Source organism: Camelus bactrianus, chromosome 20, assembly GCF_048773025.1.
Source record: "Camelus bactrianus isolate YW-2024 breed Bactrian camel chromosome 20, ASM4877302v1, whole genome shotgun sequence".
NCBI lineage: Eukaryota > Metazoa > Chordata > Mammalia > Artiodactyla > Camelidae > Camelus > Camelus bactrianus.
This window is the reverse complement of record NC_133558.1, coordinates 2,376,854-2,448,316: the sequence shown is the minus strand read 5'-3', so window position 1 is coordinate 2,448,316 and position 71,463 is coordinate 2,376,854. Positions and strand designations below refer to the sequence as shown.

The following is a 71,463-nucleotide window of genomic DNA, read 5'->3' as shown; positions in this document are numbered from 1 at the left end:
GTCCTGGGAATGAACCAGATCGTTACAGCCTCGGGGCTCACGTCCCAGGCCGGGGCTGTTCCCAGGACACGATGCTTTTGTGGTCTGGCCCGACCGTGGAGGCCCTTAAATGCCCTGCCAAGGGCTGAAACTTTATCCTGGAGTGGCAAGAACCCATTTAGATTCAAGTCTGATCAACAGCAGAATCATCTTAAGGGGAGGCTGCACTATTAAATACAGAACAAATCAGAAGGGTGTGGAAAAGCCGGGTTTCCTTCACCGAGGGTGAGATCTGAAACCCAGGTGTTCTTCCGCACCCCCACCCCCACCCCAGCCCCATGGGTAAAGGAGGAGGCCGCCACCTTTCCCGCCCTTTGCACACGTCCCCGTCCCTCGTGAGACAGGTGACCCTCGTGACTGCGGCTCAGGACGCACCTCAGACCCCTCATCTGCTCCACTCTCCCAGCGGCAGCGTCTTTCCGGCCACCTCTCACTGGTCCAGGGTGATTCAGCGTGTGCAGAGTGACATGAAATTCAAAGCAGAGCCGCCCGACCTCCCTCCCACAGGCCTATCCCGGGCTTTGGGCTCTGCCCCAGGACCACCAGGCAGGTGCCAGAGGCTGGCCATCTCCCTGCACCAGGGCCGGGAGCCCACCTGGAGGAAGCCCTGGCTGGACGTCCGTAAAAAGACTGGCAGCATCTCGGAGACGTTGGTTCGGCCACAGGGATGCGAAACAGACTTCGAGAGGGGCTCGGATGAGCCAGTGCTCAGCCAAGGCCAGAGGGAGGCCGGGCGTAGTGTTGGGAGCAGAGCTCAAAGAGCAAACGCTTCCCGGGGGGTGAAAAGGTGGATGCGGATGTGCCGACTTTTCACACGAAAGCCTCATTACTTCGTCTATGAAATTTTTTTTTGTTATTGAAGTGTAGTCGATTTACAATGTTGTGTCAACTTCTGGTGTCCAGCATAATATTTCAGTCATACACATACAGACATGTATTGTTTCTCACATTCTTTTCCACTGTAAGTTACCACAAGATATCGAATATAGTTCCCTGTGCTCTGCAGAAAAAGTTCGCTGTTGGTCATCTATGAAGTCCTGCTCTCTGATCGGGGCGTCTGAGCCAGGACGAAGGACCCGCTGACCCGCTGCCTCCGTCCATCCCCACACCCTTCCGGTCCCGAAACCAGCTCTTCAGCTCCGGGCTCACGCCCTCTCAGGGCCTCCCCCGCCTTCTCCCCCTCGCGCCTGGTCATCGGAGGAGCCCCCTCAAGCCCAGCACTAACGAGTGTGCAGTTGACTGCGATGTCGGCCACCGGCTCCAGCGTTTCCACCTCCTGCCACTGCAGGCCGGGTGGGGGTCTCCCCTGGGAACGCATGGACAGCTCAGGGGACCCAAGCTGGGCTCAAGGCCAAAACTGGGGGACTGGCTCCCCCATGCGGTTACACTCTGGTAAAGGGCCCCCCAAAGTGTCACAAAGTGTCACGGAAAGTTTTGTTCATATGCTCTGAACCCAGGACCCAGACAGGAATTCCAGGGAGCTTGGCTGGGATGGAGTCAAATAAAGGACGCCATGCTGCACTCAGCACCCCTGCGTCTCTCTGGCAAGGCTGTTCTGGGCCAAGATGCTCTCGGTATTTCTTACTTCCCTGCAGAGCTCTTCCCAGAGAATTTCCTCCTCCTCCCTGAGTCAGCTGAGGTCCCCAAGACCAGAGAAAGCATGAGAGAGATTTGCTGGAGGAAACACTTGTGAAGAAGGGGAGGGAGCAGGAACAGGAGGGGAGGGCCTTCATCCTGCGACACAGGTGTGACACCTGGGGAGGCAGGCGGCGAGGGGGTGCAGGCAGGGAGAACCTCACGACTCAGGCCCAAGAGTCCCAGCCTAGCCGGTAGGAAGTTGCTAAGTCAGAGCTGCCCTGATGGGGCCTCCCTTGAGGGCAGGGCGGCCTGGCTCTGGGACCCTCTGGGCACCCACCCTGGACCAGGTCAGCCACGCTCTCTGCAGAAGGTTCTCCGGGAGGGAGGTTTGAGCAGGGCCCCTCCCTGGCTGGCGTCCCGCCCCGGGCAGATAGAATGGTATCGGTTTGCTTCCTGTGCTGGGGCAGATTCCCAGCAGTGAGCCCGACTTGACTTCCACCCTGGGAGGACGCGGGCCCCCACCCTGGCGGGCCCCTGCCGGCCTCGGGTCCCGGCTTGGCAGGCAGGCCCTGGCCTGCCTGGACCCTCGCAGCGAAAAGCAGTGAGGGGCCTTTCGAACTGCAAACACCGGTAGCAGGTATGGGGGTCATAGTGACAGGTGTGTGAGAGCAAATCAGTGATTTGTGTAGGTAGGTAAGCGGCTTCTCTGTCAGTTCGAGGTTTTTCTGCCAACTTGGGTTTAGCTTGGTTAATTCAGGGTGTTCCTGCCCCTGCCTCTCCCCAGGGTCCCACACGCATTCCACATCTCCCCTGTCATCGTGGCCCTGGGGGAGGATGGCCTGCCTGGTCCAGCGCCCTCCCTGGCTTCGCTGGGGAACGGTCTCAGACCAGGGGCCTGGGGTGGTCAGCCTTGGTCTTGCTGCTCTCCTGGTGCTCGTGGTCCCGCCCAGGGCCTGGGGCTCACACCACCCCGCTCACATGCTAGCACTGCGGTCTGAGCCCACAGCCATTTCTGATCCGTCCCCTTTTCTCCACCTCTTGCAAGTTAGCTTCTGCATCATGTTGAGTATGCCGTTGGTGGCCTCAGGAAGCGCCGTGCCCTTGGGCCAAGCAGCTCTCTTTAGCTGCGGCCTTTCCAGAAGAGCTGGCAGCTGGAAGACATCGGCTGATGACAGCTGTGGGGAATAGATCCTTCGTTCCTCAAAGAGGATTGGGGCGGGACCGCTCCGGAGTGAGAATCCTCAGGTGCATGAACTGTAGGCATGTGGACCATGGCACTCTCCCGCACGTCCTGGTGGGTGTGAAAGTAACGCAGCGTGGGATTCATGTCAGCGTGATTTTAACCCGCAGCTCCACTCCTCCCCCTCCAGGGAGGTCGTGTTAACGTGACCTTTATCCACTGGAGCACCATTCTCTCCCAGGGAGATGTCCCCTCCCCGCCTCCCCCTCCCTTCCTGTCCCACGGACACCTGCTCGTCTCACCTGGACCACAGGCTGTCAGGGGAGCAAAGCAGTGAAGGGCAAAGGCCCCCGGCCACCTCTGGCGGAGGCTCGCCCGCCGGGACGCGGCGGCTGGGCGCTGGCTGGATTGGCCCAGGAGGCTCTCCAGCGTTCTCGCTCCCGTTTCCTTGGCTAAAACCTCAAGTCGCCTCCCGCGTAGTTCCAGCACCTGCTGGGGGTGTTTCCCCAGCACGGCTGCTGCAGAAGCAGGAAGGGGCTCTGGGCCAGCTGCCACTCCGCCCGCGCACACCCCCGAAGGAGAATCCACAGTCAGACAAGGTGAACCCCAACCGGCAGCCCACACCGAGACTCCGCCCTGGTTCTCAGTGGAATCCAGGGAACAGGGCCGGCCAGGTCTCGGGGACGGTACCAAACGGATGAGTCAGAGCCAGGATCACCTGCTAGGACCCCCGAGAGCTGGGAAGTGGGCCCAGGGAGGCCTCGGCATCTCCTGACAGAACGCTCCTCCTGTGCCTGAGCCACCAGGGGCCGTGCCTCTGTGACACTGCAGTGCTGGAGAGGCTCCCTCGCAGACACAGGGACGCCCGCAGCCCCCACCTCCGGGGACATTCCTTTTGGTTCCAAGAGTCCTTCTCTCAGGTCTTCGTGGTGTAACATGGAAATCCCTTGGGAGGGCGTTGCTTGAAGACGTAAGAGCCGGGGGGGGGGGATCCTGAAGGTGACCCAGTCTGTGTGCTCATCACACTGTGCCCCACAGCCACGGGGGACGCCCTGGGACCAGCGCTGTGGGACAGGGACCTTCCTGGACTCTGCACAAGACAGTGACCCTCAAACGGGAGTGTCATTTAAAACATCACTTTTATATGAAAACAAAGCAGAATACAGTATGGTGGGGTTTTACGCAGACCTTGTTACATAAGAATGACTGATTAGTGATTGATCTCAACCTCCAGCCCTCTCTCAGCCCCAGAGGTGAGGGAAGCAGGACTAAAAGTGCCAACTCCAGGTCCGCCAGCCCCCATCCTGCTGGTTCCTCATCTGAGGGGCTTTCTGAGAGTCACTTCATTAACGTAACAAAAGACACCCTTGCCACTCTGAGCACTTTGGAAATTTCAAGAATGTCAGGAATTCTGTGCCAAGACCTGGGACGGAGACCAAATACATATTTCTTATTATAAATCACAGTATCACAGTACATACCCCCAAGAACTGAAAGCAGGGGCTCAAATAGCCATGATACACCCACACTCACTGCAGCGTTGTTCCCAACAGCCAAGGTGGAAGCCACCCAAGCGTCCGCGGATGGGTGAGTCGATAAAATGTGGTCTACACAGACAATGGAGTACTACTCAGCCTTAAAAAGGAAGGGAATTCTAAAAAAAAAAAGAAGAAGAAGAAGGAAAGAAAGGGTATTTAATGCTTTCTTTCCCAGCGAGGTAGGCAGTGGGTACACAGATGTTTCTTGTATTATTCTCTGTACCTTGATACATTTTATACGTCTTAAATATTTTATAAGAAATGTTTTAAAATTCATGACATTATTCTTATTTCTCTTATTAGTGCAGATGAATAAACACATTACCCTGCAGTTAAAAAAAAAAAAAAAAAGAATTCTGACGCCAGCCACAACACGGATCAGCCTAGAAGATATTATTCTAAGCATGGTGACAGACACAAAAGGACAGATACTGTATGATTCTATTCATACGAGGTCCCTAGAGTAGCCAGATTCCCAGAGACAGAAAGGAGGATGGTGGTTTCCAGGCACTGGGGAGGGGGGCGGGAGTCCGTGTTTAAAGGGGATAGAGTTTCAGTTTTGCAAGAGGAAAAGCCCTCTGGAGATGCTGCTGCTGGCGGCAGCGCACAGTGTGGACGCACATCACAGTTCTGAACCGTATGTTCAGGAAGGTTAAGATGGTGAATTTTGTGTTATGTGTATTTTTACCCCAAATTTTAAAAGGTTGGGGAGCACGTGAGACGAGAGGGGGATGTCAAGGTCCGGTCATCCCATGTGTCTGTTCACGGGTGGCGGAAGCTGAGGTCGGTCCTTCCCCAGGTGCCTGGTTGGTTAGCTCATAGCTGAACTCGTCGTCAGGGCTCTTTCCTCTGAACCCCTCTGTTTATCGTTGTCCTCCTGGCTAACAGGACAGACACAGGTGACAAGGGCCGTCAGTTCAGGTGAATGTCACAGTGTCACCTGTACCCCTGTCCAGGTCGTTACCACCTGAATCCCTGGTCCCCCGACTCCTGCAGGTGGAACACGTCCGGCAGGTACTGCTACCCCGTGGCCCTACCCACACCCCGGCCCCCAAATTGCCCCTGGGTTCCCATTTTCAAGAGCAGAAGGGACAAGAAAGGGTTCAGCTTCAGTGCAACTCGGTCAACCAGGAAAGGACACGCGCTGGTTCACGTCCTCCCGGAAGCCGACACCAAGATGGGATCAGGGGTCTGGGAGGTTTGGGGGAGAACTACTGGAAGGTGGGGGGGAGCAGAAGTAGGTGGGGAGGCCTCTGATCACAGTGCCCGTCCGACACCTGGAAGAGGGAGGGAGAGAGGCGTGGGAGGAAGAGCCTCAGACCTCCCAGCCCTGAGGGTCCCAGCCAGACTGACCAGGAGTCTGAGGGCCAGCGCTGCCCAGAAGAGAAGCCCCCGAGGGCGAGGGAAGCCCGTTCCAGTCTCCCTGCCACGCGGAGTCACTGGCCAGGAGCAGCTGGAGGGGGTGCAGCGGGTGTGAGCGCCTGGAAGCACCTGAAGGTGCAGCCGCGGGGGTGTCAGTCAGCTGCGCTCCCCGCAGAACCCTCTCCTGAAGGCAGAGCTGAGTGGGCACCTCTGTGGCTGCCACAAAACACCCACATCTTTGTGTTTGTTGGCTGAGACGCATATGGATTCTGAGGCGACACTCAGGCCAGGAAGAGGCACCACAATCGATCACTGGTGTTGCCCTGGGGGGGGGGGGGGACGGGGGAGGGGGCGGGCGGGCAGTGGGCAAGCGGTGGCCCAAGAGCGCCCCTTCTCCTAGCTGACACTTAGAGACTGTTCCTCTATCTGCCAGTCAGGATCAACCTGGTTCCTGTGCCCACAGAGACGCTATGTACCCCTCAAGGCAAAAGCCAGCTCCTCCTTGGGTGTGGAGGACAGGGAACCTTCCTACACTGTTGGTGGGGATGTAGTTTGGTGCAGCCACTATGGAAAACAGTATGGAGTTTCCTTAAAAAACTAAAAATAGACTCTCCCTATGATCCAGCAATCCCACTCCTGGGCATAGATCCAGAGGAAACTTAATTCAAAAAGACACCTGCACCCCAATGTTCATAGCAGCACTATTTACAACAGCCAAGACACGGAAACAGCCTAAATGTCCATCAACAGGTGACTGGATAAAGAAGAGGTGGTCTATATATGCAACAGAATGTTACTCCGCCATAAAAAGGAATGAAATAATGTCATCTGCAGCAACATGGATGGACCTAGAGATGATCATACTAAGTGAAGTAAGTCAGAGAAAGACAAATGCCATATGATGCCACATACACGTGGAATCTAAAAAAGACACCAATGAACTTATTCAAAAAATAGAAAGAGACTCACAGACACAGAAAACAAACGCATGGTTACCAAAGGGGGGAGTGGGGGACAGATAAATTATGAATTTGAGATTAATGGATGTACACTAATATATAAAATAAACAAGGTCCTACTGTACAGCCCATTATCTTGTAATGACCTATAACAGAAAAGAATCTGAAAAAGAAGAGATGTATATATGTATATATACATGTATAGCTGAGCCACTGTACTGGACACCAGAAACGAACACAGCATTGTAAATCGACACTTCACTTAAAAAAATAAAGTAAAAACTCCTAGCAACACGTAAACAGTAGATATGTAACATCCTTTCAGGAATAAATAAAGCGAGGAAGGCCACACTCGTGGAAGGGGAGGGGCAGTGAGACTCTGAAGAGGGAATTAGCCGCTCGGTGGTTTCGCCCTGGGCCGGCGCCGGCCCCAAGACGAACCCCAGGTCACTGAGGCTGGAGGTCGTGGCCGTTCAGCTCCATCCGCTCTTGCTGTTCCCCTGGGGCTCCTCACGGCCCTCCGCCTCCCTCCGCCCCAGGTCAGCCCTCCGAAGGGAAACGCAGTGGACCTTCCTAAATGCGCAGAACTGGGCGCAGTGGGCTGGCGACTTGTCCTCCCTTTCAAAGAAGGAAAGGACAGGCCGAGAGGAGCCAAAGAGGCAGAGCCGCTCAGGGAGACGCGCGCTGTCTGCGCGGAGGCCCGAGACGGATTCCAGAAATAACCTCCGGAGAGGAACTGGGACGCCTGCCTTAGTCACAATATTTGCTGTGCCTGAAAACACGCCGTCAGGTGAGGCGAAAGCAGACGGTTGTTCTCTGAGGGAAAAGCAGAGCTTCGTGAACAGGAAAAAGATTTTTTTCTGGAATTTTCTCTTTTTTTTTAATTGAAGTATACTCAGTTTACAGTGTGTCCATTTCTGGTGCACAGCCTAATGTCTCAGGCATACATATACATACATATATATTCATTTTCATATTTTTCTTTTCTTTTTTGTTTTTTTAATGGAGGGACTGGGGATTGAACCCAGGACCTCGTGTGTGCTAAGCGCGTGCTCTGCCCCTGAGCTACACCCTCCCCCGTATTCTTTTTCATTATAGGTTGCTGCAAGGCACTGAATGTCACCTTCTTTGCAAGACAGAAGAAACTTGTTGTTTATCTATTTTATATATAGTAGTGAATATTTACAAAACTCCAAGTCAGTTTATCCCCAATTTGGGGATAAATTGGGGAAAAGATTTTTAAATGATTTATTTTTAAGAAAAATTAGGCTCTCCTGATTTGTCATTGATCTTACTGGCCTCATTTGCTCCAGTGAGACATGTGGGGTGCTCATGGGGATTCCCCTTCCCTGCCCCCAGGCCAGAATCACCCGGCCAACCCAGCCTGCATCTCTGACCTGGTGACTGTTATTTGAGAAGGAGGACAGAGGAGGGAGGCTGAGGCCCAATCCCAGGAGCCCTGCCTCCCGGGCTGGGGAGGGGGGGGGTCCTCTCCCTCCGTCTCCCGGGGCCTCTCCTGCAAAGGCTTCTGTAACCTGTGGCTGGGACCCTCATAATAAGCAGGTGAAAGAAACACGGATTTGTTGGGACAGTTGACAAGTGGCCCCTGCGGAAGCGATTCTTAGGTGAGCTGGCTTTCAGGGGGTGGCTTTTCTGTGAAGAGCCCGGAGCGGGACACCTAGTGGCTTAGACTTTGGGATCATAGAACCAGGGCTCCAGAAAGCCTTGCGGCCCAGCTGCGTTAAGGTGGGGCTGATAGCAAGGTTTGCGGTGAGTACCGAGTCACACATTTGGGAGGCAGATCACCTCTCTCTCTCTGTCTCTTCCCTCTACTCCCTCCCCTGCTCCCGCCCCCTCCTCCTCCTTTATGTCTCTCTGTGTCTCTCTCTCCATGTATCAGGATCATTGTAAAACAGAAGGCAAACGCCCGCGTCCCTAGGTGACGCTGCTCCTCCTTTCTGACTTCTGGTAGCCCATGATTGTGTTTAGGAATCAATTCAGCTCTACAGGATGATGAAGATGTAATTTACAGACGAACAAAAAGGGAAATCGAATCCTTAAGTAACATCTCCACAGACGCTTAAAAGACACAAGACCCCTTTCCCAAAGATGTGGGCACCGACTTCCCCTCGTAAACCCCCAAACCCTTGCCCTGAGCCAGACGGAGTCCTCCCGGGGGCCCTCTCGGTCCTGACAGGGTCACTGGGGCCTAGGGGAGCCCTGCTTCATGGACTCACCGAGGCCCCTGCCTTAGAGGCACTTCCGAAAGGCTCCCCAGGCTGTCCTCTCTTGAACCCCAATACAAGAGTTGTCTGTGCCCCAAAATGCACACCTGGTGTTGGATACGCAGTCTCTGGCCGCCTGTTAGGCAGCCAGTCTGCCAACATGTCCGGCCACAGACAGATGCCCAGCTCCGCTGGGGTGTCTCCCTCCTGGGACTTGGGACTGGACGCAGGGAGAGGACAGACAAAGAAAGGACAGGCACACGGGATAGTGTTCTGACCATTCTTTCCCCTCCCTCCAGTGTCCTTCTCCACTTTCCTTTCCCCCATCTCTGCCTAACTTCCTCCTCCCCTGCCTTTCTTCCCTCCCTCCCTCCCTCCTTCCCTCCCTCCCTCTTTCCCTCCCTCCCTCCCTCCCTTCCCTCCTTCCCTCCTCCCTCCCTCCCTCACTCCCTCCTTCCCTCCCTCCCTCCCTCCCCCTTCCCTCCCTCCCTCCCTCCCTCCTCCCTTCCCTCCTGTCTGCCCTCCCTCCCTCCTCCCCTCCCTCCCTCCCTCCCTCCTTCCCTCCCTCCCTCCGTCCTCCCTTCCCTCCCTCCCTCCCTCCCTCTTTCCCTCCCTCCCTCCCCCCTTCCCTCCCTCCCTCCCTCCCTCCTCCCTTCCCTCCTGTCTGCCCTCCCTCCCTCCTTCCCTCCCTCCTCCCTTCCCTCCTGTCTGCCCTCCCTCCTTCCCTCCCTCCTTCCCTCCTCCCTCCCTCCCTCCTCCCCTCCCTCCTCCCTTCCCTCCTGTCTGCCCTCCCTCCCTCCTCCCCTCCCTCCCTCCCTCCCTCCCTCCTCCCTGCCCTCCCTCCTCGTCTCAGGTGCAAGCTTTACACCCAGCCATTGTCCTCATTTCATAGCTCGCTGTCTTCAGCCCCTGAGTTTCCATTTTACTATTTTTATAGTATCTTTATATATCATCCTCATGTCCTCCCCTCCCCCAGAAAGGACCTCTTCTAAAGGGCTTAATCTATGTCCTCCAGGAAGTCACGATCCCTGGAAATATATTATGGGATTATTCTAGATACATGCATATTTCTAGGTAAATTCGTTTTCTTTCATTAAATACACAGCTCTTATCTGTACTGTTTGACGCATTCTTGACAAACGTGTGCATCAGTATAACCGTCCCAGTCACGACACAGGACGTCTTCACCTCCCCACAAAGTTCCTTCTGGCCCCTCTCCAGTCAGTCCCCGCCGTCTACAGGCACCAGTGCTGAGATTTCTATGCCCCACACCTGTTTCCTGTTCTGGAAGTGCGGTCATTCAGTGGACGTTCTGTCACAGCATCACGTTTTTAGAGTCACCCCTGCAGGTCAACCCCTCGCGTGGCTGAGCTGTGACCAGGGCACCAGTGCGTGGACTCCATCCATCAGCTGGCGAACGTTTGGGTTCACTCCACATTTGACTGTTACGAATGAAGGTGCTGTGAACATTTGTGCAAAGGTCTTCACGTGGACATAGGTTCTCCTTTCTTTTGGATAAATCCCCAGGGGTGGAATCGCTGGGTGACTGGGGTATGTATGTTCAGCTTCATAAGAAACTGGGACGCTGCTTCCAGATTGTGTGCCTGTTGGCCACCTGTACATCATCTTTGGGAAAATGTCTTTTAAAGTCTTCTGCTCATTTTTCAGTTGGGTTGTTTTTTTTTTCATATTGAGTTGCATGAGCTGTTTATATATTTTGTATATTAACTCCTGTCAGTCATATCGTTCGCTAATATTTTCTCCCATTCAGTAGGTTGTCTTTTCATTTTGTTGATGGTTTCCTTTGTGGGCAAAAGCTTTTAAGTTTGATTAGGTCCCATTTGCTTGTTTTTGCTTTTGTTTACTTTGCCTGAGGAGACAGATCCAAAAAAAAAACATTGCTCTGATTTACGTCAAGGGGTGCTCTGCCTGTGTTTTCTTCTAGGATAATCTTTTACTTTTAAATAGATTATTTATAGTTGTTCCATAATTTGTTTCAGATAATCCCAGTGTTTGAAGTCTTTGGGGTATAAATCTCTTTGGGGTTGTCCCCTCTGACTCTCATTTAGGGAAGCCTGCTTCCTCGTGGTTTTGATATATTTATATATTTTTAAATTGTGAGAGCTTATTTGGCTGAATTTAATCTTTAGAAGATCTGAGGGCCTGAATCTGGGATGATTTCCACTAAAAAAAATTGTATTTGATTTCACTGGGTACCCGAGGTTGCTACACTTGGAACTATTTTAATTTAATTCTAAAGTAATGTTTCTCGGGCCATCAGGGAGTATAAATTCAACAGCTGAGCCAAGCGAAGCAAGGCCAGTGTTGGGGAAGTCTCAGGGCATCACTGCTGGAGTATTTCCCTCCTGACATCATGCTGGAGACAAACGTGTTTCCTGAGTGATTCCCTCATCTTGGGCAAGTGGATTTTTTAAGCTAACCCTTTCACTAAATATGTGGCACTCTGAGACCCCTAGCTTCACAGGGAGAGGTCCAGTGGTCCTCCTACCTCGCCTGTGCCCTGGGTCTCCCCCACTCCCCCCAGGACAAGCTATGAGTACTCAGAGTTCTAAGTTCTTGGGATCACCGTTTGCCCTAGAACATTCCCTCGTTCACTCACTCACTTGTTCGACATACATTTACTCAGCACTCATTCTGTCCCAGGCTTTGTCTCAAGGCTTGTGCTCCATCAGATGACTGGATAAAGAAGATACAGTACATTTATATACGGGAGTACTACTCAGCCATGAAAAAAGAATAAAATAATGCCATGGTCCTGGAGATCATGATTCTAAGTGAAGTAAGCCAGAAAGAGAAAGAAAAATACCATATGATACCACTCCTATGTGGAATCTATTAAAAAAATAAAGAAAAGAAAAAAGAGGACACTAATGAACTCATCTACAAAACAGAAACAGACTCACAGACATAGTAAACAATTTTATGGTTACCGGGGGAAATGGGGTGGGAAGGGATAAATTTGGGGGTTTGAGATTTGCAAATGTTAGCCACTATATATAAAAATAGATTTTAAAAAACCAGATTTCTTCTGTATAGCACAGGGAACTATATTCAACATCTGATAACATGAAAAACAATATGAAAGTTAATATATGTATATATATGCATGACTGAGACATTATGCTGTACACCAGAAATTGTAACTGACTATACTTCAATAAAAATTAAAAAAAAAGAAAGAAAGAAAGAAAGAAATCAGACAGTCAGAAGTCCCTGCCTCACAGAGCTACATCCTAACGGGGGCAGCCTTATTTCCACCTTCACTGATGACACTTGATTCAACTCTGCATTTGCTGCGGGAGGGGGAGTGTAAGCTAGACTTCCGAGCTCAGGGATTCCACATGGTATTTTAAAACGTTTAAAAATGTACCCAGCATCAAGATGTTTTTCCATGGGATGTTTTCCAGAATATCTAGTCTGCAATATTTCTGGAAGCAGTCAAATATTTTATTTTAAAACCTCAGTAACTGCAGTTGGTTTTCATTATTCCACCTTCATGGTTTGAATATCCTTTCCCAGCTGCTTGAAGGTATGTATAAGCTTATTCAAATGTTTTGCTCTGGTTTACTGTGTGACTTTATGGTATTTGCATTCTTTAATTATCTCATCATTTGTTCCTCTGAACTTGTATTTCCTTGGTTCTGTCAAAGCTTGTCGTTGACCTCCTACCATAAACAATCAGAAAACTGGAAAACGAATATATTAAACAAGTGTTTTCAAACACTGGGCAACAGGCGGCGCAAGACTGAGCCCTAGAGAGAAGGAAGCGGTGATGTGAATCCTGCCGCGGTACCAGCTCTCGGCCTGCAGGCCGTTTGCAGGCGAGAGTGCGGGGAGGGCACCCGGGAAGCCCAGCAGTGTCGCTGCGCGGAGACGAGACCGGAGTCCGCGGGGAGGAGGCGGCGAGAACCGGCTGCACCGACGGCTGCACAGGAGGCGGCCGCCTGGGGCGGGAGCGCTGGAGAGCAGAGGCGTCCCCGTCCCTCGAGTCCTGGATGGCACAGGGACCTGCGCGTGTGTGGGAGAGCAGCGGGCCCAGCGACTCCTGGAGTCCCTGCGGGGCTGGGAATCAGGAGAGGCCGAATACAGAGCGCGCGTAAGACGGGGAGCTGGACAGAGCTGTTAGAAGGGCCCCCGGTGCGCAGCCGGGCCGCTCCGGGCCCCGCGGAGAAGCAGAGAAGCAGACCTGCGAGGGAGCCCGCAGTCCCCCTGCAGGGGCTCCGCTGCAAGCCGAACCCAGAGCGACGCCCCGTAAAGGAGCACAGCAAAACCCAGCACTCGCCACGCTGCAGTTCTTGCTGGTCAACATTTCAAATCTGTTTACAGTTTGTATCAGTCAACCTTGCTTGAAATCGTACATCTTGAGTTAAAAGTCAGTAAGACCAATTTTCTCTGCTAGAATCTGATCGATACAGAAGAAATGTAGAGATTAGGTGCCAAAATACTCAGCGCGATACTTGGATGTTCTAGTGTCACACATCCCAGGAGCTAGGAACAATATTCCAAGCCCGGGCTTCTCAATTACTTTCTTCATTATTGTCCCCCTAAGGAGCCCTTTTAAAAACGTTTTAAAATAATTGTTTCATGCCCATGAAATTGTAATACCACTGTCACACTGACACCTTTTTATATACCAGTGTGTAAATGTGTATATATAAAACACTAAAGTAGTAAAGTTTTTCTCCCTCCTTGGGGTCAGTCTCACCCCCGTCGAGAAGGCATCTTCAGACCTTATGTGGTGTGTTCCTTCAGTCATTTCAGGCATTGAAAGCAGCACCTTCATGGTTATTTGCCTGCATTGCTATCTTGTAGCAACTATAAATTAGAAATTAAAAAAAAAAAAGTCAAAGCAGTTATAGTAACATCTAAAATCATGAAATATTTAGGGATAAATCTGACAAAAGTTGTTGAAAATTTGGAACACTGGAAACTATAAAACATTGCAGAGAGGAATTTAAGATATAATTTCAATGGAGAGGTACACCATGATCACCCATAAGGAGATTCCAATGTTATTATGACATTAACTCTCCCCAAATCAATATATGAATTCAATATAACTCTAATCAAAAGTCCAGCAAAAATTTTTAGTAGAAATTAGCAATCTATTTCTAAAATATATATGAAAAATAAAAAATCTAGACTAGACAAAACGATTTTGAGAAAGAACAAAGTTGGGAAACTTACACTGCCTAATTTTAAGACTTAGTACAAAGCTACAATAATCAAGACATTGTGGTAATTGTGTGAGGGTAGACATATGGATCAGTGGAACAGAATAAAGGGTCTAAAAATAGACCACACACATATGGTCAACTGCTTTTTGGCAAAGCTGCCAAGGTATTTCAAGGGAGAGGATAGTCTTTCCAACAAATGGTGCTGGAACAACTAGATATCCATATGGAAAAACACAAACCTTGACACCTTATACCATGTAAAAAAAAAAAAAATCAACCCCAAATGGGACATACACCTAACTGTAAAAACTAAAACTATAAAATTTCCAGAAGAAAATCTTTGCAATCTTGAGTTAGGTAGAAAATTCTTAGACATGACCCCAAAAAGACACAAACATAAAAGAAAAAATGATAAATTGGACTTAAAATAAAAAACTTTGAATCCTTGAAAGACACTGTAAAGAAAATAAAAAGACTGAGAGAACATATATGTAATAAAGTACTAGTATTCAGCATATATAAAGAATTCTTGCAACTCAATAATAACACAAACAATACAGTTAAAAAATGGGGAAAATATTTGAGGAGTGCCTTCCCCAAACAAAATATACAATGACAAAAACACGAAAAAGATTCATAACGTTAGATCACTAGGCACAAGAGAAATGCAAATTAATGCCACAGAGATATTAACACATGCTATTAGAATATCTAACGTTTAAAACACAAACCCTGACCACACCAAGTGTTGACTAGAATGTGGAGAACTGGAACTTGCAGACGTGGCTGCTGACACTGCACAATGGTACAGTCACCGTAGGAAGCCCTTTGGCAGTTTTTTTAAATGAAGTTAAACCTATATTTTTCATATGACCCAGATTTCTGGCTCCTAGGTATTTACCCCCAAAACGGAAAACGTTGTACCTAAGTGCTTATAACAGCTTTGTAAGAGTCAAGATTTGTAAACAACTCCAAAGCCCATCAACTGAATGGCTGGTCAAATTCTGGTCCGTCCATACAGTGCAAGATCCCTCAGCAGTAAAAAGAACAAACTACCGCCATCCTCGAGGACCCGGAGGAGCCGCAAAAGCATTGATGTCAGCGAAAGAAGCCAGACCTGAAGGAAGCCATACCTCCTGATTCTATTTATGTACGTTGTAGAATTACAGGAAAGGCAAGACTACAGAGAGCAGATCTAACTTCCGGGGCTGGGTGCGAGGGGGACCGGAGGCGGGGGAGGATTCGGTACAGGGTCAGTGACGAATGTTTCGAACAGATGAATGTATTCCAGATCTTGATTGTACTGGCATTTACACGAATGTCCCCATTTGTCAAAGCGTCAGTAAATTTTATTTGATGTAAATTGTACGTTAATAAAGCTGATTTAAAAAAAAAAAAAAGGCCAAGGCCCTAGCTTTTGTGCCTCTTCCTAAATTTAGGAATGAGTGGGTGGAGGTAGGGGAAGGATCTGTTTTTACAATATGGGTTCAACAACCCCTCCCCAGCTGGGAGGGCACTTCTGTCTCCCAAGAGCTGCCCGCGGACAGGGCGGCAGCCAGTGAGGAGGACAAAGCAACGCTCCGGAGGCTCCTGACCTCCAGCTGCCGTCACTCCTACACTACTCGACCCACAGGCTCTGCAGCTTCCTGCTCTCATCTCCCACCTCTGTCCGGCTCTGAGCTGCGGCTCATCCCCCATAAAAGTGTGGGTGGTGCTGGAGAAGAGAAGGGGCGGGGCGTGACTGGTGGGTGGTGCTGGAGACGAAAAGGGGCGGGGAGTACCTGGAAAACGTGCCCACGGCCCGCCCCCCGCATCCCTGCTCTCCCGCTCTGGGGCCCCACGGCCCTGGCCGCTCTGGTCCTGTCTCCCCGGGAGTGGCTCACAGTCTTTGCTCTCAATTCCCGGAACCATCAACTCTCTTCCGGCCTTGGAGAGAGTCCCGGGGAGACAGCCGGCAGCCCGTGCTCCTCCGTGATCATTGCAGTCAGCAAATTTCAGACTGATTTTTGGCCTTGAATCTTTTTGTCGGCGTAAAACCTGGATTTGGGTTATAAATACATGAAACAGTCCCTGGCAGCTCTGCTGGAAGTCGAGGTGGGGCTGGGTCTCGGTGCGCTGCCGCAGGGGCAGAGTCCAGCAAGGTCCAGAAAGGAAGAGGAGACACCCTGGCTCCGAGAGGGGTGGCACAGAGGTGCAGGGACAGAGAGGGGTGCGACGTGCCCAGCTGGCAGAGCAAGGAACGGGGATAAAGTTGGGAAGCCGGGAGGGGGTCAGTTCAGGGGACTTTAATGACAAGGTAGGAATGCCGGCAGCTCAGAGCACTCGCAGGAGCCACAGGCTGTGGACCCCCCAACCCCTCTTCCTCCAGGCAGGGGCTGGCCCCAGGTCACAGTGAGTCAGCCGCGGGCCTGAGACCAGAATTCTGCTCTCCCGACACTCAGACCAGTCTCCCACGATGACAGCAAGGCCTTCTCATGGTTGTACAGACTGGAAGTAGCCAGTCCTTCTGACGAGGTCTGTAAGTGGAGGAAAGGCTATGAAACCATCAGATCGTGGGGAAAGAACACCCCAGTTGGGTCTCTGCAACACCCAGTGTAAAAGAGGCTTCTCCGATCAAGTGGAATCACCCATTGCCTCTCCAACAAATTCTTGCACAGGCTTCAAGAGAGGACAGTCAACTTGGTCACTTCTCCCAGCAAGCAGCTTCTTGCCTCAAAAGCAGGTGAGCATCCAGCCAGGTAAGCACTTCGGCCCTGAAATACACAAACACTGGCTCGACCTCTGGTCCCTGTTTCTGTTTGTCAGGTTTAGTTGATGGTGCAAAGAACACACTTTCCACCAATCTGGCAAAAGATAAACTGCTCCAGGGGAAGACTTTCGAGGAGTCTTTGTGGTCTGTGTCTCTACTCTCTGACCATTAACTTTTTTAGGTCACAAAGAGGGAGAGGGAGACAGAGAAAGAGATTAAGAAATTGTTTTTCATTCTCAAACTGGGAGCCAAGAAACTTCTCTTACTAATTGTTCTGAAACATTTCATGCTGCCCTTTCTTTTCCAACACAACCACCATTAGTCACAAATCATTCATTGTGACCTGCAGAAATTACGCACCAAGGCCATTAGTGTCAAATAAGAGACTGTTAATAGACTTCTATTAATTGAATGTTTAGAGAAGAGGCCAAGAATCCTGGCTGGGTCTCTGCAGGTCTGCTGTGGAAATGAGCCTGGAGATGGAGCAGTCTACGTCTTCATTCTCAGCCAGACACCTGATAAATGACCGCAGCAGACAGTTAGCTTTTCATCTCCGTTAACAAATGCATCTCCATTATCTGCTCATCGATCTGATATCAACGTTAAAATAAAAAAAAAAAAACTCTCCTAACTCAAAGTTTTACCATTGACTTTTTCAAATCTTTGGACTGATTGGAGAAATCAAAATAAAATTTATTTTGAAAGCAGTTGGTATGAATGGTGTGGGGAGGGTACATGTGCACTAGACTTATCAGGTTAAAAAAAAAAATGAGCCCAAGTGCACTTTGTTAAGATTTGCTAATCCCTGCCCCGCCACCCACAACACACTTTTCCCCAACGTGAAACCTGAAAATATACAGTGTAAATCACCCCGGAAGTGGCTGGCGGAAAGAAAATGTACACTCGGGTGAAGAAAATCAACACACGCTGATTACTGTTTTCTACATGCTTGTCAGTGCTTTGCCTTACTTCCATCTAATTCAGTACCTGAGTTAATGACACGCCCAAGTTCCCTCTGCTACTGAAGCACCTCAATGCCTGAACATTTTTGCTTCCTTCAAGATGGGCGTGTCTGCTGCAACAATTACCAATAAATCTCTCCACATGAGAAATATCAGGGCTGATCAGCTCTGAGACAAATAAAGAGGGTGGCTGGCTCCTCTCCATTCATCTCGATAATCTGCATTGCTATGTCAACAGTGAGGTGTGATTCACATTGAGGTCACTTCTGAGCTCAACACTGATTCCAGAGAAATTCTCCCTAATAAACTGTTTAATTAGGGCTGAAAGGCACCAGCAAGAACAGTCTCCTAAGTGAGTGTGTGTGTGAGTCAGAGAACGATGGATCTCTGTGTGATAAGACCCTCGGACCAGTGGATCTAGTAAACAAATGCCCTTCTGAGAATGGTTAATCACTTTTAATTCTGCTTATCAGAATCCAGGTTAACCTGAGTTAGCAGACACCAGATATAAAAAGTAAATTCCAGATCTGGCTTTCCCATTTTAACATCCTAAAACTTACAAAAATTAAATCAACGGGATCCCTGGAGGGCTACTGAAAGGCAGGGGTTAGGTCTAAAAATATCTACAGATGGGGTCATGTTCCCAAACAAGTCCAGACGTCTCTCATCTCTGCCCAGTTGGAAGAAAATCCTCAGTGTAAGGAAACAATTCTCAGGCTGGCACCTGGAGGAATCTGAGATTGCCAAGATGTTTCCAGCGAACCGCTCTGCCTCCCAGGAGAGATGTGATGTCCAAATGCTAGAGATCCTGCCGACCCGATGAGATACGCCAGTCTGTTTCAAGCCCAGAGGAAACCAGACACTCCCTGAGGTTTCTTCCCTCCAGGGCTTCATCGGTTCTCACTGTATGGGGTTATTTTTAAACATCGGTGTAAAACGAACTATCTCCCAGCTGCTCAGCATCACAACCAACGTAAGGTCCATTTTATATAGTTGCTCTTCCTTGAAGAGCTAAGTTAAGTGACCCAAAAGGCCAACTTCCCCCGCTAGTAAAGGTATTTGTTCTTGGAAAGCTGCCGCTTTTTGTATGAAACCTGTTTCACTGTTTTACTAACGCACACTCGGAACTTTGGCGACACTGGTGGGTTTAGGTTTTATACTCTCGGAGCTTGGATTATGAAGTATGGACACAGCTCGATTATCCGCAGAAGTCAAATCCACCGAGAATCCCCAAATTGCCCAGAGCCTGGACTGACTCAAGCACACATCTTTTCAACGTGCTGTGACATCGTTAAAATGGTCAGAATTAGCATCTCACCTGTGAACTGGTCAAAAGACGGGCTGTTGCAAAATAAGACGCTGAGAAGGGAGGGACCCTGCATAGACCAGGGAGCCAGCCTCCCACAGGTTCAAAGCCAAGTCCTGCCGTGGACTGGCTTCGCCGAGTGTGCACCTCAGCCCCGTCCACTTGCCGGGGCAGGACCCTGACCGGATGTTGTGAGAACTGGATGAATCGCAGCACAGGGTGCTGTAGGAGGCGCTGCCTGGCACCTGCCTTGGGCATCACTGCAAAGTGGCAGGTGCTCGTTTTTGTGTGTTGATTGTCACCAAATTCCTGTGGAGGAAGACTCATTTTATAGAAGAAACTGAGGCTTAGAAGAGTTAAGTCATGTACTCAAGGCGACACCATTAGGGGGGAAGAGCCGGGCATGTGGCTGTGAAGTCCCGGGCCACAGAGCTGTTCCACCCCTCTGCTCTCCCGGGCTGACCAAGAGGAATCTTCCTGCTGCTTTGAATTATCCCTTGTTCTCTCCTTCCTTTCATCCCTTTCTCCTTTCTTCCCAAAAGTATATTTTTAGCATCTTCCACAGACAGAAATCCCTCCTGATCCTCAGGAGACAGTTATGCATCATTAAAACGCCAAAGGAAGCTCCCTTATGCCTGTGTCGCCCAAGGGAGACAAGGCCCTTCCGGGGTGGCCACAGGAGCCCCCCACTTCCTCGATGTGGCAGAAAGCTTTCAACTCACTTTTCCTTGGGGCTCATTCAGTGGTCCCCCCACCCCAAGGTGCCCTCCCTGGACCGTCAGAAACACTGAAGTCACACATTCATTCGCCTGCCCACAAACGGCTCAGAAATGAAGTTTTCCCAACTCCCTCTTCTAAAAATGGGCCCCCTGTCTTTCTGAAGACACCCTCCCCGAGTTGGGTTCACCCCCTAACGAGTGTATCATTTCAACGAGACACAAAACCCTGCAGCACTGGCAGTGGCTCAGAGGCACCGAACATTCTGGAATTCCCCCAGACAGTACTGATGTCTGTGTCATTTTGTAACCAAGCAGGACCCTCTGGGGCCTTCCTGGGACAGAGCCCTCCCCATGTCCTCTGCTGCAGCTCCTCTCTGAAGCACCCAGGTAATAGTATCTCATGCAGAGTTTTTCAGATGCTACAAAGGGAAGAAATGAACTACTTGATAATCATGAACACGTGGCCCCCAGACCCACTGGCACCCAGGGGTTGATAGTGTTGACCCCCTGTTACCCCAACATCAACCAATCAGGGGATAGTGCATGAGCTGGTCACGTGCCCTACGACCCCCCCCCCCCCGGCCTTTAAGTATTCTTTGATGAAACCCTCTGGGGAGTTCTGGGTTCTGGGGGCATGAGCCCCTGTCCTCCTTGCCCCGCCCTGCAAGTAAGGATTTCTCTGCTCCAAACTCCAATGTTTCAGTTTCTTGGGCCTCATGGTGTGTCAGACACACGAACTTGTGTTTGGTAACAATTTTATTCTTTTTGAGAAAGACAATGCATTAAATGTGAGCCCAAATGTGATTTTTAACGATGTGTAACTGCTACCTTTTCTACAGAAAAAAAGAAGAATGTGAAAAGCAACCCCTCCCTAGAATGTGATCGGGGCGGAACCATATCCCTGTACGACCAGCAGGGCGGCTCCAGGACCAACCTGGCCCCGGAGCCTAACCCCACAGGCCCGCGACGTCCGCGTGGCCAACGTGGCTCAGCTCGCTTGTTTTATTACTGCATGTGCGCATGCGTGTGTGCGCGCGCGCGCGCGCGCGCGTGTGTGCTTGTGCATGTGTGCGTGTGAGTGTGTGTGTGCCTGCGTGCTCAGTAAGTTTCCTCCCGGGGCAGGGAGCTGCAGAGACCTGTCTTAGAACAGAAAACACCTGGGTTCTCCCAGGTTGCAGGGCTGGACGGGCCGTGCTGGACGCGAAGACGGCTCCACGCGCGGATGGGGTTAATGAGCTCCCTTAGGTGACGTTTCCCGCCCGCCCGTGTTCTCCAGTAACAGCAGATGCTGTCTGACTCAGAGGCCTGTCACCTCCCCGGGGCCTCCAGCAGGGCTGGCGGGGCTGAAACCCGGAGGAAACTGTAACAAGGAAGAACAAATCTGACTTCGTATTTGATCTGTCCCTTTGGCGCTAACCCTGGGCTCTGTTTCCTGTGCTGAGTCACGCTGGTTCTGCACCTTTTGTAAAAGAAAGTTGCCTCTAGCCTGAAACACACAGGACAGCCCGTTCTCCAGGCTCTGACCTGTAAGGGTATAGCACCTTCCCCTTCATATAGAGATGAAAAGTCGCATGATGTTCTGAAGCTTATTTTTAAAAGCCCCTGCTATTGACCTGGGAATTTTATGCGTAACTCTGACAACTGTCAGCAAACTGTAGCCCTTGCAAGGAAATGAAGACAGAGTAAAATAACTGTCTTTGATGGTTTCTGGGTGGACACTCCACACCAGGGCTCATTCCTTCAGCTAAAATGAAGCGTTGAGTGGTTGTGAAGGGGCTAAATGTGAAATCAGCCCTGAGCTCTACCTGTAGTGCCTTAAAGTCTTTACAGTGATGAAATAAGTATTACTAACTCTACATACTCATATTATTACATTATAGCTATGATTATTATTAAATTTAATAGACAGCTATCAAATAAATTGCTTTATAAAGGCTTCATAATTATGGCTGTCATAACCATTAATGTAATTTATGAAATGGCAGAATCTACTGCAGTTTGCTTGATTCCTTAAAAGCGCAGGAAATCGGTAGCGAAGGCCCAAACCCTGTAATGGTGTTTATTTCAACCCAAGGAAACAGTGGGAGTATTGTCGCCTGACATTTAAATGAGGCAAATAAAGTCAGTAAAGAATTCCTCTTCATTTACAAAATCATATTTCTTCTGATTGTAAAAATAACACAGGGTCCTTGTCAAAATATAAAAATGTGAAAAAATAAAAGAAAATGAAAGCCAACCATAATCCTAAGAGCCAAAGATAATTATTACAAACATTTTGATATATTTTTCATCTTTTCCTATAACTAAATATATGGGTTTTTAAAACCAGATTTGGGATCACATAGCACGTAACACTTTGTATCACCAGTTCTTTTTGCTTACATTGTAATTAAGGTCTCCCAGTATCATTAAATATTCTTCAAAAACATGGTAGTGCTCGTTTCTCTTTAAATCCTTCTTCAGTAGAAATATTGTGGTGAGTATAAAATATATTGTGTATGTGCTCAAGATACCTTTAATTGTACATTTAAATGCAATCATGGAAACTGAACATTCTTATCTCCTTCTTGTCTCTTTTATGTAGATCTTTCAATAGACGCTGTCTTAAACGACCTTCAGTTACCTAACTTGTCGGATTACCCAACCCTCCGTTTACTCTTCCCATGGACAAGCTGACTCTTTGCAGCTAGTATCCAGCGGTGACACATGGATTAATAGGTCCCTGTGACACACAGGTTAGTAGGTCACCATGACCCATGGACACACCTCTGCCCTCACCAGTTGACATGTACGCTTACCAAGAATTTGTTCAGCTTATTCCCAAACCTGTTCATGTCAATTGTACATATGATATATAAAGAGTTCTCAAAATTCAAGCATAAAAGAGAAACAACCCAATAAACTAAAATAGGTGAAAGACATAGACAGACACTTCACCAGAGAAGCTATAAGGGTGATAAATGATCAGGTGAAAAGATGGGCAGCACCAGGAACCACTGGGGAAACCCAAATGTAGGCCACGAGGAGACCGCACCACACTCCTACTAGAACAACTAAAATTAAGAAGACTGACAATGCCCAGTGCTGGTGAGCATGGGCACAGCGGAACTCTGATGTGTCACTGAGGGAAACAGACTCAGGAAGCTGCTTTGCGAGTTTCTTACAAAGTTAAGCATGTATGTAATGTGTGGCCCAGCAGCCCCGCTCCAGTGTATCTCCCCAGAGAGACGAAAGCTGATGTTCACACAGAAACCTACACACAAACGCTTACAGCAGCCCTGTTCATAGCAGCCCAGGCTGGAAACGACCCAAATGCCCTTCAGCGAGTGACGGCATAAACAAGCTGCGGCACAGCCACACTACGGAGCATTGCCCGGCACTACGAAGGAGTGCCCTGCTTATGACACGGGCAACAGCATGCCTGAATCCGCTGAGGGAAAGAAGCCAGGCTGCAACGTTGGCACAGTCTGCGATTCTGTTATGAAACGTTCTTGAAGACAAACCATAGTGCCGCTGATCAGATCAGTTGTCAGGGGCCATGGGGCAGGGGATGGAGTCACACCCTGAAGGGTCAGCAGGCTGGGACGTGTTGGAAGGTAGAACTGCTGTGTACGCTGATTACGGTGAATCTATACATGTGTTACAATTTACAGAACTGTATACACACACACACAAAAGGCTAATTAGAGGAACTCTAATCTGACAAATCTAGACGCCTTCTGCACGCAGGTGGTTTTGAAACTGCTTTAAGTTCTAGCTCCACTTAAAGGTTGCTAAAAATGCATTATGGGCAGGGTTTATTCAAGAAAGGTAATGAGGAACTCCAATCAGCAGACCATGCAGAGAGAAACGATCTTGGCCTTACATCGAAAGATTACTGAATGAATGTTTACGTATGTTTAAATTAGATTAGAGTGTGGTCGCTCTCGTGAGTCCCTGCAGATTTTCCTTGACCGCCCGACGCAGGTCATGGTCTCACTGGATAAGAATTCTGTAAGAGACATTTTATAGCATTTATGTACTTTTTAAAGTATCTAACTCTGAGTCTATTCAAGTGAAATACTTTATTTTGGAATAAATTTGCTTAATTGTATTTTGTTACATCTTACCCTGCATCTTAAGACAAGGAAATGTGGATTTTAGGTGGGTACCACATGCCCTTGCTGCAAATGGATCGTGGGTAAGACTCAATACTATTCAGGGCTGTAAAGCATGGGCTGTGGGAGATGGTCATGGGCCAGTGCAGGCTCACGGATTATAACAAACGAACCAGATGTTGGCCACGGAGGAGACTATGTACGTGAGGGGCCGGGGGAAATGAGAACTCCCTCTACGCTCCATGTGATTTTGTAGTGAACCTTAGATTGCTCTAAAAAGTGAAGTCCATTACCAAAAAGCCTACCAATATATGGACATACATACATAAAATATGTCAGTTCACGATAAGTGTTATAGAAAAAAATTAAGCAGGAGAGAGAAGAGGACAGTCAGGGAGGCTTGTTTGGATAGCTCGGGCAGAGACGGCCTCTTTGACAAAGCACATTTGAGCAGAGGCCTAAAGGGGGTGGTGAGGGAGTGAACTGCAAGAATGACAGAGGAAGAGCATTCCAGGCAGAGAGAAGAGCATTCCAGGCAGAGAGAAGCGCAAGTGCAAAGGCCCTGAGGCAGGAAACCAGCTTTGAGTGTTCCAGGGGCAGAGAGCATGGCTGGGCGGAGTGCGGAGAGAAGTCACAGAAAATGAGTCTGCAGAAGCGAGCAGGGGCTCATCGCGAGGGAGCCAGCTCCCAGGCCGCGGCGAACTTGGGATGAACTTGGGATTTCATTCTTGTCTTGATTATTGTAAGACATTCTTTCCTTAGTTAACACCCAAGCTCAGGCTTCCCTTCCAAAGTGCTCTGCAGTTCAGCTCTGACTCGTTATACCTATAAAAGGAGGGCTAGTCTTATCTTACTCTCAGAGATCAACTCCCCACCATCCACCAATTATAGGCTGTGGGAAAGAGTAAATAAGAGAAATCTGTGCAAATATAGATTATGGTCATTGTTGGAATTACGCGCGTCGATTTGAAGAAGCCAGTAGGGTTTTTATTTTAATTAGCAGAGATAAGTCATCATTAGCCGGCTGAGAGTTCAATAACCCTTTTCAGTCAGACTGTTGCAACAGTTTGGAATTAATTCTCTGAAAGCTGAGATTTTTAAAAGAAAAAGGATTTCCTTGGCTCCAGGCCGCTATTTCCTGGGTAATTTAGTGCAGTCTTCTACTGGTTCAAAATGTTTTCAATTAAAAAAGACAAAAGCTCCCTATCCCAGATTAATCAAAAATCACTTTAAGTGGCTTAATTTAGCAACAGGAAAGGAAGCTTCATCAACTTGAAAATTAAACTAAGCAACATTCGGTTTATTATTTAGAAGTACCAGTCAAAGGAAAATGTAATAGAAATGTCTTAATGAGACAGCATGTGCCTTAACTTTCCTGTGGCAAAGTTCAACAACACGCGTCGGATTAGACTGTGTGCCAGGCGGCACGGTTCGGAAGACCCCTCTGAGAACATCCCTGGGTTCCCGAGGGAGGCAGACGGGTCCTGATGGTGCCCTCCTCCTTTGTCTGAGGAGGGATACAGTTCGCTATCTCCCTGTGCAAGCTATTTTAGCTCATTGCCATGGGTTCCTCCCCACCATGTGGCTTTGCGCATGCTGCTCCCTCCACCCAGGACACCCTTCCAGCCTCTCTTTATTTGGTTCCCTCCTCCTTGTCTTCACATCTCAGAGCTTGTCACATCCGCAGGAAGGCTCCCCCACTTCCCAGACCACAGCGCATGGTCCCTCCGTCCACTGCACTGGCCGAAGTGGCATTTGCGGGCAGGACCCCCTGCCTCCCCAGCACCAGGCACCCTGAATGCGTGAATGACAGGAGGAGTCTGCACAGTCACTGGAAGGGCAACTGCTTTGGGAGCACTTGAACTAGAAGATGCAGGTGCTTATCTGGGAATTCCGCTTCATTGTGATTAAAGCTGAATCCGCAACTTTTCCCCACTGCCCAGATGATTTTGGTTTTCCTCAACTCTAGATCCAAGGTTTGATGCTGTCAGAGCGAGGGAGAAACTGCTGAGGGCACCTCCTGTTCTGGTAAAACTCCTGACAGTATTTAATGATGCTGTAATTTACTGGTAAAAATTCCCGACAAGGTAACGGGGGCTCCACAGTGACCTCGGACACGTCCATCAGCCCGGCCAAGTTTCAGATCAGCAATTGGGGGGCCCTAAACCCACAGTTCCTATTTGCTTCTACATTTGGCAGCAGCTGTGATCCAGGGAGCCCCCCCAAAAGCACTGGTTCACCTGAGAGAGACAAGAGAGGAGGGAGGAAGGATGGGGAAGAAAGGAAAGATGCAGGTAGGAGGGTTATGACTACCTGCAGCTCCTCCCAGAACGTCTTGCGGAGAAAAATGGATACACAGCCACCTCCTCATCTGTTTCCTTTGTACACTTAGCCCTTGGCCCAAAGAAGCTCTCCTTATAACTGTTACTCTCTTAAATGTTTCCAAAGGTAATTGTGAAGAAAAGAGTGTGAACTCCCTGATAATTAAAAAGATGTTATGTCTATAAAAATAAATGGACCGCTAAAGCCAACCAGAGAGAACGAATTTAGTATCAGAGCTGGAGCCCATCAGAGACACCTGAGGCCAGAAGGCTTCTATCTGGTCCAGCATTTTCCCACCTGGAGTCCCACCTGGAGTCCCACCTGGAGTCCACAGACCATCGGCATCCACAGCCGTGGGGAGATATTAGAACCAGAATTTCGGAGAGTTGCCCCAGTGGTCCTTGCCTTCCACAGGCTGCCCGGATGATTCTTGCGAACTGTTCTGTGCAGGGGCAGAACCACCGGCCCCTTGCTTTGTAGGTGAGGGCGACGAGGCACGTCCCGGGGTCACGCGGCTGCTGGGCAGTAGGAGGGAGGCAGAATCCGGGATCAGCATCAGACACAGAGCTTTCAGCCAGGCCGCCTGGGCTAAAAATACAGGTGTATTGACTGCAGACCTGCGGGGTGGCTGCTTCCTGTTCTGCCCAGTTTGGGGTCCCTGGGATGGTTAACGTCTTGACCAGCGGAACTCTCGGCACTGAAGGCGCAGCTCCGAGCCGCTCTGCAGGGAGAGGTGACTGGGGGCGTTGACAGCGTGCTCCCCTAGTGCTCCTTCATGACCCAGGACACACGAGTGGGGCGGGGGTGACGCATGGGGGCGGGGGTGACGCATGGCAGCGGGGACCCAATTCAAGAGAGCTTAAAACACCAAGGATGCGGGCAGCCCCGGGACAAACAGGCCTTTAGCAGCGATTTCCCTATCAAAACAGCTTCCACCTCGTCCCTCAGCCAAGAATGTTTTCTCAAATTTACTGCGAATTTTCACAGCCCGCCTGGAATGTCACTAGCGTTCCAGAGGCTCAGGTCCTGTGATGTGTTTGCGGTGGGCCATCCTCACAGGGGTCATCCTGTTGCCCTTTAGAAAGCAGCTGGTCTTCTCCAGACCAAGAGCCACGTGCACTGAGCATGACGTCCTGGGCAAGAGGATCACTGCTCCATCGTGGGGCTCAGGGAGGAGGAGGCAGTCATTACTCAGAGCAACCTTCCAGGCTCGACCAAGACTTACTGTAAAGGATGAACTTGAGAAGTGTCCCCTCCGGGAGCGGAACCATTCCTGACTCCAGAAAGGGGGCGGGCACCGCACACGCCACCGCTGTCCCCGCCTGCCCTGTGACCAGTGCGGACGGCCCAGTCACCCAGGGCCCGTGGTGGCGGGCCGCGAGGCCGCCCACTTGTTTGGCTGAGATGAGAGGACGCGGGGCGGGTAAGTCCCCCTGGAAACTGGTGAGCAGCCCACGCAGGGTGGGCGGGGCGACCCTCCTCAGGGCAAAGGCTGCCCAGCTCAGGGCGGCCCCCAGGCCGAGCATCACTCACCTCCTGCCTGGGAATGAATGTGCCTGGGGGTAACAGAGCTGACCTTACCCTCAGGCTGGGCGACTGGACCTGGAAGCCAGTCGCAGGCAGGGTCAGACGTGAGGTTCTGCGCACATCACCCCAAGGACCCAACCTCCCCTGTCCTTTCCCAGTACTTTCATTTTTTGTGAAATCAGGTTAAGAGGGACACCCAGAGTTCAGAGAGAAAAGTTACTGCTTCTTGCAACTTTAGCTGGTATTGAATGACCTTGGATGCAAGGTCCTAATCCTAATGAGAAAGTGTTTTCATGTTCTTTCTGGTACGTGATACAGTCACATACGTGTAAAAGTGGGTTTGCATGTTTAAGTACAGCTTCACTGATACACTGTGACTCTGCCAACAGTCACACCGGACGAGGCAGAACCAGAACTCAAACCTGGGTCTTCCCAGTGCAAGCCTGTTGCTGAGAGAAAGGGTGAGACCCTGAGATACAAAAAAGCTGAACATCACCGCAACTCCACACCCTGAGAGGACGAGAAGAGGACAAGCCCCCGAGGGGACCCGTGGGCCCTGCCTGGGAGGCCCAGGGGCCTGGGGAGAATGTTTCTGTTTATCCCTGTGAAGGTCATTGTGGTTTTGGCTCCAGGACCTGGGGGTTTCCAGGACAATGCAGTTTGGAATGTCGGGGAAGACTGCTTCATTGTCAAGCGCTCGGGTCTGAAATACACTCAGACAGTTGTGGGAGGGAACCATCCGCACAGAGGACTCGCTGATCTGATGAACATCCTTATCTTCACACAGAAGCTGAAAGCAGACTGCCTATGTCCGGAACAAGCCTCATTTCAGGGAATTCCCTACCTGTTTATGATAAATCCTATGGCAAGCAAAACGCAGCTTCAGTGAAGCGCAGTTTCCCTGGGGCCACTCAGTCCAAGTGTCTCATGCAGCCGGCTTTCGCGGTGGAAGGCTGGCCCTTCGGTAATGCATTGTTTAAGCTAAATGGATTCTGAAGGCCTTGTTAACCTCTTGACAACTTCCTTTCACCGAGGGTGGTGATGGTTACATGGAGATTTGAAGTGATCTCAAAATTACGATGCAGATAAAATATGACAGAACACATGGAGACGCCCTCTTGTCTCTGGAACTGTTATCTGAGCACAAACAGGGTCATTAACAGGAGACTAATTATTTTTCTCCATGGAAAAAAATGACAGCTATAATCCAAATGGTGGCACCTGGATCAAGACGTTCAATTTTTTGTTTAATTTTAGCATCCCACAGTCAAAATCAAAAACTATTATCTGAGGGGGAGGGTTAGCTCAGTGGTAGAGCGTATGCTTAGCACGGCCACATTCCTGCGTTCAGTGCTCAGTACCCCCAAGAGAGAAAGAGAGAGAGAGAGGAAGGAAGGAAGAAAAGAGAGAGAGAGAGGAAAGAAAGAAAAAGAGAGGGAGGGAGGGAGAGAGGGAGGAAGGAAGGAAGGAAGGAAGGAAGAAAACTATTATCTGAGAAGAGATTAAAAGGCACAAAGTGGCGACAAGAGAGGAAGGTCCCAAATACCCTGTTCTCAGCATTTTTAATGTAAATGTCTCCATTTTCTTTCATGGTTTTCCACCTTGTTATATAAGGCCATAGGCGTAAGATACAGAAAACAAACTTACGGTTACCAAAGGGGAAGGTGGGGGGGGGGGGATAAGTTAAGAGTTTGGGATTAGCAGATACAAACTACTATAAAATAGATAAACAACAAGGTCCTACTGCACAGCACAGGGAACTCTATTCAATACCTTGTAATGACCTATAATGAAAAAGAATATATACGTATATGCATAACTGAATCACTGTGCTGCACACCTGAAACTAACACAATATTGTGAATCAACTATACTTCAGTTAAGGAAAAAAAAAAGACCATAGGTGTAATTTAGCTCTTTGTTGATGACTCAGAATTCTTACCCAGATTAAGTATTCTGAATTGAGATACAGAGATGACTTTGGGAGCAAATGAGGCGATGAAGGTGGTCCTGCCCCAGGGGCTTCCAGTGGGTGGTGCTCTGAGAACTGCTGGTGCCTCAGACAGGTTCCAAGTCTGAGCTAATCGTCTGTCTGCACAGCACCCTCCCTTTCCACCCGGCGGTACCTTTGCTTCTCAGGGCAGACAGATTCTGTATCCTGATTTATCAGATGGAGCTGGGCCCAGGCAGCTGAGTTTCTGGAGAAAAACCACAGGCTTCCCCGAGGACATTATCTCGTCTTGCCTCATTGAGAAAAGGTTAGAGAATGTGGCCGGGAGCCTCTGGACCACAGAGAAGCCATCTGTAAATACAGGGGACCAGGAAGGGAGGCCTCAGGGCACCCACAAACCCTTTCTCTCTGGTCCGAGGCTCCCAGACCACGACCCCGACAGCCACACCTCTCGGTCCCTGCAGCATCCGCTGGCCCCGTGGGAGGGACCGAGGTGAGAACAGCTGAAGGCAGCGACTCCTCCGAGAAGAAATGATGGGTCCCGCAGCGCCCTGCACCCCGCACCCCTCACCCTCTCGGCCCCACGGCCTGAAGCGGCAGGCTGCTCCCTTCACCTGGAGCCAGGTTGCCGGGCTACCGGGGCACCCCTAGGGTTAGGTGATGGAGGGACACCTGTGCACCGCTGCCCGCACGGCAGGGACAGGAGTGGAGGACAAGCTCCCCCCACGATACGGAGCAGGGGTAGGGGTGTCTCTTGTGTCCTGGGATCCACAGCAGGGGTGGACAGTAGTGGGGAGGGAGGGTCCCTGAGAAACTGACCAAAGCAACCCCGCTCCAAAAAGAACGGCTCTGAGCATCTTCTCAGGAGGACTTGGGGGCAGGGCGAGCCGCGATTGGTGGAAGTCTTGGTCCCTCCTCCCGGAGGCGGAGCCTCGACGCTCCCTCCCCGGCACAAGGTGAGGAAGGGAGACACTCCCAGGCCCCCTCCACTGCGCGGGCTGGGGAGGGGCAAACATCACCTCCGAGCGCAGCCTGGAGTTTTACACATCAGACAGCGTCTTGATTATGGAATGAGACTGTTCTCCAGGCACCAGAAAAGGACTGGGACCTGGTGCGACTTTATCCAGATCCCTGGAAAGAACCAGCCCAGAGAGGGGCTTCAGGGACCCTGTGGGAAGAGACCAGTCCTTGGGGACAGTGGCCTGTGGGGTCCAGCTCCTTCCTATACCAGATGCGTTTATCCATTTCTAACATCCCCCCAACCACCACCCTAGAAGTAGGCTTTCTTCTCTTGATAATCAAAGCTCACATTCTTGTGCATTTTACTATATTCCAGGAACTGTGCTGGTCCTTGAAATGTACATTTTTAAATTTAATCCTCAAGCAACCCCATGAGGTGCCATCATCTATTTTACCAGCAAGGAACCTGACACTGTTATTCAGTTACTTAACAGGACAGACGGCACAGCTGGATTAGAACCCGGGCAATGAGTCTCGAGAGCCTGGGTCTTGAGTCCTCTGCGACCGTGGTCCTCAGCCGGGGCAGGTTTCGCCTCCCCCAGGGTCAGTTGGCAGCACCTGGAGAGGCCCTCGGTTCCCATCTGCGTCTGTGGCGGTGGGCTCCCAGCACCTGATGGGCCAAGGCCAGGCCGCGTCTGAACATCCCACAGCACACAGGGCAATGCGGAACTCTCCAGCCCCAAAAACTAGTGGTGCGGGAGTTAACATTGCCTTTGTCTGTTATTTGACTGCCCAATGGAAATCATTTTATTTTTCTGATTATGTATCATTACTAAAAACTCAGTCAATTCAGAGAACCTGACATTAGAACATGCAAATGGGGCCTTTAGGTTACTCCTTTTCCACACGTGGAATCTTACTACAGACACTGATCTGTGCGGGTCCCCTTAGCCGGCACTGTGCTGAAATACACATGGTAGGCTTTTTTCCATGTCAGTAAACACAGGTCAGTGGTGACAGGTTCTCAAAGAGGTCACTCCGCCCCATAGCCAGAGTGTGATGGAAATCGGTGGGGGCCTTTTACGGGGGGCACCTGGCATTTATGGGTGCGGAGTATCCTACACTGTCAATCCCCCACGGGGAAGAGCACCCCTCAGAATTTTGAAACATCACTCCGGACATTCATGTAGTTGAAAAACTTGTTTGGAATCATCTACGATCCACACTTCACTTTAAATTAGACACAAATAATTCCCTCGTGGTGTTAACGTGTACTTCAGACGCCAGGAGCATGAAGGGATGTTGAGGGTAGATGGCACCCCCGTGTTCATCTGGAGAAAGCCCACCACCAACAGTAAGGAAGCCAGTGAGACAGGACCTCCCAGCGTGCACGGCTGGCGGGTCCGCCTCCCAGCCCGGGTGACCCATGGGGATTCGCACAGGGACCAGCCCGGTCACGGGTTTCTGAGATGTTTGGGAATCTGCAGCCACTGCAACGGGCACCCCACTGTGACACCCCAGCCCCTCAGCCACCAGAGCTGCAGGCAGAGCCTCATCATGCTCGCAACCCGGGGCCCCGACTCCCCAAAGAAGCAACAGTGGGAAGGGATGAACCCCCCTCACTCGTGTGCGGCTGTACTAGTCCCGGTGCCGCCCCGGGAGGAGGCCTGGGCCCCGAACGCTGCCTGCGCCTGCATTTCTTACCCTGATGTTTCGGGGTGTCGGGTCAGGCGAGATGAAACAGAGAGAGTGATCGGTGGGGTGCTGCTGAGTGACTTTTCTCTTAAATGTCTCCTCTTGTTCATCTTGCTAACATCCTGACCTGAAAGGAAACTTCTATTTCTCTCTCCTCCTAATGAAAAGTGGCTGCTCGGGTTTGAGGGCAGTGACGTTCCTCCCGCCACCACTGTGAACAAGAACAGAGGCAGCTCTCGGCGGTCGCGGCAACGCTGACACGGGTGATCAAAACCCACCGAAAATCTCGGAGCTTCGATTTACCATCGCTCTTGAGTTCTCTTCCCAGGCTTACCAGCACCGCTAGGGACTCGGCAAATGTTTGGGAACCTGGTGACTTGCAGCGGTCCTGCCGCTGCGCGGAGACCTAGTCGTCGGCGGAGAGGAGGTTTTGCATTTCTTTCTAGAGATCCTCTGCCTCCTGAAACCTGGCCTCTGACCTCTGCTTCCTCACCTTCTTTTCACTCCGATCGCTCTCATTAGCAACTGCCTGCTCCTCCTCTGCTCTGTCTCTTAAATTTCTGCCTTTCTCTCCCACCTTGGTTTGCACGTTAACCTAGAATTTCACGCCCGGATCACTGCAACTTCCTTTCTGCCCCCAAGCCCCTCACATAAACCTCAGCCATGAATCTGCGCTCAGACACCAGCGAACTCTTTATCCTGATGTGGAAGCCCTCCCTCCCCTGGCCCTGGGGGCCTTGTCTTGTATCCCTCTCTCCCTCCACCATCCACCGTCCGTCCACAACCCGTCGTCTCATCGACTTACCTCGTATCTATCCATCTGTCCAACACCCGTCTGTCCATCCATCAGCTGTCTGTTACCACCCTCTACTCTCACACGTAGGCCTTTACCTGAACCAGCACCAGGCCCCCTCTGCCCCCAGAAACTTCTGTTCGTTCCTGAAGACACGCCTCTTTTGTCCAAGTCCTGCAAGATGCGTCTCGAATAAACTGGACTCCACATCCACACGTTTGGGGACCGCCCACCTCGGCCCCTCTCCGGGCTCACGATGCACTTTGACACTTTAAGGCCCTTAGAAGCCTCATAGCTAAATATGTCCTATTCTCTCTGCCTGGAATATCCCCCAGCCCCTCCCCCACCGGCTAGTTAAATCTTTGCTTACCCTTCAGACCCTGCTTAAATGTCACGTTCTCAGGGAAGAAGGGAAGCCTTCCTTTACCCCTCTTCCCAACCTAGACGAGGCCCTGTGACAGCTTCCAGCGTCTTCCGTCCCCCTGGGCCTCAGTCATCACCTTATGACCAGCACGCTGTCTGCACCTCCCGCTGGGATGCAGGTTCCCCGGAGGCGGGGCCCCCACTCTTGCTCGGCGTCTGACCCCCACGCCCAGCACAGTGCTGGCGCCGGTGGGCTCCTCCCTGCTCACTGACCCACCAAAGGAAAAGTGCAACTTTGGGAAACGTTACACCAAACGCCATTCTGGATGCGGGGCCTTCTCTCCCTTGTTATCAGACAGGCTTTGCCCCACAAGGGAGACACCCGTCCCTTTGCCTGAAGTGCTTCACCTCTTTGACAGGTGACAAACCCTGCCCACTGAGATCGGTCAGGACTCCTTCTGTTGCAAGTCCCAGAAAATCCAGTTAAAACTCATCTGAATGACAAAGAGCACTGAAGACTCAGAGGCTGGGACTAGGTCCCGGCAAGGCTCCTGCAGCACAGCAAACGTCGTCATCCGGGGTCGCGGGTCCCCCCGGCTCCCTTCCGTCCCCCAAGTCCGCGTCCCGGGGGAGGCTTCCACCCGGCGCCCACACCCCTCCACAGCCCCGGGCTCCCGCTCTTCAGTAGAAGTCTCATTCCACTCTGAGTGTCTGCAGGCGTCCTCCAAGCAAAACACAGGAAGCTTTCCTTTCCACGAAGTCCTGGGCGCGTGTGCCTCCTTGGCTCTGAACCAACCACGGTTTCATCCAATCACAGCCCAACTGGCCTGAAGCATCAACACCAGGCAGACGAGGACGGGGGAGGAGAGGTTTGTCAAAGGAGCTTTGTTCTGTTTGGAAGAAGAAGTGACTTCGGGGAGGTCACGATCTTTCAAGGCTGATTCAAGCCTGAACTCTAAGAAGTTTTCCCTGAAAACTCCAGACAGCGGTCCAGTCTCCTTTGCTGTGACCTGCCAAACGGCGCTTATGGTCTGCAGCCCAAACTTCGGGCCTTTCATACGTGGTGTTAGCTCGTCCTCTAAGGGGCTCAGCTACATACGCCTGGCCTCCGGCTGCAGGAGTTACTTACTTCTGCATGACACTGACCCCAAAACTTGGTGGGCTAAGACCATCAACTCATTCCAGCCCTGGATTCTCTGGGCCAAAAATTCAGGGTGGGCACAGTGGGGAGGTCGGAAGCCCCAGGCAAGAGGGCCAGAAGGCAGGGAGGGACTGAGCGGCTGGGGGCAGGCGGGAGTCACCCAGAGGTGTCGTCACGCACACTCACAATTTCTAGTCCTAATGCGGGTCTAGTGAGATGTCACCTTCTCCAGGAGACCTGCCCGGACACACGGCTCTTTTCTACCATCACGAAATATTTGAAGTGCTGCCTGGTTGCTTGCTTGCTCCTCCGCTGAGCGGCAAGCTCTGTGAAAGCAGAGACAAAACCCGTCTCAGTGACCATTGTGTGACCGTGCCTGCAGCGCAGGAAGCCCTCAAAGAACAGGGGGCAGCTGCCGGCATTGCCCCGCCCCCCAGAGCGCTTGTCCTTACCACTTCAGTCCAGGCGGGTCCCGCTTCCAGCCACCAGCACCTGTGTCCCTTCGCCTGAGAACTGTCCCTGGTCCCCGAAGCCTGCTCTGCCTACCCCAGCAGCAGGGCAGCAGTCCCAGGGAATTCCTGCTCTGGGAGCAGTTCTCAATCAGTGATCGATGGGGTTGGTTACAAGTACCTCAGCCCCCTGCCCTCTCGGGTGGGACAACTCTGATTCACCTGCACTGAATCCCAAAGTTTCCCAGCGTGACTAAGCCCCCCAGTGGCAGCTGACCTGACAATGTACTCTTTACTGGCAGCCGTCTTTCTCTGTCTGACTTCTTCACTTCAGCTCCCCAAGAAAGATCTTGCTCTCAGTTCCTTGACTGGGATCTGCTTCCCTGAGAAGCCACACCAGGACGGAATGTTTGTTGAATGAATAAGCGAGCCTCTGTCCCAGTCCCCGCCCGCCCACCCACCCAGCACACCACGGCTGGTGCACGAAAGCTGACTGCCAGCAGCCTCGCGTGCTCTGAGCCAGGGAGAGCGAACACCCAGCAGGGAATTTCAGACCTTCACTCCCCTCTCTGCTGGCATTTGTAACCGGGACACAGCCACGGGAACATGATTTTACCTCCAAGTGCGAAGTTGAGACGCAGAAGCGGAAGAGATGGTTAAGTCATAGACCACACGGCCCCCGAGGGTGAAATGGGCTGAGGCGGCAGAGGCCAGGGCTGGCGAGGTCACTCGCCAGGGATATTATACCACTTGCTTTCCATCTGCTCGGCACTCAGCCGGCACCACAGCGTCCTCCTTGCCTCCTGTGGCAGGAACAGAGACCAGCGCCACTCGGGGTGTGTCACCCAGCAGTGCAGGGGAAACGGGGACAGGCGCGCAGTTCGCGGCTTCCCTCCCTTCTCTCCTCCACAAGCCGGGCTTGTAACTTGGAAAGGGATTTGCAGCGGACCACACATGGCTCTGGGGTCAGCCAGCGTACCTCGTCTTTCTTTTATCCCCCCCAACCCTTCACCTACAATTCTCTTATTTCCCCCCTCATGGCACTTTAGTTGGCCATGCATAGGGAGACTGTGGCGTGGTTCTGTGGGGACTGAGCCCTAGACAGGCTGGGAGAGCATGAGGCTGAGTCCTGCAGGGCCTCTGAGGTCAGAAAAATCAATGGTCCAGGACATGCTGTCCTCCCCAGGCCACACCCCGCCCACCTCTGAGGGGGAGGGGGGACAGAAGGGAGAAGCGGTCCCTGGGAAAACAGACTTGTGCTTCCCTCTACAACTCAGAAGTAATCTTTAAATGAAATTTAACTAAATGTAGACAGGTAAAGTAATCTTAAGAAATGTAAGGACTCCAAGTATTGAAGAAGAGGGAGCCATACTGCCATATTTTAAGTGTGTGTGTGTGTGTGTGTGCGCGCACACGCCTGTCTGCAAGTGTGTGCATGGGGGGAGCGTGCGTCAGGAAGACATTTCCCTCTCCCCATCAAAGTTCTCCTGGCTGGTCCAAGAATTAAACTGACATGAGAGATTAACAAATCAAAAGAGAAAAATCAAACAACAGTTTAAGAACCACGTGTACATGGGAGAGACCCAGGAAAACTGAGTAACTCACCTAAATGGCCAGAACTCTCACCTTAAATACCATCTTCAGCCAAAGACAAAAGAGGATGTTGTAGGTAGTGGTTTGAGAACTCAAAGGGGAGGGAGGCAACTGACATGGAGATGGAAAAGCAAACACCTGGTAAACAAATGCTTGCGGGCCAGGCAGAGACAGCAGGACACAGAGAGGAAATTTAACGTACAGACTCTACTGGGCTCCTCCCTGTGGACACATCTAGTTCGTACTCTAAGTATCCATGGTGATGCTCCCTTCCTGGAACAGGGCCTCCATCTACATTCTTTAAGCAGTTAGGGGAAGGTCAGAGGTTCTTCTGGAGTCTTTTAAGCCTCAAAAATAATCAGTGCAAATTAATCCTCATGCCAAAGAGACACGTTTTGGGGTATCAAGTTTTGCTCCCCTACATGTATTCCTGTTGTTACTGGGACCTATCCCCTCCTCTCTAATGCTGACTGGCATGTCTCCCTGCTTCCGATACCTTCCTCTCACATCCAATCACCTACCAATCTTATTACTCCAAATCCTGCATTCAACTCCCCTACCTTAAAACCAGTGGCTCCAGTTGCCTCTAGGGGGCATGCTGAAGTGCTGCAGAGCCCTGTAAGGTTCCTGGGAGGCATGAGGGAATGGTGGGGACTGAGGCCAACAGAGAGCCCATGCCTGGTTTAAAGGTAGCAGAGTAATCCCACAACTGCTCACTACAGAATCATGAGTGCAGTGATGTCACGTCTTCCCAGTCTACCAAGAGATACTAGGAAGATACCGACTTTTAAAACTTCTTATAAATTTAACAAAGCAAGTTTCTAGGATTAAAAAAAATTCATCTCATGGCATCAGCTTGCAAATTCCAGCCCAGAGGATCAAGTTTAAGCCCATTAGCATGGCATCCAACGCCCTTTACAGGCCTGTCTATTCTTGGTTCTGTCCCAGTCAATCCCTTTTCCCCAAAGTCCCACAACCCCCAGAAGCTGCTCAAGTTAACATACAAGAGCAGAAGGAGAGAGCGTGGCATCCACGCGGCGAGCTCGCTGTCCCTGCTTGGAATGCTGTTTAAGGTGGCTCTGAAGGAGGTGAGGGGGCACCCAGCCCCCGGGGCTCCTTCTTGACTCACGTCCCCTCTGCTCCCACCCTGCCAGCTTGAAGACCCTGTTTCCTCACACAGGACGTGGGGCTACGTTCTCATCCGCACAGTAAACCCAGGTCAGTCTTGAACTTGGCTCAGACCTCCCTGAAGACTTGCCAGAAGGAATCCTTCCCTTCACTTCTCTACCTTGAACGCCTCTCACTATCACACGTGTCACAATGTCATGTATTTGTGCTTCTGGCGCCTGACCCCCCATCCCCCCCCCCCACAGTGAGCTCTCGGAGTTGGGGGGGCGGTCCTGTGTGGCACCTATGTGCTCAGGGCCTGGTTCACACAGCCCTCCTTCTCCCTCTGCCTCCTGCCGTCTGGAATCATCCATCACACTTCCACAAACACACCAGACATCCAACCAATAACTCCTGATTGAAACGGAGCCAAAAGGAGATCTGAGAATTCACATGGCTGGGTTCCTGGCTCACAACTTCTCGGAGCCCTGCCCTCGCTGCCACCCGCCTAACCCACTTACTAACGCAGATTCCTGCTCCTCCGCCCGCGGGGGGTCTGCGACGGGCCCACCTGCTGCTCCGGGGTCTAGGCCGTGCGGGGGCCCAGGTGGCCGGCGGAGCGCAGTGACGAGTCTGGCCAGACTGGAAAGGGGACAGCTCTGTCAGGATGCCTGGACACACCGTGTGCCCAAACAGAAGCGACGGGAAGGAGGACGCGGCCGCTCCCGCTGGCCTAGGAAGCGGCCCTGGAAGCGGGAGGGGCATGGGATGGAGGGCTCGGGGGGGGGGGGGGGGGGTCGGCTCCCAAAGAGCGGCAGGGATTTCTAGGGAGGAGGAGTCAGGGGAAAGGCCTTGCTCAGGGGTGGATGAAAGCAGCTTCTATTTTTGGCCAAAGCCAAAGGGAGTGACTGTACTGAGATGTCGGGCCCTGTGGGCAGGAGGAGGGTAGGCGGGGACAGCCTCTGCCCCTCCAGCCCCCTCTGAGGCAGAAAGCAGGGAGGAGGCATCGCACCCCAGGGTCCGGCACCAGCTGCCCAAACCCTCATCCCCAAGTGGGCGCAGGGGAGGCGGCAAGGCATTCTGGCTCGGGGTTTGGACTGCGTCCCATGCTTGCTGGAACCACGTAAGTCCATGGGGGGCGGGGGTGGGGTGGGGGTTAGTCCAGGAGGCCTCCCTGGATTCACAGGCCTGGGGGAATGCCGCTGGGGTTGCAAAGGGTGTTTGGAAAATGTGCCTTTAACCCCAAAGGGGATCCTGTCACTTTGTTACTTTAACACTCCGGGGGAACGTCTGCTTTGTACCAGAGACTGGGGAGGGGCGTTATTTTATGTTTATTTTGCATGATTCTAATGTGTTTTTATTTGCATTACTTGGTTAATCCTCCTAACGCCCCTCGGGGTAGGCACTGTTTTCAGCCATCAGGAACTCCTGCTCCAGGTGCCCAGCTGCTGCTGCTGAGATGGTCCCCCCACCACACACACACACACACACACACACACACACACACACACACACACACTCCTTTGCTTCAGGGGGGCTGGCGTTCATCCAGCTTCTGTCTGGCGACCTGGGGCTGAGGCCGAGGTGATCAAAGCGAAGGGAAATAGTGGAGGGGGCAGCCTTTCCCCTCCGAGCACTTCAGTCCGCCTGGAGTCAGGTTAGGGATAAAAGGACCCAAGGATTGTTCAGGAATGATTCAGGGAGACTCCGGGGCTGGGCAGAGCTGCTACAGTTAAGGGGGAGAAGACGTTCTCTCCACCTGTATAGAAACAGCACTGCTCTGCTGCCCCACAGGGCGGGGAGATTTCAATGAATCCTCCAAAACCGGAAGAGTCAGGGACCTGCCCTGATTTTCAGCCCAGGCCAGGGAAAGAGTGGGACACCGCCAAAACAACTTAGGGGCAGTTACAGAGAAGAATAAAGCTGGCTTCCTGCATCCACCCGGCGCGCCCTATTTATTCACCATCGTCCTCCTACGTTGGTGGCAGCTTAGCCCACCTCCGGCCAAGTTGAGAGATGGCATTCACTGAGCAGCTATTTTCATTCCAAATTCCCTTCTGCCACCGTTGGGCAATCCCATCTTCTTTGAGTGTGACAAACGCTAATGACAACGGACAAACTGTTCAAGAGCTTCTGCCTTCCGAGCGCTGACAACTCAGATGCCGATGTCCTACAAAGCCAGGGACAGAAGGCCGCCCTCCAGCCCCCATGACCCGGGGAAGGAGACCAACTCCAAACCAGGAGTTGCGGCAGGCTTCAGATTCCCATAATACTCCAGAGAGAACTGAGTTCAGATCCTGACTTGGCCGCCTGACAGCTGTGCGGCCCCGGGCTAGTCACTTAACTTCTCTGTGCCTCAGTTTCCTCGTCTCTAAAATGAAGGTGATAAAAGTGAAAAATAAAATAAAATGAAATAAAAATAAGTGAATCCCCAAAAGCACCCTTTCATGGCTTTGGCAATCCGATGACAGGCGCCTCCTGGAGGTCTAGCAGAAATGGGGCGGGGCGGTGGGGGATGTAGTAACTTTACTAAAACGGAGTCATTAGGGTCTAAAAAGGAAATACACAGCTTGCCTGTTAAAAGAAGAGAATGCATTTACAAGGGCAAAGCGGTCCATTTTTACAGGTAGCTGGTGGTAATAGGAATTACTGCAGAAAAGCCTAATCATTGTTGGCTATGTGAGTTGAGTAACTATTGAGGTCTGTGGTTTGTTTTGCTTTTTAAGAGTAACACTGGCAGACTAAGCAATGTTAAGATGGCAACACTCCCCAGCCTGGTCTACAGATTCCACACAATCTTTTTGAAAGCCCCAGCTGACTTGCTGGCATAAACTGACAAGTAGAGCCTAAATCCATACAGAAATGCAAGGGACCCAAGGCCGCCAACACAATCTTGAAAAAGATTAAAGTGGGAAGACAGACTTCCCAACTTCAAAACTCACGACCAAAAAAAAAAAGGAAAAAACTAATCAAGATAGTGTGCACTGGCGTAAGGATAGACATATATTGGGAGTCCAGAAATAAAATCACTTTTTATAGCTAATTGATTTTTAACAAGGGCTCCAAGACATCCAATGGGGGAAAATAGTCTTTCCAGCAAATGGTGCTGGGACACCTGTAATTCCACGTGCAAAAGAATGAAAGTGGACCTGTACCTCTCACCACATATGAGGCTGACTTGAACTGAATCAGAGACTTAAGCGTAAGTGCTGAAACTGTGACGCTCTCAGAAGAAAACAGGAGTGAATCTTTGTGACCCTGGATTAGACATGACACCAAAGGCACAAACAACACAAGAAAAAATAGATGAATCCAACATCATGAAAATTAAACGCTTTTGTGTTTCAAAGGACACCATCAAGAAAGTGAGAAGACAGCCCACAGAATGGGAAAAATATTTGCAGATCTTTTACGTTAAGAGTCTAGTATCCAGAATATGTAAAGAACTCTTACCAATCAGTAATAAAAGACAAGTAACCATTTTAATAGGCAAAGGATCTGAACGTACATTTCTCTAAAGAAGACAGACAGACGGCCAGTGGGCACATGTAGAGCTGCTCAGCTTCCCTAACCACTAGGGAAATGCAAGTCAGAGTCACAGTGAGATGCCACTTCACGCCTACCGGGATGGCTATAGTCAAAGAGACGGACTAATAACAAGTGTCAGTGGGGATGTGGGGACGTTGGAACCCTTATCCATTGCCGGTGGGAATGGAAACCATGTTTCCCCTTTGGGAACTTGTACGGCAATTCTTCAACAAGTTAGACATGGAGGTAAACAGCAGTTCTCAGCCTAAGTATACACCCATGAGGACTGAAAACATACCCACACAATAACTTGTACCCAAATATTCACAGCAGCATTATTCATAAAGGCCAGAAAGTGGAAATAACCCACATGTCCGTCAACTGATGAATGGATAAACAAATGTGGTTTGGCTTTACAATGGACTATTATTTAGCCATTAAAAAGGAAGTTCTGATCCCTGCTGCAACATGGATGAACCTGAAAATGTTATGCTGAGTAAAAGAAGCCAGGCACAAAAGGACACGTATCTATATTCCACTTACATGAAGTCTGGAATAAGCAAAATGCTTGTCGTCTGGGGGAGGGGACCGTGGGAGAGTGACTGCTGATGGGTGTGGGTTTCTTTTGGAGGTGATGAAAATGTTCCAGAATTAGGCAGCAGTGACGGCTGCACAACTTGGTGATTATGTTAAAACTGTTGAATTGTACACTTTAAAAGAGGGAATTTTATGGTATGTTAAGTACAGCTCAATTTTTTTAAATGCTCGGGTGCGGGTAAAAACTAACTAAAAAAGAAAGCCACACTCAAGAAGTGCGGCCTGACAGCGCAGCCATCAGCTCATGCGACGTGAGGCCAGACCCTCCCAAGAAAAGGCGCTGGCCTGACCCTCGGAGAGACTCAGGGCTCCTCACGCTCTCCCTCAGGCAGCGAGCGCCTCTCCGTGAAGCCGGTGCAGAAGGGATTTCCCCCCAGTCTCCTTCAAGAATCTCCACTACCCCCCGCCCACTGACCTCCCAGCCTCCTCTGCTGCATTACTGGGGAGAAGGAGGGGCCGGGGGGTCACGGCAGGGCTCACGGTGGGGACCTGTGGTTCCAGGACTCCTTCTGCTGGGGGAGCCTGGCCCGGTGTCGACAGGCACAGGAAAACCGTGCATCTCGGCAAGTGCCGTGAGCTCTGCGACGAGGCTGATTAATAGAGCTGACGGTTCGGGCTCTCAGGCTTCCTGCAGTGACTTCCTATTCATGATTGCCTTTGACTCTGTAACACCTGAGACCAGGACCGCTGCGACCCCCTGGTACCGACAAAGAAAACAAATCTGTGTTAGGAAAGGAAACACTAGCTGTAGGAACAGACCGGCTCTGACTCAGCAGTGGCTCGGCATGATACCAGTTTATTCCCTGTTCACGTAACAGTCACGTCCACAGACCACGTCTGGCGTGCCGGCCCTTCTCCCCGTGGTCTGCCCTCTTCCAAGCGCGCAGAGCTGTCTTCCCGCCGGCAGGCAGGGAAGGAGGGGGGAGACCGTGGCCAGCCTAGACATGGCGCACACTCCTTCTGTGTACATCCCACGGGCAAGAGCGCACCCCAGGGGCGCTGCTAGCTTCTGTGGTGTGCCCGGGGGAGAGGGGGTGATCTGAGGAAGACCACGCGATCTCTGCCAGGGTTTGGAGAGCGCACAGGCATTGCTGGAGGTCACACAGCCAACAAGAGGCAGAACCAAGATTCTAAACCTGGGCGGAGTCTTGGTCTGTCCACCTTGTGCTTCTGCCCCCTTCCAGGTCCTCAAAGTCCTCATGCCTCTGGCATGTTCTCTGGTCTCTTAGTACTAGCATCCTTCCAGGACACTGCTGCAAGATGACCATCAGGAAGGGTGAGAAAGTCTGATGAAACCATCTGTGTGAAATACAGTTTTGAGCCTTTCCGGATCCACGGATAATTCTTGCCCAGTGTTTTTTTTTCCCCCAGGTCTGTTTTGCCTTGAGGAATTTCTCTAAGTCCCCAATCAACATTAAAAGGGAGGCAGACCCCAGCTTCAAGGCAGCTCACGACTGTGCTTATGATACACGCGGTCATTTATAGGTCTGTGTTTGCAAGAGCAGGACTTCAAAGGCTCTTCGCTGCCTCTCAGGGCCCTTCCCAGCCGGCGGGACCTGCTGCTCCCGGGGGGAAGGTGGCCCTGGGCTCCGCCTCACGTGCTGGTGGCTGCTTTCCCCAGGAATGTCTCGACGGAAAAAGGCCGAGCAGAAACAGGAACATGGTTGATCGCTCTCCATCATTAAACAGAGGGTCTACAATTCAAACGTGATTTGAAGAAATGCAGATACCTGGATATATTTAATCCATTCACAAACGTTTGTTAAAAGAAATGAGAAGGGAACTCATTAATATCCTCTTGGCACTCCAAACACATTTTCTTACCCGTCCCACACGTGGACTCTGCTGGGCTGGGCTCTCCCCTCCCGCGCTGGGTGCCACACTGGAACCACGGCACATGGGTTAGTGAGTGATGGGCCATGGTTCATCTCCTCCGCAGCCTCTGGCTTTTAACCTCCCTGAACCTACTTCTTTGTCTGTAAAATTAAGAAGGCGTAAAAATTCACAAATGCTAATAATGATGGTGATGACGACGGTGTAACGCCTGCTTTTCAGAGCCGGGGTCGTCAGTGCGCAGCCTCCGGGACGTGATGACGACGGCCGTTTCGTTTACAGATAAGGAAATGGAGGCGCAGACAGTGTTTTCTCAAAGCCGCGCAGCCGGGAGCAGCAAGGGGGCTGAGCCCAGCCTCCCCAGGCCGGGAGCCTGGGCTCTTCGCTGCCCTCCTGCGGCCGTCACAGTCTCGGAGGTGAGCGGAATCGGGCACGGCCCCCGCGGCCGGACCAGCCCACAGCTCACAGGCAAGAGTCCTGTCCGTTTAATTCACGAAACGCCTCAGTCACTGTCTGCTCAAACTCCGCCACTGTTAAACTAGCCCTTTACCCCAGCTTCTCGGACGGAAAGCTGAGTTCGCTGGTCTTCACTTCTTCTCGCCCAGGATGAATACTCACCTGGAACTTCTGGCGTTTCGGGGGCCGCCTCCTTAAAGTGCAGTGCGGATTCATCACTGTCCTCACAACGAGGACTAGAGGACAGCAGGGCAAGGGGGGGGCTGTGCCAGCTGGAGTCACGAGACTCGAGGACCAGTCCCACACGCACTGGCTGTCGTGTTCAAGACACACTTCTCCTCAGCCCTGGCTCCTCCATCATGACCTGGCGACACCTCTCACCTCACAGTCACCTCACAAGCCCACAGGACACGAGGCGATAAAGCCCACTGCAAGTCGTGAAGTTCTGTGTGATTGTTTTCACGCCTCAAACCACAGTCCATCGCCAGGCAGCTCTTCAAATAGGAGACGGATTTCTTCTCTTGGCAACAGTCATGACTAATATATTCCAGGATGCTTTGCATTTTCCCGGCCCTAAAATAAAACTGAACCCAAACAAGAAGACAGGCTCCAGCCCTTCGGCCCACAGGTCTGCCCGCGGGTCCCCTGTGTGCAGGGCTCTGAGCCGGTGCTCTGTGGAGGCGGGACAGATGAGCCCGGGCCCCACCCTCAGCTGGTTCTTGGTCTAGTGCCGGAGGCCAGACATTGTGTACAGTGCTTCATACTTTACGAGAGGAACCAAACACAGTGTCAGAAAAGCTGAAAGCAGCAGGGGTTACTTTCAGTTTAGTGAAATCAGGAAAAGCTCTTTGGAGGAGCGAGTATTCAAGTTGGGTTTGTGTTGACTTTTATTTTTGTTTTTCCCTCAGCAGAAGCACCGGGGTTGGCCCAGGACCTCGCGCGCGCCAAGCACGTGCTCTGCCACGAGGCGTGATCTTTTATTTTCCATCCTGTGGAGTCGATGCCTCACTTGCAGGTAGTAAATTCTCAACCTCTAACAACCTCTTTTTTTCTCCCACGGTGGTTACGGGCCAATTTCCCTCCTCTTCTTCCAAATAGCTGAACTCTGGATGTCCAAATGGGTTTTTATTAAGTTTTTTATTAAGTTTCTCCAAAAGACCAGCTTCATAGATACCATTTAGAACCAAACCACGGTGTCCCCGAAGCTGATGTACACTGGATGATCAAGGCCCGTGCACTGATGTATGACATAACCAATTTAATAGACCACTAGGCAGTCTTCACAAAAAGACAGGTGAATTTTTCAGTCCAAAGGGTGAGTCAACCCATCTGGTCTGACAAATGCTGTTTCTGGCTTTGTTCCTGGTTTGAGATCATTTGCCAAAACCTTTTTCATGAATCAATAGTTAAGATAATGTAAGCTGTTCCCAGTAGATTCAATAGTGCATTGGTTCCAGGCCTAAGACATCAATTTGACTTGGTTATAAAATTTAATATTCTTATAATTCACCAAGAATCTAATTCATGGACCATCTGGTTTTGGAAGAAAGACCTCTGGAAAAATTCAGGGGCTTTCAGGATGAATATTCCTCATCTTCTTCCTGATCTCACTCAAGACCTTTCCATTCAGACTAAATGGTAATCATCTTTTAAGAGTATTACCCCTCATTTCAAAACTGATAAGTTCGTTCCACCCGGTTTACTTTGTAATGTGCCCATGAATCCTCTCATTCTCTTGCCCTGACTAATAGTCTCAAACCACACCAGGTGCTCCCTGCTCCATCGCTGAGGGCTGTGAGTGAATGTACCCTGCACGTTATAATCCGCTTAAGCTCCCTAAACCTCCATTTCATCTTTCCTTACCTGGAAGGTTTACAAAACACCTTCTCTTAATGTTATCTCACTTTGTTCTCACGCTGACCCTGAGGACATCCTCACTTACAGGTGATGCCCTTAAAGCCCAGAAAGGTGATCTGTCCAAGGCTCGGGATCCCTGGTCTATGGTGTGCTTCCTGCTCGGACGTCTGACAGCCCGGCACCCACCACGGAAGACAGCAACGTTCCCTGGACCTCCACCCAGCCTCCCTGCCGAGCTGTCCGCCCTCTTCTCCTGTCTCGGCCATCGGCTCCGAAGGAGCTGGTGTTCCCAGTGTTCTCTGAGCCTGTCACGGCCCAGAGGGCCTCACCTGGCCTCCTTGGACCCACCCTGGAGTCATGGGTGGACTTCCGGGAGACCCGGTGCCCCACAAGGATGCTTCTGGAACTTGTATTGTGTGCTTATGTGAGTCTGTCTGGGGTAAGAATCCAAAGTTTTCATCAGCTCCTCAAAGAAGTCAGTGGTGTCCCCGACCCCCCCAAAAGCTTCCAAGTTAATTTCATAGCCTTCTCCCTCCCCCAGACGTCCCCTCCACTCCTCCTGACCTGCGTAATGCTGTGCTTCATAACTTCTCTCCAGGGCTTAACACAAAGCCAACCACTGACACTGGGACTTCACAGCGCTCCCTTCCCACGACAGTATAACTGTCCTCCTCTTTCCAAGTATTCATTCAAGCAGGGAGAAGCCAGAGGATTCCCAGGGCGGCCTTCACAGATGCAGCTGGTATGTGATAAGCTGGTCCCGCTGGCAGCACAGTCGTCTGCAAACCTAGTCATTCCCGCAGGGCTGACTTAACCCCCCCCCCCCGCCCCGGCACGCTCTCCCTAGGAGAGAAAGAGGAGGAAGAGACAGATCTGACTACATCAATGCAGAGATGGTATCAACTATGGAAAGAAACCAGGCTGCTGTCTCTAGGGATTGCATAATGGTTATTTCCTGATGAAAAAAATAGAATCAGTGAAGTCTCAACCACTCCCCAGACACCAGACCGGGACCAGCCGCTGCTCACGGGGACTTGTGGGCGTTGTGAAGCTCTGAGAGAGCAGGCTTGGTCTGGGGGCTCCAGGTGAGGGGCCGGGAGCGGTGAGGGAGGGGGAGGGGAGGGGGAGGGGCTCTGACAGACGATGGTGGGGGTTCTGGCTGTTGGTTCACAGCTTCAGCCTTGACGCCTGTCCAGCCTCCCAGCCTCCCAGCCTCCACACACACTCGCTGACGTTTCCTCACTCTGCTGAAAGCTCTTCTGCTCCCCTGCACTAGTCCATCTTCCAAACACGGATGCGGAGAAGAGGGGACCTTGTGCACTGCTGGTGGGGATGTGAATTAGTACAGACACTAAGGAAAACGGTAGGGAGGGTCTTCAAGAAATTAAAAATAGAACTGCCATAGGATCCAGCAATTCCCCTCCTGGGTATTTAACTGAAGGAAATGAAATTAGTATCTTGAAGAGATAACTGCATCCCATGTTCACTGCAGCATCATCCACAGTAGCCAAGATAATGGAAACAACCCAACTGTCCATCAATGGATGAACAGATAGAGAAAATATGATATACACATATACACACGATGTATACACACACTCACACACACACACGACGGAATATTATTCAGCTAAAAAAAGAGAAAATCCTGCCATTTGTGACAACATGGATAAACCTGGAGGACATGTTGCAAAGTGAAATAAGCCAGACACAGAAGGACAAGCACTGTATGACCTCACTTACATGTGGGATCAAATTAAAAAAAAAAAAACGATTCATAAAAACAGAGTAGAATGGTGGCTATTGGGAGCTGGGGGTGGGGGAAATGGGGTGCTGCTGGTCTAAGGGGACAAACTTCCAGTTACAAGATGAATTAAGTTCTCAGCGTCTAATGCAGTGTGGCGACTACAGATAACAACACTGTGCTGTGTACTGGAAACTCACTAAGAGAATAAGATCGAGAGTTTTCTCACCAATAAAAAATAAAAACCTATGGTTGCCAGGGGCAAGGGGATGGGAAGGGATAAATTTGGGAATTGAGATTTGCAAATCTTAGCCACTATATATAAAAATATATTAAAAAAAACAAATTTCTTCTGTACAGCACAGGGAACTATATGCAGTATCTTGTAATAACCTTTAATGAAAAAGAATACATATGTGTGTGTATAAATTAATTACCCTGCTGTACATAATATTATAAATCGACTATAATTCAATAAAAAATAAAAAGCATCAACTTAAAAAAAATTAGTATGCTGCAATCAGTCAACCAACAGCTATGTCCGGAGATCTACTTTGTGCCAGGCAGCCTGCTAGGACCCAAGGGCCGCACGGAAGCCAGAGGCATCACCCCTTCCAGGAAGCTGAACGCCCATCTGAAAACCAGGCTGACTCACGAGACAGAATGTGCTCATTTTCAAGAGCACGTTAGACAGTAGGCGTTGCTGGAGTTGAGAGGAGAACGGTGCGTACCCACAGGGTGACCAGGGTCAGTTTCCCAGAGAGGATGGCATTTAAATCTGAGGATGGGGAACACCTGGGAGGCAGGGACGGGGGAGGGAGGACTTTCAGGAGGGGAGCCACCCGAGCCCAGGCACAGAGCTGGGGAAGTGAAGGCTCCCCGGGGCAGCGGGAGAAGGAAATGGGCCGGAAGGAAGGAGAGGCCTGAATTTGAGGAACCGGAGGTTGCTCTTCTCTGTACCCGAAGTGATGCTCCAGCGGGTGCTGACCTGAACCGACTGCTAGCACACTTTCGCCCTGGAAGGTTCTCTGGGGGACTTTTGGAGCCTCCTCCCCTTTCCGTCGCCGCGCAGTAGTTTTAGTTTGGTGTTGTTCCACGTGCTTAGCTTTGCTTTTATTGCCTGTTCTTTCGGTGTCATGTCCAGAAACTCGTTGCCAAGACCAACGTCAAGGAGATTTTCCCCAATGCTTTTCTTTCCTTCTAGAAGTTGTATAGTTTCAGGATTTACATGTAAGTTTTAATCCATTTCAAGTGAAGTTTTAGGAGTGGTGCAAAATAGGGGTCCAGTTTCATTCTCCTGCACGTGGGCGTCCAGCCTCCCAGCACCACGTGTTGAAGACGCTCTCTTCGACCTGCTGCGCGCTCTTAGTGCCTTTGTCAAAGATTTTAATCATACTGAGTGGAGTTTTTTCTGGGCTCTCTAGTCTGTTCCATTGGTCTGTGTACCCCTTTTGACGCTAGCACCAGAGAGGTCTGCCGTATACGTTGAAATCAGGAAGTGCGACGCCTCTAGTTTTGCTCTTCTTTCTCAAAATTGTTTTGGCCACGCAAGGCCTTTTGTCGTTCCACAAGCACTTCAGGATGGTTTTTTCTATTTTGTGAAAAAATGCTTTTGGAATTTTGATAGAGACTGTGCTGAATTTGTAGATTGCTTTGAGAAGAATGGATATTTTAAGAATCTTTATCTTCTAAACCAAGAACACAGACTAGCTTTTCATCTAATTGTGTGTTTTCCTCAGTTTCCTCCATCAATGTCTTACCGTTTCCAGTGTACCGGTCTTTCACCTTCTTGGTTAAATTTATCCCTAAGTATTTTATTGCTTTGCTGCTATTGTAAATGAGATTGATTTTTTAATTTCTCTTTCAGAGTTTAGTTTGTTGTTAGTGTATAGAAATGAAAGTTATTTTTACTACTCAGCCATGAAAAACGACAACATAATGCCATTTGCAGCAACATGGATGCTCCTGGAGAAAGTCATTCTAAGGGAAGTAAGCCAGAAAGAGAAAGAAAAATGCCATATGAGATCGCTCTAAAAAAAAAAAACAAAAACAAACAAACAAAGCATAAATACAAAACAGAAACAGACTCATAGACATAGAATACAAAGTTGTGGTTGCCAAGGGGGGCGGAGGGTGGGAAGGGATAGATGGAATTTCAAAACTGTAGAATAGATAAACACGATTATACTGTATAGCACAGGGAAATATACACAAGATCTTATGGTAGCTCACAGAGAAAAAAATGTGACAATGAATATATGTATGTTCATGTATAACTGAAAAATTGTGCTCCACACTGGAATTTGACACAACATTGTAAAATGATTATAAATCAATAAAAAATGTTAAAAAAAAAAAAAAAGAAATGAAAGTTATTTTTGTATGCTGATTTTGCATTCTGTAACTTTAGTGGATTTGTGTATTAGTTCTAACAGCTTTTTGGTGAAGCTTTTAGAATTTTGCATATATACGATCATGTCATCTGCAAACAGACAATTTTATTTCTTCCTTTCTGATCTGGACACCTTTTCTTTCTTTTTCCCGCCTAATTGCTCTGGCTAGGACTCTTAGTACTATATTAAATACAAGGGGCAAAAGTGGGCCTCCGTGTCTTATTCCTGACCTTAGAGGAACAGTTTTCAGCTTTACATCGTTGAGTACACCGTTGTGGGCTTTTCATATACGAACTTTTTAATGTACATTTCTTCTCTACCTAATTTTTGAGAGGTTTTTTTTTTTTTTTTGAGTTTGTCAGATGCTTTAGATGCTTTTTATGCATCTATTGAGATGATCACAAGATTTTTGTTCTTTATTCTGTTAATGTGGCGTATCACCCTTATCAACTTGTATATATTGAACCATCCTTGCATCTCAGGGATAAATCCCAGTTAATCATGGTGTATGTTTAATGTGCTGTTGAATTTGACTTGCTAGTATTTTGTTGAGGATTTTTGCACCTATGTGTGTAAGGAATATTGGCTTGTAATTTTCTTTTCCTGTAGTGGCCTTGACTGACTTTAATATCCAGTAATGCTGGCCTCAAAAAGTGAGTTTGGAAGTATTTCCTTCCCTTCAACTTTTTGGAAGAGTTTGAGAAGGATTTGTGTTGATTCTTCTTTTAATGTAAAATGTAAATAATTAAATCATTTCCCACATTCCCTCTTTGTTCTCTTGGGTCCCCTGCTTTTATACGTTGCCATCCTTTCCCCAGGCCGTTCCTATCCAGTCAAATCTTTGCGGTCCTATACAACTTCTTGACTCTCTCCACATGCTAGCTGTGGCTCAGCCCCTAGCATCTGTCACCTGGACTCCTGCAGCAGCCTTTTGGTAGTTTCTTTATCCCAGGGGTCATCCTTTTCTCCAATTTCCCTGACATATGACTATTGGACTAATATTCTTGATATCTAGATTGGGTTGCCTCGATCTCTTACTCCAGAACATTCAAATGTCTCCCTGTTACTTACAGAATAAAACCAATACTCTGCAACCCAGTGCTCTCTCTTCTATAAAAGGATCTTAGACTCTTTCCACACAACAAAACTAGTGAGTTTTGACTGTATGCCACACCCTCTTCCATGTGTTTGGGGTCCATCATGAAACAAAACAGGTACACACACACCAAACCCCCACTCTGTGGGGCTTAAGGTCTCCTTCACTCCAGGCAAAATGTTCACGCAGGGCCTATCGTTTGCTCACATTTTTAATTCTTTCTGGAATATTCTTTTGGTTATTCCTTTATGACAGTGGTTCTCAACCAGGATGGTTTTTCCCTCTATAGGAGACATTGGGCCTTGTCTAGAGACATTTGTGGTTGTCCCAGCGGATGGGGTCCTGCTGGCTCCTCGGGGGTAGAAGCCTGGGAGGCTGTTAAACATCCTACAATGTGCAGGGCGGTCCCCACAAGAGAGAACTGTCTGGTCCAAGACGTCAGCACAGCCAAGTATGATAAACTCTGGTCTAGAGTCAAGTTACTCCCAGCCTTCACGCCAGCTCAAATTTCACCTCCGCAGAACACCCACAGTTCCTTCTCTCGCTCCCGTTTGCTCTAAGCCACCTGAGTTCCCAGCTCCCCTGTGTGCAGATCTTGGCGGCACTCCACTTTTCATAGGCTGTAGAAGTCCACAAGGATGGGTTTATACCTGATTCACCTGCGTTCTCAGGGGCTGGCCTGGCGCCTAGTCCACAGGAAAGGGACACTCGGGAGTTTGTGAGTGGGAAATACGCGCGAGTGGGAAATTCCCAACATCCGACTCTTCTCCTGGACTCCAGGTCCTAGGAATCAGGCAGACAGGAAGTTCTCCTCCCAGAGGGGCATCTGCCCGGCCCCTTCCAGCCGCACCTGGAGGAGACTCAAGCGGCACCACGCCGTAGGCAAGACTCCGCGGGCCTGGAGGGAGGGCGCAGCGGAGGAAGAGACTAAACGAACACGGCAGGAAGGATGCCTCTCTGTGCAGGCAGAGGTGCCCCGCGAGAACACTGAGATCAGGAAGCACGTTGGTTGAATGGGAGCTTGACCGGTTTTCTAAGTGGGTTAGGGCAGCAGGTAACCTCAGCTGCCCTCGAAGTCCCAGACCTCGCAGTGCAGAAACCGGGGCGCCGTGCAGCCACCCCCAGGGACTGGCTCCCAGCCCAGGGCCCTGCGCCATCCCTGAGCCAGGTCCCAGCAGAGGCCGGAGCACAGACGCCCTGCGCTGCGGGCTCAGGACCGCGTGCCGGCCACCACCCGGTAAGTCGGCTCTTCCTGCCCACGTCCTTGAGGTGTGCAGGAGGCTGAGTGTCCGCGCAGGCCTAGAAAACTGCAGAATGCAGAGAAACAGCCTCGGTTGCCTCGGGCCCCCCTGAACCCAGAGTGCCCATCCCGCCGCTCCCCCCAAGCACTCAGGGCCGGGAGCTCAGCCGAGCACTGCTTCCGTCTGCCTGGCGGCTGAAGTGACAAGAAGGTCTGCGGAGTCCCAGCGCCGAATCCCTGCAAACGGGCACAGGGGAGCCTGGGGCTTCTGCAGAAGGACTGACTGAAGTCAGGTGGAGAAGGAATAAAAAGAAACAGCTCAAAGCTGCAGTCAGAGCCCCAGACCACAGAGCATCTGGCCAACCCTCCAGTCCGCCTGCCCACCTGGGAGGAGCTGTCACTCAGCCAGGCGAACACAGAATGGACCCCACAGTCCATAAAGCAGCGTACCCAGCCCACCGGGCTCACCCTCCCATCCACGGCTCCTCCTCTGTCTCCACGTGCTGTCATCTGCGCTCCATCGTGGGCTGGATGCTGGGAGAGGGTGGGACAGCAAGAGGCCTGCTGCTGTCTTTCCCTTGCCCAGATTCCCCGTCCCCGGAGGCCTGAGCAGAGAGCAGGGCGTTCTGTGAGTCCAGGGAGGGAGGGCTGGTGAGGGGCCCCAGACTCCAACACTACGCTCTAAACTGGCCTCAGACAGAAATACTGTAAAAGCCACAAACACAAGCCACACATGTAATTTTACGTTTTCTAGTAGCCACACTAAAATATTTCATTTAACCCAATGTATCCAAAACAGTATCGTTTTAAACATGTACTCAATATCAGTAATATTATCCATAAAGTATGTAATTCACATTCTTTTTTTCAGACTAAGTCTTTGAAATTCAGCGTGCTTTTTACCCTTACATTATATCTCACTTTGAACCAGCCACATTTCACTGCACACCTACACTGCAGATCTAGAATAATCCAGCACCTTCACAAGGCGCCAACTGGCACTAATGAATCGTGAATACACGCCGGGGCTGGGGTGGGGTGGGGTTAAATAGCACACGAAATATCGTGAGATGGGAATTTTTTTTATTTACTAGAACCCCCCGCCCCCGAGGGGAACACACACCACACGTGGTTGGGAGAAACACTTTGGAAAGCTCGCTGTGACCAGGATGAGGGTAGAAGCTGGAGGTGGGAAACCCCATGGAGAGTGTCAGGGTCACAACAGACTGAGGACTGAACTCAAGCCTTTCAGGGACTTCACTGACACCCGAAACTGAAGGCAACCAAGACAGAGGACACAGGGAGAGCTGACCGCAGTGACTCATTTTATTATTGGAAAAACTGTAACAACTTCGATGTCTAATGAGAGAGCATTGGGGAAATTGTGAACCACCCACATGAAAGAATGTTTTGTCATGATGAAAATACTATTTAGAAACACGGGGATATACAGAATACAGATGTGTTAAGTGGGAGAGAAAAGCAGGACTGAGTGTAACTGCTTGTCCAAGCTGATCTGTATTTAACACGTGCAAAGAAAAAAATGTGCCAACTGTCGCCACTGTTTGTTACTAGGAAGTAGCATTGTGGATGATTTTTCTGGACTTTCCAATGTTTTCTGATGAACATGTGTTACCTCCAGATCTAAGAGGAAGGGCTGGAGTGAAAAACAAAATCCAACGACTCACTTGCCAGAACTCCCCAACCTGTGTTAAGTGCTGAGTCACGCGTGTGTGTTTGCAGTGCGTGTGTCCGTGCGGGTACGCAAGCGTGCGCGTGCATGTGTGTACACGGGTGTACGCGTGTCTTCCTGAGCCGGTTCCTGAGCCCGATCCCACCTAATGCTCTGCAGATCTGGAGAGACGCAACCTTCCCCAACTCGAACGCAAGTTTTTTCCTTGGATTTTGTTAACTGGCTGAAATAGCCTTTCTGTAGCCCTTCTGGGCTCATTTCTAACCCCCAGATCCGCAACTGTTTGTTGAGAGACCATGTCTCTTATGAGCATTTCCAGCTAAGTGTAGAAATGGTTTTCCCCTACGCTTTATGTGTAAATAAGACAGTAAGTCACCTCTGATCTCCATGTTCTCAACTGGTGGCAAAGAACCCGAGACACATCGCCGTCCTGCTGTCTGCTCACAACCAGGCTGGCTGTCCAGCTTTTCAGAGGGTCATGTTTCAATTGCCTGGTTAAGAGGGAGAAAGAGAGTTGACAGTAACTTGAAAGTAGAAATTTTAAACTGTTCAGGAAAAAAAAAAATCCCCAAGTAATGATAAAAAAGCATTTAATCATTACATATTTACAGCTGCAACACACTCAGCTAAGAGAAATACGCAAAGAAGAAAGTTTATAAGAGAAAACCATATACTGTGGAAAACCTCTTTCCAGCAATGCAGCAGGATGGCCACTGCGAGCGACCCAACCAGATAAAACACTTTAAATCCTGGAGGAGGAACCTTTTACAGTCTGTTTTGAATATTAAGCTTGTGTAAAAGTATGTCAACCTCCAAAGTGAAGAGAGACCAGGAACTCTGGAAGTGCCAAAGCCAGCATCCGGCCTGGAAAATTCTGGCAAAACCTGGCTTCCTTGTGTGTTTTAATGACTTCCCCAGGTACAGGGGCAGAAGGGAAAGCCTGGAGCGCAGCCAAGGCAGAAGGCAAGTGGGACTCATACAAGAAGAGGGGACTCCAGAGGCCTCTGCCTGCAGGGGGCCCCACCGAGCAGAGGGGAGCAGCAAAGAAACTGGCCATCTCAGTTTTAGGGCGGGGAGGAGTCAAGTTAAAGTGCTCCCCGGGGAATTATTAACCACAAGTTGGACTTTACGTGGACTTGGGTTCCTGTTACCTATGAATCTGTAAAACTTCAAAAAGAAAGTTTACCGCGAGGCAGCCATGGGTTGATAGGCCTCCAAAAGGACTGAGGGGGGAAGACAAGTCCTCAGGTTCAATCCAGGCCTCAGGGAATCTCCATAGATACATTTCTAATAAAATAAGTAGTTTACACAAAAAAAACCCACAAGAAAATGAGGTACATGCTAATGCCTTGAAGTGATGGTTTAGCTGTCTGGACAAAGCCTCCCAATGAAAAACAGTTAAAAATCTGGCTTAAAAAACACCAGCAGAGCTATATATAAAACTAGATTTTAGAAAAAAATTTTCTTCTGTACAGCACAGGGAACTATATTCAATATCTCATAATTACCTTTAATGAAAATGAATATGAAAATGAATATATGTATGTACATGCATGGCTGGGACATTGTGCTGCACACCAGAAATTGACACACTGTAACTGACTGTATGTCCGTTTTATAAAATTTAAAAATAAATAAATTTTAAAAATAAAATAATCAATTAGAAAATAAAAACATTGGCAGAATCTCTTGCAAACAACACTGAGTTCATTAGAAAAAAAAATCCTCCCCACAAAAGTGTTTTTGAGAAAGAAAACGGGAGTGAGGACACGAGGAGGCGCAATAACAGGGATGTAAGGGGCTCCCGGGGTGCCCAAGTGAGGACGGTCAGAGGCCGCAGACATAAGGGGTGGCAGCTCCCGGGAGATTTTACTCTTCTGTCAGTATTTGGTAAATTAAGGGGAAAAAAAACAAAGATACAGAATTCTAGAACAGCACAATAAATATGTTTGCCAAATAGGCAGCACATTACATTCAAACACACATGAAGCATTTATGAACATTTATCACATGCTATACTTCAACGCATGTCAAAGAACTGGTATCATACAGAGCAAATTTAATGATCACAATGTACTCAGATCACGAATGAATAACGTGAACATGATGCGATTACGTGCTGCTTACAAATCTGGAAGTAAAAGGATGGGAAAAACATGCCATGAGGACCCTCACTGAAGGGCAGCTGCAGAGGCTCATGTTAATGTTAGATGCAGTAGCATTTACGACAAGAGGTGTCAATCACTAGATGAGGAGGAATATTTCATAACGATAAAAGGATCAGTTCAACAGGACGACGCAGAAATCACACACCGTGTATATGCATCTAATACTTAGCTGCAGATATAAACAGCAAGCCACAGAGCTAAAAAGGCAAACGGGTTCTCTCTCAATCCCAGCTGCAGATTTACTTTTCATAAGTTTAATGGAGTTACAGAGCAAACACACCTAGCTCAAAAAAAAAAAAAAATTACCTGCCCCACAAGAGCTCCTTTCAACTCCTTCCCAGCCAACTCTCCCTCCTCTGACTGTCTGAAAATAGACTTTATTTCTTAGAGCAGTTTTAGGTTTATAGCAAAGCTGAAACAAAGTAAAGGGATTTCTCATATATCCTCCTGCTGCACACAAGCAAAGCCTCCCATATCGTCAACGTTCCGCACCGGAGGGGAACACCTGTTACAACTGACAATGCCACTGATGCGTCACCATCCCCCCAAAGTCCACTGCCTCCATCAGAGGTCACTCTCGGTGCTGCACAGTCTATGGTCTGGACAAACGTGTAGTGACAAGTACCCATTACAAAGCACCGTACAGAGCAGTTCCACCGTCCCCCAGGCCCCCTGTGTTCTGCCCCTTCATCCTCCCTCCCCTCCAATGCCCGGCAATCACTGATCTTCTTCCCGCTCCAGAGTTTTTTGCCTTTCCCAGAGTGTCATGTAGTTGGAATCATACTGTATGTAGCCATTTTAGATTGGCTTCTTTCACTTAGTAAAACGTATTTAAGTTTCCCCCATGTCTTTCATGGCTTCATAGCTCATTTACATTTAGCACTGAGGACTACCCATTCTCTGCCTGGACCACAGTTTACTTACCCATTCGCCCACTGAAAGACATCTTGGTTGCGTCCAAGTTTTGACAATTATGAATAAAGCTGCTGTAAACATTCACGTGCAGGTATTTGTGTTGAATAACTGGAGATTTTAACACATCTGTCTCAGTACCTGATAGATCAGGAAGGTGGAAATGTCAGCAAAAACACAGTAGATTTAAACAACATAATTAACTTATTGACTTACATAGCACACAAAACCCAGCAAATAGAGACTATGGATTCTTTTCAAGAGCGTGTGGAACATTGACCAAGATGGACTATACGCTAGACCATAAAGCAAGTCTCAACAAATTTCAAAGGACTGAAATCACACAAAGTACTGAATTAAACTAGAAATCAGTGGGTTTGTTTTTTGTAAGGTCATTAGAAGATACCCAGAAAGTGGCCAAGGGATCGTACCTTTTTTGAAGGATGAACACCTTCAGTCTCCTTTTATTCTTGTTTTCTTTTGAGTCTATAGACATATTTACACACACACACCTTTATAGGCCACTGACTTTCTTCCCAGGGATGCCACGTTTCAATAACATCTGCATTCCTTCCTGCAGATCAGGATGTTATCCTACATCAGACCACAAAGCCGATTCGACCTCAGGTCTCTGCATCCCAAAAGGAGCTGCAGAGCAAAGGTTGTCCTTTAGAAGAGTTGCGTGGACACGGCCTGGGCCCTTGTCCCCTGTTTTGTCTCCATCACTGGCTGGGGGTGGCCCTGAGAAGAACCAGCGGTCAGCTATCCCTGATTGGTTCAGACAACGCCCGAAGATTTCCCCATGAAGAGCATCACCTTGACTTGAAACTGGAGCAGACCTGAGGGAGGTGACTGCCAGAGGCTGATCGCAGGGGGGGGGCTTTTTCTTGAAGGCTTGTCTGTGCCTGCCACAGCCCATACTAGAAAAGAAGAAAGGCTGAAACATCAAAAATATCCACATCAAGAAGCTACGAAAAAATAACCTACGACACGTCCACTGATAGAGGCATAAGTGAAGAAAAGATGATGTGGTATTATATATATGTGTGTGTGTGTCTGCGTGCGTGCGCACAGACACACACACACACAGTGCAATATTACTCAGCCATGAAAAAGAAGGAAGTCTTGCCATTTGCAACAACATGGAAGGACTTTGAAGGCATTATGCTAAGTGAAATAAGTCAGATAGAGAAAAACCAATACTGTATGATCTCACTTATATGTGGAATCTAAAACACAAAAACAAAACCAGAGCTCACAGATACAGAGAACAGACTGGTGGTTTCCAGAGGCGAAGGTGGGGAGAGAAGTGGGGAGAGGCAGTCAGAAGGTACAAACTTCCAGTCATAAAACGGATAAGGCGTGGAACTATAATGCACAGCATGGTGGTTACAGTAATAATGCTGTATTGCATGCTTCACAGTTGCTTAGACTGTAAATCTTAAAAGTCACAGGAAAAAATACTTTTTTTAACCATGCATGATGCCGGATGCTAACTAGGCTCACTGTGGTGATCACTTCACAATGAATTCAAATAGCAAATCATGATGTCGTACCCCTGAAACTGAAGTTATATCTCAATTCTACCACAATTAAAAATGAAAAAGAAGCTAAGCAATGAACTAGAAAGCAGTTGAAAAGAGAGAAAATCCACAAAGTCAAAAGCTGGTTCTTCGCAAAGACTGATAAAATTGAAACCACCCCACCCCAGTGAGACTTGCCAAGAAAAAGAAAAACAAAGAAAGGGAACATAAACTGACAATATCAAGATCCAATGTGGCGGGGAGTGTGTTACAGCTCAGTGGCAGAGCATGTGATTTGCTTGCAGGAGGTCCTGGGTTCAGTCCCCATTACCTCCATTTAAATAAATAAATAAACCGAATTACCTGCCCCCTACAAAGTCTGTTTTAAATAACTTTTTAAAAGATTCAATATATATTAAAAAGGTAATAAAAAGATATTATAAAGAATTTTATGCCAATACATTGGGCAGTGTACACGAAAAGGACAAATTCCTCAAAAAGCACAACTTAGTGAAATTGTCACAAGAAACAGAAAATTTAAGGAGCCCTAGATCCGTAAAAGTAATTGAATCCATAATTTAAAACCTTTCCACAAAGAAAACTCTAGTCCCAGAAGGCATCACTGGTAAATTCTTCCTCACATTTAAGGGAGAATTCATACCTCTCTTAACGCAAACCCTTAGAAAACAGGGAATGAGGGAATACATCCCAACTGGTTTTATGAGGCCCTGGTATCATAACCTGTCAAATACATTATAAGAAAGTAACATTATAGGCTAATTTCTGTCAGCCTAAGATGTAAAACTTCAAAACCTAAATAGAAACAAATCAAATCCAGCAAGTGCAGTTTATCCCAGGAATGCAAGATTGAGTTAACATTCAAAAATCAATCAACGCAATTCACCACGTTAACAGAACAAAGGACACACATATAATCATCTCAATAGATTCAGAAAAGCTATTTGATGAACTTCATACTCATTCATAACAATAACATTATTTTTTAAAAAAAAAAAACCTTAGCGAACTAGAACAAGAAGGAGATTTCCTCAGTCTAATAAAGGGAAGATCCAAAAGCCTGCACCAACGTTATACATAAAGCTGAAATACTGAAACACTCTCCCCTGACTTTCAGACTGAACCAGACAAGGACGTCCCCAACTGTCACTCCTTCCAGCTCTGCATTGGTGGTGTTAGTCTCTATAATCTGACCAGAAAAATACGCAAGGCACAACATTTCTGTATAAATAAATAAATAAATAATTTTTTTTTTAATTTTAAAAAGATAAAACTCTCATTTGAAAATAATGATCGTGTACATAAAATATTCAGAACCATTCACAAACTATCAGACTCAGTGGCTGAATTTAGCAAGGCTATTTGGCACATAGCACACAGAAACCAAACCACACGTTCTAGAAGCTGGCTCAGTCTTCCGGGCCCTTGGCAACTTACTTTCTCCATCCTAGTGCAGATGGGAGAGTGAGGGTGCTCCCGGAACTTGGGAGTGGGGCTTCTGTTTAGGGAAATAAATCTTTGGAGGGTTATTGGTTATGAACGGTGAGACCCCATGTACTGGCTACAATGGGAGGTCCATTAAAAGGGAACCAAAGTTCTGGTTATAATAACAGAAAAGGTCAGTCCCTGGGATGTGGATGATGATCTAATTTTAAATGACTTTCAACTCCCACTGGAAAAGGGCAAAGGAGGAAGTAAAAAGGGCCCAGGCTGGGAAAGGGGATTTCCGAAATATGGTGAGAGGCGGGGCCAGGGGAGCATTCTGAGCTGTTTCCTGTTTCATATCTTCATTTCTCTCTGTTATCCGCTAACGGTCTCAGCAAACATTTATTAACAGCCGGAGTAGTGCCAGATGTATTTAGCACTTTCTTAGGAAACACAGGAAGGGCTGTGACGGTGCTGGCAGGTGGGCTGGGCCACAGGAAGACAGGAGGCAATGCAGAGGTGTCTTGGAAATGTCACTGAAAGGCAAACAAAACACATCTGTGAGCCAATCGGCTGTGACCTCTGCACAGACGGGTCCCTTTCTTCTCATATCCACTACGGCCAGTGGTCTACAAGAATCCCTCTTCCAGACCATCTGGGGCTGTCCCTGGATGCCTCATCCACAGATTATTTTTCTGTCCTGTTTCTGTGGTTGGAAGGCTCTCTCCCAATCTGTTGATTCAAGCTCTCCCAAGATCTGCCTTTCAATTCATCTCTCTTGGCTTGATCCAGTGCAGCCTTCAGGTGATTAATGTTTCAGCTCTGTCTTTGACCTTGGCACCCAGAGAAGGCATCCCAGATTGGGTCTGGCATCCCTACTACTGCTTGTTATAAACAGAGATTCTGCACTAGACTCTGTGTGTGTGTGTATGTGTGTGTGTGTGTGTGTGTGTGTGTGTGTGTGTGGCCGGGCGGAGAAGGATAAGTAATAAGAACACTCAACTGAGTTGGGAGAAAACACAGGTTGGAATATGAATAGCAGGGAACACTGGGGACTTGACCTTGACAAATCAAGACTATTTCCTCAGCCAGGCTGGTTACTAGTAACTGGCAACAGCTCTCAACCTGGCTGCACGTCACAATTACCTAGGAAGCCTGTGTAACACCCGAACGATTGGGCACCACCCCCAGGGAGTCTGACCCAATTTGTCTGGATTATATGACGTGGCCTCGGTACTTTTTGAAAGTTCTCCAACGGTCTTAATGTGCAACAGAGTTGCGAACCACAGAGTGGGGAAAAGCCCCAGAGCCTAATGATTCCAAAGGTGGATTTTACAGTCAGCTTTAAGGTGACTTTCAGTTCTGGCTTTACACCCGAGACCTCCGTGACCTTGGCCAACATGCCTCGGATGTCTGAGGCTCGCTTGGTTACAGAAGACACAGAAACACAGCACTGGCTTCCCGAGGCTGTGATAATGAGGCACTGTTTGCAAAGTGCTTAGCAAATACAGAATGAATTATGGCTGTTCTTACTACCAGCAGGTGTGAGGGAGAATGGGATGACCATTCATTATTTAACAGAATCTTAAATAATCTTATTTTAAAATAACATGTTAATCATCCACATAAAAGCCGACTCTGTGAAAGGTGCACTCACTGAAAACGCTGTTTAACAAGTCATTTTGACGATGACAGACACTGCAGTTGAAGTCCTTCAAGCGCAGCGAGGGTGGACGCCTGGGAGGAGGAAGCTGCTCCCACTCACGGCAACCACGTGCTGGGAAGTGACGCAAGCTGACATGCCGCCTGCCAGCTGCCGCGCCTGCGAGAGGGCACTGACCACCCTGGGAACACACACAGTCCACATTCAGGATGCAGTGAAGTGCTCTGTGGTTTTTCAAACTGGCACTAACTTTCCTTAACAACCGCATGAAGAAATTTTGAATTTTATGTGCTGATGGTACACTAGCAAATCGGTATGCAGTTCTTCGAGAAAAATTTAGTAGCATGTATCAAAAGCCTTAAAATACGGACATCCTTTGGCTCAACAATTTCACTTCTAGGGATTAATCCTAAAGGAAAAGAATCAGAGATCATGACGATTCATACACAATTATCTTTATTTTAGTGCTATTTATAGTAGTAGGAAGGTTGGAAAACAACTTAAATGCCAATTAAAATATAAAAATAACTTATGGCGCATCCGCATAACAGAATACTATACTATCATTTTAAAACCATGCTTTCCAGGATTACCAAATGACGTGGGGGAAGTGCCCACCAACTATAAGTAATGTGCATCAAAACTTTTTAAAATTTAAGGTGAAAATCCAAAACGTACTAGTGATTATCGTTAGGTGGTGGGGTTGTGAGACTTCTGTATTTTTCCAAATTTCTTATAATAGGCCTGTATTGTTTGTATAATAAGAAATTTATGTTCTAAAGCTTTTAAATATTACATTGTCAAAAGAAAGGAAAACAAAATAAGCAAATTCCTTAAAAGAATTCTATTTTACTAAAGTTTATTTGTGTCTCTAGACCAATATTATAAGTAAATCCTATTCCAGATACTTGGGGACAATGAGGGAATCTCTTGCCAACAACACTGAATTGGTTCGAAAAATAAATTCTCCCTGAAGAAGTACTTTTGCCAAGAAAAGAGGAACAGGTGTGAGAGTATGTGCGAAGGACAGTAACAGGGATGTAAGTGTGAGGTGCTCCTGGGGCATCCAAGTGAGGATGCTCAGAGGCAGGAGAAAGTAAAGGGCTGCTGCTCCAGGGAGAGGTTGGGGCTGAAGATGTGGTTCTAGGAGTAAAGGGTTTCTCAGAATAAAAGCAAAGGGTGAAATGTGTTTACTCAAAATATACATGGAAAAGGAATAGATGGTCAAGTACCAAAATCTGGGGAAGACCTTGGGAAACGGCAATGGGAGAGGAAAAGGCAGCAGTGGTGGCAGCGTATTTGTTTACCTCCTAAAACACCTCCATAAAAATAATTTACAAAACTAGGATGGTGAGACCAAGACCCACAGACAACACCTACAACACAACAGGCTGACAAGATGTTCCACAGAGTCCAGAAGCCCAAGCAGGTGCAAACCTCTGGCAGCTACAAGATCTGCATAGCATCAGCACCTCTACCAAGGGACACGACAGGCATCTGAGGGACCCAAGAACTGCAAGCAACCATCCACAGCCACCTGAAAAGCTCAGCAAGCCAAACTGGAGAACAGGAGGTGAGGCTGGCAGGGGTCTGCCCACCCCAGAAGCAGGTGAGTCCAGGGGTCCTAAGGAAGGTGGCAGAGGCTGAAATAGTCTATGAACTCTCAAAACAAAGTAACTAAATGCCCCCAGGTCATGTCCCACACTGAGGAGAAACAGCTGAAAACAAAATCCAAACAGGACAAGAGACACAGGGAAAAAGAAAGACAGACCAGCATGGGTAAGAGGAACAGAACCAGGAAACATCAGGAGTGACTTGCCATCGTTTCTTTTTTAAATTATTTATTTTTGTGGCAGGGGAGGTAATTAGGTCTATTTATTTATTTACAGAGGAGGTACTGGGGACTGAACCCAGGATCTCGTGCATGCTAAGCATGCACTCTGCCACTTGAGCTAAACCCTCCCCACAACTTGCCATATTTTTTTAACATTATGTAAAATCAATAGAAGAGGGGGGGTCTGTGGGGTCAGGAAATCTCTCTTGAAGCCCATCTCATTCTAAAAGTTCAGGAAAACTAATTTCACATAAAAATGATCAATTAAAAGTGGTCAAGGTCAAAGAGACAAAGAAGCAAAATCACATCCCCGAGACAGAATCCCACGAAGACAGAAGAAAAGTATAACCTAATATTTCAACATGAGCAAAAAGACAGCAAAAAATGGTAATATACATAAAAGGAAAATACACAACTGGAGTAGAAATCTCAGAAAGAAAGTGATAAAACTCGGCAAAGAATTAGAAATAGAGAAAAATCATTTCAGAAATGAAAACAAATTAGGAGGAAAACACAAGAGCAAATAAACATAATGGGTAATGCCTTAATGAACACAGAACATCAAAAAGTTAAAATGCAGAAATGAAGACAAAGGCACACTGGATTAGGCAGGAAGCGGGGAATGCAGAAGACAGGTAAAGAACATGCAAAAAATAAACAATAGGAGTCCCTGCAGAAGAAAAAGCAAGGCAGGAAAGCAGAACAAATACTGAAAACTGTCATTCAGGAAGCCCTCCCTGAAATGGAAAGAGATCTGAAACTCCCTACATGTTGACAGGACACCTCACATGTCCGGGAAGACTGATGCAGACTGATTAAGATCGAGAGAGATTCTAGTAAAATTATTAGACTTTAAAGAAGATAGAAGTTAATTTACATATCCAGGTTAAAATATCAAGTCACACATAAGGGAAAAAAAATCGATCACCATCAGATTTTCTGACCACAATACTCTTTCTTAGAAGAAAATGTAGTAACATATTTAAGGTCCCCAAAGGAGGGGAATGCAAGCCAAAACCTTTGTGCACAGGCCAATTTATTTTCAAGTGTAAAAGCAGCAGACAAATTGTCATCATTACACAAGAACTAAAAGAATATTGTTCTCATGAGCCCTCCCTTAGACTCTGTTAGAGAAAGAGCTACAATCAACCAGAATGCCTTGGGAGGCAACACCTTAAACACTCGCACCGAGCATTAAATATACATTTAAACGTACAATGGAGGCCAAATGAGAGATCTGAGGGAGAGAGTATAAAACGTCTCTATTCTCTGACAATGTAGATTGCAGTATAACTGTAAAAGATGCAGAGCATATGCGAAAACTTTTTTAATTTTAATTTTCTTCCATAATCCTAATGGTAAAAGTGTTGGGGATATTATTCTGAAAGTGCTTTGGAAAAATCAAATTAATAACTTTGTGATAGCTAATTCTCTCATCTACACGTCCCTGGGAATCAGGATTCCTGGTTTGGGAACCAACAGATACAAACGTACGAAAGAGGAGATAATCATCCTAGAGCCGTGAATTTGAAAAGGAAGTGACAGCAGGAACTCATGAGGTATATCTTTTAATCTGTGAATATCCTAGTTCTGCCCACTGAAAAGGCCTGGAAGTGGTGACCTAACCAGCAGCAGGGAGCGTCGCTGGTTTCCAGATCATGATCTTGGAGACATGGCTGATTCCAGGGCTGGGGCAGGGAATGTACCACATGAGACTGGAAGAGCTTCCGGGCTGACGAATGCATGGTGTCCTCAGAGAGAGCATGGACTCTCCACGCTCTTTTCCATACCTTGCCCTGTGCATCTCTTCCATCTGGCTGTTTCTGAGTGATATTATTTTATAACAAACCAGTAATCTAGTAAGTAAAATGCTTCTCTGAGTTCTATGAGACTAACTTGCTGCTGTAGCAAATTAATGAAACCCAAGGAGGGAGTCACCGGAAGCTCCGATCAATGGCCAGTTGGTCAGAAGCACAAGCGATAACGTGGGCTTGTGACTGGCTTCGGAAGGGGCTGCAGGCAGGGGATGGACTTGCAAGACTGACCCCTTACCCTGTGGGACCTCAAGCTATCTCCAGGTAGACAGTGTCAACACTGAGTTAAGTTCTAGGACGCCCAGCTAGTGTCTCAAAGCATTGCTTAGTGTGGAGAAAAACCCTCACAGTTGGTGACCAGAAGTATCAGAAATGAAGTATTCTGTGTGATCAGTAAAGGAGACACAAGAGGTGGAGGACTGAGTTTTTCCAAAACAAAGACTGCTTTTACCAAGCAGTTGAAACCACACAATCCTGAGCGAGAAGGAGCGTGCGGGGAGGAAGGCTGGGTTGTGTAAAGCCCTATCATCAGCTAAGGTCTTACATTTTATTCACTGAATAGATCTGAGCAGTGAGTCGTCAGTCTGCTCTGTGGAGAACGGACTGGAGAGAGTAAGACTGAACACGTGTTGATGGATTAAGAGGTTACTGAACGTGTCCACGTGAAAAATGACAATGACTTGGATCAAGATGGTGGCTGTGGAGGTGAATAACTGACTGGATTTGAAGTGTATTTTAAAGGTGAAATCAACAGGACTTGGCCATGGAATAAACAGGGAAAAGAGAGAAAAGGAGGTGTCAAAAGTTTTGGCTTTAAAAATATAAAAGCTTGTATTTTTTACACAGATTTTATACTACAATAGTTCACATGCACTATTGCTTTGATTGCCACAATCACACAATGGGATCAACACTATTATCCCCTTTACAGATAAAGAAAAGAAGGCTCAAAGGAGTCGAGGGGACTGCCTGTTGTTAATCTAGTACATGAACTGGAAAATCGCATCTTTCAGCAAGAAAGCCATCAAAGACCGTGAGGGTTGGTCAAAGAACGAAGGAACCAACTAGAAAGACTCCCACGGACCAAAGAGAGAACAACTTGAGCGCTAATAAAGATAACTGCTGTGGTGAGTTAAAACACATCAAATATTATCTGCTCCCTGAGTCTCTAAATTGCCCTCCACAGAAAACACCCTAACCATAATCAGTTGCCGTTAGAGGATGCTAGGGACCTGACTCTATGTTGAAAACCAGCAAATACAGAGAAGATTTCAAGCTATGGTCCTGCCTTTCCCTTGAAAACTCTACCACTGGGTAATCAAATAGTAGATGAGCCCAAGTTTCTCTTTGTAGAAGTATTCCAGCTAGTAAATAAAGAAGAAATGATGAATAGGACTGTTACCATTCCACAGTTTCTAATGAAGTGAAGAATCTAGGCACTGGTTGTCAGTGGCTGCTAGCAGGACAAAAATGACAATCAGACATTCTATGCTTCTCAGTGAAGAACAAAATACCACTTATGGTGAGATTTTTCCAAAGAAAACTCTAAGGGACACCTAGGAATTAAAATAGACTCAAAAGACATATTTTGAAATAGAGCAATCCTCAACAAAACACTAACCAACCAACTCCAATGACACAGTAAAAGGATCGTACACCACGATCCACTGGAATTTATTCCAGCGACGTGAGGACTTTTCAACATCTGAAGATCAATCAGTGTGATAGCCACATTAGCAGACCGAAGAATAAAAACCACACGATCATCTCAAAGACGCAGAAGTCAAGCAGACAGGCAGGGTTGACAAAACGATAAAGAAAAGTAGGTACGTGGGAAGGACTAGAAAGATCAGAGAGTGGTTGCTCACGTGAGAAGTGCGGGGCTGTTCGGGGAAAGGTGCTGTCAAGGTCCCCTTCCTTGACCTGGTGCTGGTCACAGTGGTTATGGCCTCGTGCAGGAGAGTCTGTGGCTTCCAAAAAGAAGAGGGCTCGGAACAGGACCCCGGCAAGAGCATCGATACCGGAGGAAAGAGTAGAAGATGAAAAAGGACCAAGAGGATGGAAACGCTGTGGACCAAGACCCAGAGGGAAAGTGGGAAAAGGTGCCTCAAACCCAAAGGGAGAGAAGGAAGGGGTGAGCACGTGGGGACCCGGCGAAACAGGTGATTCTCGTGGGAGGCCCTGGAACACATGACCTCTCGGCAGCGTCTCACAGGATTAACCACCGGCACCTTGAGAAGCTCTCCTTGCCTGGCTTGGGTCACATGCTGGTTCTCATTCTCACCCTCTGCCTGGTTCTTCGTTGGCACCTTTTGCTGTTCAGATACCATGAACGTCGGAATTCTTCCAAAGTTCTGGCATTACTTTCTTTTTCCCTTTTATCCATTCTTCCGCGCCATGCCAATTACTAGTGCTCTCGCACGTCTGAGGTAGTCAATCTGTGCGTCTGGTTCTAAACCTTCTCTTCAGCTCCGACTGCTTGCTGAGCATTTCCACGTGGACTCTCGTTGGAACTTCAAGCTCGATATGTATGGAACCCACCACCAATTCCTTCTCCCTGACCCTGTACATCAGCCACTGTTCTTCCCTCCACGCAGGTCTGAGATCCTGTGATCATCCTAAGAAGTGCCCCATCCCATCAAATCTGCACTCAGAATGTCATCCCATCAAATCTACCCTAGAATGTCTTGTGAACCAACAACCAACCTCTTCCTTCTTCCCCCGCCACTTCCCCAGCGTAGGATCTCCTTGTGCCTCCCCCATCTTCCTGCGATAAATCCCTCAGCCCATGAGCCCCTGGTACACTCCGCCCCGCCTACCACCAGGCTGATCTTCCTCAACAGGAACTTGACTGTCAGGGGAAAACAGGATTTTCCTAACATTTCTAAAATCACACCAAATAAGTAACTCCTCATCCCTGCAACGAACCATCCATCACTCAAACAATGGAAAACCAGCAGTATGTGACGTGTCATGGCCGATGCTGACCACCAGAAAACAAAATAAACACAATTCTACTTTATGGCCTCAAGTTTGCTCACGACTGTCAGAAAATGGAACAAGTTCTCCTCGTTCTGTTAAACTCCTGTCTTTTTTTTTAATGGAGATTCAGAAGGAAAAGCATGAGTGCAAACAGAATGCAGGAGAAGAGGGCCGCAGGGACACTGGCCCAGGGAAAGGGGAGAGCAGGGACATGGGGGACAGTGTGTGTAACTGACACCGGAAAGCCTGCTATGATTTCATGACCCTTGGCACAGACACATCACTTCACTCACACTGGCTCAGAGTCAGGATCACAGCTGGCTGGAGGGAAATTATGTCGCAGGTGCCCAGAGGCACCTGTTAGAGCCTCAAGGTAAGTCTTTCCCACCAGCCATTGCAACGGTACGCCTCCGGCCACGGCACTCTCCTCATTAGCATATTAAATAGATAGTTGAATCTTGGTATTCTGAAATCTGTCCCTCTCCGTTTAATATTTAATCCATTTTCTACAAAGCTGAGAATTATAAGAGCAAGGGCAGGTGTGTGTGAGTGTGTGTGTGTGTGTGTGTGCGCGCGTGCGCGCTGGGGGTGTCACTGAACCCGGAGGAGGAAAGTGATGGGAAAAGGATCCTCTCAGTGGTTCTAAAACTTGGCTGGGCACTTGGGTCATTTGGGGAGACTTTGTAACTCCCAGTGCACAGGCCCTCCTGCCCTCCGGGGTGGGGGTGGGGAGGGGGCAGGCACCAGTGCTTTTTGCAACACCCCAGGTGACTCGCACGGGCAGCCAAGGTTGTAAACCGGTGTCCTCTCCCCCAAGTCATCCAACTAGGCCTCTCCCCGGGATCACCACCAGCACTATAAAACCACGCCTTCCTATTTCCAGTATTTACTTTAAAACTTCTCCTTTGAGGGGGCTGAGAACCAGGGCTACAGACGGAGCTCCTCGGGGCCGCCCTGGAGCAGCTCTGTCCTCACTGCTGATTTTAGTACAACAGAGCAGCCCAGTGAGAACAGACTGGCCCCCAAAGTGATCTGAGCGGCCTGAAGTGAGAGTCGTTCGTGCCTCCTGCCCACTGATGCTGGCCCAGTTCGTTTGGTGCCTTCATGCCTTGCTCTTCTTTGGTGTGACCACCTGTGCGCACCGAGGCTGCAAGCCCCCCCGCGGGCAGGGTCACATCTGACCCCGACCCCTCCCAGCGCCCTGCAGCACGCCTCGCACACGGGAGGGGCTCTACGTATGGCCTTCTGATTCTTCTAGGGTCTTTCACTCCCATTAAATAGAAACGTTGTTAAAACATTTTACATTTTAACAAGCTTCCTCTGCCTTTGACTGTGTTTCTGTTCACATCTCTAATGTGTCCTCTCCCCTCACCTCTCTTGTGGTTTCCGCCACACTTTGCTTGACAAACCCCGCTTCTCCAGAGGGCTCCCTCTTGGTTTGGTTTCCATGGAAACCTGTCTCTGGGGGAGAAAAGTGTATTTGCTGCAGGTGAACCGTTAAGGCCCACTGCCTCAGGATGAGGAGGTCACCGAGGGAGGTGGAAAAGCGTTGGGAGGGAGCGTCCCCAACTCCAGGGCGCGCGAGCACACTTCCTGCCGGCCCCATCCTGTGTCTACAGGGCGGAGATCGTTTTGAAAACTCAGCTCGAGCCAGAAGCAGATTAACAGGGTCGCCTTGCCACACGGAGTCAGGCATGCCACCTCCACGTACTGCTACTCCGGAACGCTTGCCCTTCAGGGCATGCTGTCGAGAAGGCAACCGGGAGGCTTTCCGGTGCAGAAGAGAAAGCAAAGGCGGCCCCCTGGCGGGACGGCAGGACCGGACGGGCTATTACTCAGAACAGCCCAAGGCTGGGATGCAATCCCAGCCAGGCCCACAAGGGGTCACAGTGATTCTGTGGAACCTTATTCCTCATCATCTTCACCAGGAAAAAAGTAACTGCCTTTTCTTATATAAATTTTATCTGCTTACGTATTTATTTTTAACGGAGGTGCTGGGGACTGAACCGGGACCCTGTGCATGCTAAGCACGCGCTCTACCCTTGAGCTACACCCGCCCCCACCAAAGGAGCTGCCTGGTAGCTAGCTGGGACGCAGCCTCCCAAGACTCAAGGAGACTCTCAGGAAATTCGCGAATGTTGGTCTGTTGAGAAGGCAGCTATGCCAGCAGGGACAGGGACCACACAAACAGAGCCCCCAGTCCACCCCAGACACTCCTCCCACTCAGTAGGACCCACAGTTTAAGATGCAGCGCGTGATGGGGACTCTGGGCACTAGTTAGCATTTACTCTCAAACAAGAAACCACAGGAGATGCCCATAATTTCGGGGAAGCATCTGAGGAGGAAAAACCACTTGTCTTTAGGTGATGTCAAGGTTCACAGGCTCCACTCTGACGAGAGGGCTGTGCTGCTCCCACCAAATTGCTCTGTCCTTCCCGCAGCATTCCAGCGGCCCACCCAGCAGGCTGAGGACCAGGACGGGCAGCAGCCGAACTGGTCAGGCCTCACTGTCTGAGCCCCCTGGACCATTTGAGGCCTGAAGCAGGTGAGGAGGATGAAGTTCATAAATCAAAATTCTATTTGTAAAAAACAAAAAACTCTACTTGTTAGGGCATCATAGTAGTGTTAACCTAAAACCATAAAACAGCCAGTTGTTTTTACCAGCGTATCGGGTTTACACGGGAGCAGTAAAGAGTATCAACTCGGGGCCATGCAACTATGGTGGGCCACATGCAAGTCTGGTAGAGCCTGGGAGGGGAACTCTTTCCTAGAGGAGACGAGGGAGTTGGGAGGGGCTGTTATAAACAATAAGATCATTGGGGGAAACTGGGAGTTTGAAGTATCGTGGCTTTTCATTGGCTGAGCTGTTGCCAG

At 49.0% G+C, this 71,463-nt stretch overlaps 3 long non-coding RNA genes across 4 annotated transcripts; 1 reads left to right on the top strand and 2 right to left on the bottom strand.

Annotated features, from left to right (window-relative positions):
* Nucleotides 1–31,857: 31,857 nt before the first annotated feature.
* LOC105079783 (uncharacterized) lies at nt 31,858–38,604 on the bottom strand. 2 transcript variants are annotated; one of them, XR_012500919.1, is made up of 5 exons: nt 38,335–38,604; nt 35,730–35,916; nt 35,391–35,496; nt 35,117–35,242; nt 31,858–34,990 (listed from the first exon to the last, which is right to left on the bottom strand). It is a non-coding gene; the product is annotated as an uncharacterized LOC105079783 (long non-coding RNA). The 2 variants fall into 2 exon arrangements; XR_012500920.1 differs by lacking the exon at nt 35,730–35,916.
* A 61-nt stretch (nt 38,605–38,665) lies between these two features.
* On the top strand, nt 38,666–50,256 carry LOC105079782 (uncharacterized). The gene is made up of 3 exons (XR_836299.3): nt 38,666–38,936; nt 45,136–45,242; nt 46,172–50,256. It is a non-coding gene; the product is annotated as an uncharacterized LOC105079782 (long non-coding RNA).
* Nucleotides 50,257–53,859: 3,603 nt separating this feature from the next.
* On the bottom strand, nt 53,860–59,030 carry LOC141574124 (uncharacterized). The gene is made up of 3 exons (XR_012500813.1): nt 58,147–59,030; nt 57,343–57,471; nt 53,860–54,741 (listed from the first exon to the last, which is right to left on the bottom strand). It is a non-coding gene; the product is annotated as an uncharacterized LOC141574124 (long non-coding RNA).
* Nucleotides 59,031–71,463: the final 12,433 nt, after the last annotated feature.